Source organism: Condylostylus longicornis, unplaced genomic scaffold (assembly GCF_029603195.1).
Source record: "Condylostylus longicornis isolate FDR11 unplaced genomic scaffold, ASM2960319v2 ptg000038l, whole genome shotgun sequence".
NCBI lineage: Eukaryota > Metazoa > Arthropoda > Insecta > Diptera > Dolichopodidae > Condylostylus > Condylostylus longicornis.
In genome coordinates this window covers 14,833,923-14,906,011 of record NW_026578007.1, presented here as the reverse complement: position 1 = coordinate 14,906,011, position 72,089 = coordinate 14,833,923, and the positions used below count along the sequence as shown (strand labels likewise).

Sequence of the window (72,089 nt, the reverse complement as noted above, 5' to 3'; positions counted from 1 at the left end):
GTTTTTTTTTTGCTGTTTTCACCAATTTTATATCATTTATTACGAACAATTTTATATTTAAAAATTTAATTTAATCTGTTTTTACTTCAGCTGACATAAATCGTACACATATACTTAATTAACATACAAAAAAAAATTTGATGTGGTCAACACATAACCGACCGTAATTTATATTGAATACTTCTTTCTGACCGCAATGACTTCGTTCTTTCCAATTTTTAGGGCATTAGTAAGCTTTTAGTTGATATACCTAGAAAAATTAGAATATGACTCTTAGTAGAGTTTCGCTTTGTGCTACCCGAATTCACTGAAATGCTCGCCACTTAGTTTCAGTAACAACCAGAACTCAAATATCAAATTTCAAGAAATTCCATCAATTCGTTCCGTAGATATGGTTAAAAATGTAAAATCGGCCCGTAGTTCAGTTTTCGAGCCCTGAACTTTCCAAAAACTCAACGTTCATTGTTTTAATACGACAAATTTAAATATTATATTTCATTGAAATCGGTTGATTATTTCTCTTTATATACGTAAAAATGTATAGTTGACCCGTAGTAAACGTCCAGTTGCGGACACCTGATTTCTTCCAAAAGTTAGGTGGTTTCGCGGACGGTCGAAGTGAAGCTTATATATGAAATTCTTCAAAATGATCAAAAATGTAAAACAGGCATGCAAAAAAGTCCTGTTCTTAAGGCTGATATATCCCAAAGTTGATCAATCCGTGAAATAAAATCTCATCAAAGTCGGTTCAGCCGAACTTGAGATACACATGTGCACACACAGGCCGACAGACCGACAGGTTGCTAAAAACAGTTTATTTACACTTCCCTACCACGGAGAAGTGCATTCCCACCGAATACTCGATATGCAAAATTTGTTGTCATCACATAACCTCCCTAATTGTATGCAATGCGGTCGGTAAAAAAAGCAGTTGAATTTTTTTAATTTTTATTTATTTTCTTTTATGAACTCATATATGTAGATATTAAGCACATAATTATGTATACGTTTGCAAAAAAATAAAACAGAAATTAAATAAATAAGTAAATACAAAAATATTTTAAGCCATTTATAAAAAACAAAGCAAAAAATTGTATGTATATCATATGTGAAACACGTATATACATACACACTTATTAATCTGTTATATTTTGGAGACTTAAACATAGATATATACAAAGTGTCCGCGACCCAATGGAGTTCCCGAAGCAGGGTAATAAAATAACTTTGGACAAATAAAAAGCACCTGGTGACATTTTGTTTTTTCGGGACTGTTGCTCGAGTTGTGGGGCCCACAAGTTGAAATTAGGGTGATAGAATGTTTCTGTTTGATTTATTTTGTCTCAAATTTCACCTTCATGATATTTTTTAGTGAGTTTTTCTAAATGATATCCCATTATTAACACTATAATTATTCACACTCGTTACTCAAAAGGAACGTTTATTTATGATAGCAAAAAATCAAAAAACTAAAATATAAATTACTTCAAACACTAAGTATCTGTACAATAAATCAGGGGTCTTTTATAATAGGAGATGTTAATCTTTTCACAACAAGCGCCTCCTAATAAAAACGGTATCAAAGTCACTTCATTTGGTGCATTATGATTAGTTTTTAGCTGTTGAAAAATTATATTAAAGTTTTTCAAAGCAGAAAACTTCTAATGTAGCGCTTTCAGCAGCTCATGTTATAAATTCGATTATTAAAGTTATTTTCACGCTTGCTTAGTGAATCTACATTTGAAGAACATTTTGCGGAAGTTGTGTAAATCACTAATTCGGAAAAGTAATTTATGATCTCGAATAGGAAATTTTTCAATGTTATTTATTATTCGATCACTATTTTCTTCGAGAAAATCATCAAGTATCGAACACTCTTTACAAAATAATAAACTTATTTTACACTTTTATATCAAAATACACTTTATTCACATTTAAAATATATGTGTATTTTTACAGAAATAAGAAAAATATGTACACATATGCATATATATATATATGTAAATATATGAATTTTCTATCGCACCCCAGAAAATAAACTAATTCATCTCAATAACTTAGATAACTCAATATTTGCATTAACCATAGAATCATGTCGATTACTCAGACTAGATAATGGAATTTTTCTTATACGGCTAAATTCAATTAACTTTATAGGCAGTTTTACTTTAGTGTATTTACAATTGATATAGAGAATTGAGTTAATATTGTTTTTGTCCGTATAAGTCACGAGCTGCAAAATGAGATTAAAGTAAGAACTATGCGCAATGAATTGTTAAACGGAGTGAATACTAGCACTTCAATTTGATTAAAAAATTAACAACTTATAATATTAATCTTAAATATAATAATATGGCTGAAGTAATTGAAATGTTATTAAAAATTGAGCAGGTACGAGTATAGTGACACATACACATAATATAACTTTAAGGCACATTACAATTTATTATTTACATTGAGAGGGTGTGATTTAATTGATTTTTATGTTGATTTTATACTCTTACACTACAAATACTATATATACATATATACGTAATTTTGATTATTTTAAAATAATTCGGAACAATTATGTCACATTATTATTGTATTAAGTTATGCTACAGGTATGAATAATTTATTGATATGTAGGCTTGATAAACTCCAAAAATGCAAAAAAAAAAAATGCATCATGTACCATTTTACGTATGTATCTTGACTCTTTTAGGTATGCAATACAAAAAATAAAAGAAAAAAAATTATTATATTAAAAAGAAATCGGGTGAACTTTAAGATTCTCATTTAGCGAGTGAAAAAGTGAGATACTAAATCATATCTCTTAATAATGAAAATTCAAGTTATTAATAATAGCTTTTGTATATAAAAATTGGATTAAGGATAATACTGGTTATTAATTTTTTTTGTAATCATTAAAATTTGGAGACACTAGCCGCTAAATAAGTAGTTAGTATGCTTTATTAATGAATTAATAACATTATAAATGAAAGATTAAATTAATTATGTGTTTTGATTAACCATATTTACTCTGATATTTGCTATGAAAAAGTGTGGATAATTATTACATATGCGTACATACAAGGTTTAACTGTGACAATCATGGAATGCGTGCGAAATATAAATGAGGCTACGTATATACACACACACATATATTATGTATGTATAACAGAATTAATATAATATACTTGACCACCATGAATATGTGCTTAAAATATATTTTTTTTAAATTTTATGTTTATTTTTAATACAAGCACCATATTTTAAGTTGGAAAATTAATTTGTTTTTTACGAGTTCTTTTATAAATATGTATATGTAGAAATGTCTAGGCATACACTATGATCTCAAATCAATTGTATATAAAGCATATGCAATATATTACATAACAGTGGTTGGTGAATTTTGGTTGTTTTAACACAATTTTCAATAATTTATCCAAATCGTGTCTCTTTCTCCTATAATTGAGCTATAAATTGCAAATTTCAATTTTCCCATATTTTGTCTATAATGCAATGCTACTTCGAACTAAACGTACAAGATTCACTTTTTTTGAAATTTACCTAAAATCGCTATTGATTTATGTAGGAAATGCATTTTTGGTTTCACAAATTTTACTTATCCGTTATCCTTTTTCATGTTGAAACTTCAATGATTGTTTTACTGAATTTCTTCTCAAAGGTCTGTAATAAAGAATAAAGTAACTACGTATATAAAATAAATTTCACACTCAAATTTCATTTAAACATTATTACTTCGACAAAAAAAAAACACTCGAATTTCCAAAATAGCAAAAATATAAAAATATAGAAAGGAAAATATTTTTTTTTTTAAATAACGTGCTTTGCAACAACTTACAAAAATACTATTTGAAAATAATAGCAATAAAACAACAAATGCATAATATTAAATAAAACTTTATAATTCGAGAAAATATTTTGAGTGCAAAAAAAAAAAAAAGTAACAAAAAAAATTCAATTTGAAAACCTCAGGCGACAACAACACAATACAAAAATATTTTCAAAAGCATTCATTCATTTCTCTTATTAATATTGCAGAGCACTATACAAAACGAGAAAGGGATGAATTTCTATACTCTTTCTCAATTCATTGAAAAATTTATTCTCACGTTTTTTTTCCCGAAAATTCTTTTTTGCTCAAAGTTTATCGTTAATGCTGAAGTAAGAAAATTGAAATAACTCAATTTATTTGCATTTCTAGGTGAATTAAAAAATTGAATATTTATTGAATATCAGGTTAGTTAAAATGGCCTAACATTATATAGGTGTCAACAACGGCCACAAAGAAAATTATTAAAATGGTTCACGCTACAGTGACGGTTTTTTTTATTTGCCAATATAGTTGCGAATAAAAAAATTATAAGTACCATTTTAACAGGTATCTAAGAATTAGAGAAGTCCTATTCCAGCGTTAAAATTTTTCTCGATTAATCTATAATGACCGTCAGTCTATCAAGAGTGACTGAAAAGGTAATTTTTGAGTAATTTTTTCTCAAGTCAGAATGTCTGCCAAAAACATTTTGTAGTTTATATTTTTCAGGCATTCTTGAAAGACTGTTGAACGTGTTAAGTTTTCTATATTGTTTTCTGCTTCTTATGAATAATATTTCTATATAATTTCGATTATTTAATAACTACAAATAAAAATTTGAATTATTATGGTACAAAACTGTTGGTTTCGAATTACCTATTCTCTACAAAAAAAAATATTACTAATCCATGGTCTTCTAATAATTTTATCCATGGTATTAAAAATGTTCATAATTTGATTATTTACAAAAGATTTCCGCGAAATACAGGAAATAAATTCTTAAATCAATAAAAATTTATACAAATTACTTTATTTATTCTAGCAGCAAAATATGCTTATTTTGATCTCCAATTTAACTTATTTGCACTTTGGTGAAATTTGAAATATTTCAGTTTGTCACTCTAGTAAATTAAATACATTCTATAACCATTTGATTCCAAGTATATTAAAAGATTATTAAAATTACATTCTGAAAATTCGGTCTAGGTACGAAATTTTACAATAATGAATGATATACAGATTTTATTTACAGTATTTAAACTGAGGCGGAATCTTAAAATGGCGGTATATTTATTAAAATATAGCTGGGACGAACTAAAACATAATTTTGGTGAATCGTTTTCCTTAATTTCATTTTAACACTTTAGAATTGTCAAAAACAAAATATTTAGCTCAATCGCAGATTGAAATAAGGAAAAATTTTAACATCACAATATTTCAATTCCGTGCTAAATTAAATCAGGAAATTTCACCTTATTGCTTCAAACAATTTATATAATATGTATAGTAATATGAATTTCCCGCAAACTGATTTTATACATAATATAGTTTCATATTTATAGATATAACGTATGTATGTACAAGCTCATACAAATATTGAATCTTCTCAAATAAAAGAAAAAGGTTACACATTATTACAAGAGGATCCTTAAAATTTATTCTCTATCTAAATATGCTATATATATATTTAATAAATTGTGTTAATGTATTGATAATTTTTGAAGTATATGATATAATTTACATGGGTACTGTAAATGTGTTTCTATATAATCTTTTCGATAAACACTTAAAATGTATTTATAACGCTCATAACTTTATATAAACGTAAATATAGAAAATCTTATGTATTTTAGTGTGAAAATTAACTTCATTACATTGTATTATGTAAATATCAAGCATTCTAAGCAGAGTTGGAGAATAATACAATAGTTACTCCATGTGTTTGTGTTACGGATATGGGAGATTATTAAAAACTCAACATGGCGAAAATTATTTGGTAGTTTTCTACAGAAAACGTTTGAAAGTGCGTAATTTACAACAATATAAGAAATTTTATTAGATATTATGTATTCGAAGAAAAATTATTGTAATATGCGAAAGTTAAATTTTGAATTTGAATACAAATGAAGAATTGAACACTTTTATATACTTGAATTCGATCAACACTTTTACTACCTATGAAATTCCCTTCCAGCATTGATATTTCGTTTACAAACTTAACAATTCCCTCGACATAAATTTTTAATGAAAGTTAGTGCATGAATCAGAAATTTTAACTTTTAAATAGAAATCCTTAATTTCTACATTATGTTCGCATCCCGTTAACAACATATCTTATGTTGAATAAAAATATTGTCGTACTATACATATTATATACTTCAAATACTTGATAATAATAGTTGATATATAAACCAAATTTATATAATATATTTGGTATATACAATATTGCTGATATATTATAGAAATTTACATTCCAAAACTTTTATGTTATCCTTTAACATTTTACAATGTATACAATATTTTACACAGAAATTATATTTTGACTCCAATACACAATATTATGTACATACATGCATGTATAAAACCTTTTACTACTTCATATTATACTTATAACATAATTATACACAAATGTAAAGGAGAATAGAATTTAAACATTTCCTCGTGGTAGAGTATGGAGACAATTCAAAATAGAGTTGTAGGAGACAATTTAACAATAGTTTTTTTTTGTTTTTCCTTATTACAAAAACAAATAAACTTTATATTAGTTCGTATTAATTAAATATATATATACAGTTTATAACATATATATCCCATATATATCGCATATATATCACATTTCATGTATATATATATGTATAGAGATTGAAAGTAAATTAGAATTTCTTTATTTGTATATTATTTATGTGCTATTCGAAATATACAATCATTAATATTATCTATAATACTACAATATACTGCATATTTCGTAGCATACTTTTAGGATATATAATACATATACATTACATTATAAAAATTTCAATGAAGATTTAAAAATATTTCAATATAATTACAAATTTTAGAATTTTTGTGTTGGAAAACTGATGCAACTTCGTCGATCCGATGTAAATATTAAAAAAATAAATTAAATGAAAACCAATATATACAATATTGTGTGCTAAAAGGAGGAGTGTAATATATGCAATATATTAAGTTTATTGATGTCTATTTAGAAATTGTAATCTATTAATTTTATTTCGCTTAGATAGCGTTATAATTTAACTTGTTATATTTTTGGAATATAACTTGTACAACATTTGGTCTAAAATACAATACACTTAATAGACTAGGACTATATATTCAGTTAAAATTGTAACTATAATATTAAAGTAGGAAGCTAATATAGATATTATAAAGATTTAGATGCATTATTCAAGAAATTTCCTGAAAAAAATTTTTATGTTTCCATTTATCATTTTCATTAATAAATCAATGTGTATATAAAATATTTAAAAAAATTGCATAAATTTAGGAGACCTCCCAATAAGAAATTATTATTTATATTAAAAAAAAAATAATATTAAATCTCAAGCTGTTTCAATAGCTATTTAACACGTATTTAAAGTGAAATTTTTTAAAATTATTCAAAATCAAGACTGAAACTTTTAAATTAGTTTTAATTTTTAATTTTTAAAGGCTAACAGTAACAATGTTATTTTTACTTAGTTGTACTTAAGTACCTATTGTTCGTAATAGACAATTATGTGTGTTTCAACGACAATTTAATAGTTTAGCATTTAATCACTACGATTAGTCTAGAAAAGCTATGAAGAATAATTTTCTGATAATTTTCACAGCACAATTAGTAGAGTACCAAATTAGAAAGTCGCTGGTTTGAGTGCAGTTTCAGAGCAAAAATTTTTTGACTTCTCTGTCTTGACTCATACCTTCGGTTACATCATCCATCTATTTTGCAGTTGTATAAAGAAAATTTCTTAATTTATTTCTTTTATATAAAGCTTCTATAGTCGAATAAGTAAATTTTCCAAAAGTGTTGCAGAATTCTTAATTATTTCCAGATTATTTTCAGGTTACAATATTCCAGATTATTTAAAGTTTTATACAAAAATTTTTCCATTTTAATACCAAAAGTGTTACGTAATGAAAATAATTTGTAACCTAATTTGTATTTTACAATTTTTATATTCTACGAAACGAAATCTAAATCGAGTTCAATTCTAATATTACAATAAAATTATAAAGAAAAATAAAAAATATTTTCAATATTTTGATTTGTATAACATTATTATTTAATTGCATAATAAATAAATGAGTGTATGTGCTTAGTATGTGTTCAGAAGAGTTATACATTTTTCACTACGAGAAAAATTCATAATCGGGTTACTTCTTTCAGTGATAATTTTTTAATAAATTGAATTCAAAATTTTTAACTAATATTTTCCATCCTGTGAAGGAAGTAATCTGATATGCCTCATTCATATCAAATATTGTTTTAAGAACTCAACCTACACGTTTGTCTTCTTGTTTATTACACATACCAGTGTGATTTGTGTTTTTATTTTATTTTATTAAAGCTCAAATTTCAAAATATAAGAAAATTGAATTAAAATTTAATTTCATTAATTTTATTAATCATAGATGAAAATTTTAATTCATTAAAATTTTATATAACGCGATTTCTTAAGATCGGAATTTTATTGATCAATTGTTATTTAAAAAAAAAAAAATTAATGTACTTACGCACAAAAATAATGTATTACAAAAAAAAAAAATTATTTGTTTTTTTGTTTATTATTCAAGAAAAAAATAATGAGTTGCTTAAGAAATGTTTAGGGCAAAATTTTATTCCGTATATTTGTACAGCGTACCATGAAGTAAGAAAAATTCTCGTTGATCATGTCAATACTAAACTCGGAATAAAAAGATTAAAATTATAGTTTTCAAAAAATTTAAGAATATTTAAATATTAGAAGGAATTAAAAAAATGCCCAAAATTTACAACCTGACAAAAAATAAATACTGTAAACACAAGAGATACCGTTCCAATGGCCAATCAATGACAGATTTGATCTAAGCACCGGTTTGGAATATTTTGTAAAATATAAATATTAAGCCTGTCATCTTTAAAAATTTAAAAAGTGTTCAATAACTAAAGGTATTTTTATTCTTGTATTTAAAGACCATAATGAGAGTTTGTCATAATAAAGGGGTAAGTAAAAGGTAAGTATATACATAAATCGGCTTCTAGATAATAATCATACATAAAATTTCTAAATCACAAGTTATAAGTAGTTTTTTTGAACTTTTGATGTTACAAAAAAATTCGGAAATATTAAATATCAATTAAAAAAATAATTTAAGCATATTCCGTTAAATTATTGCTATTGAGTTTTAAAAAATGAATTTGAATAATAATTTACTGGGACGAGATTCCGATTATCATAATCCGATCGGGAAATCGACCAGGATATTTAACTAGCTAGCTTTTTTGTATCAGTACAAATTTATTTTATGTTGTACCAGTAAAATTTGTCTTACCGTTTGTAATCACAAGCAATAATGTTCCAAGCTCAAGCATATGTTTTTGATCAAAATCAAATTGTGAGTCGATTTAACTATGTTTACCCGCCTGTTCGTATGTCCCAGCGAATTTATAAAAAGATTTATAATAGTAAATATTGGAAATAAACCATTGGTGCAGTGGTTATGGCACCGGCCCTTTAACCGAAGGGTCTCGGGTTCAAACCCCGGTCAGGTCACTATAAAAAATTATATTCAATATTATATAACTTAATATGCAATACTAATAAATATTATACAAGTAATTTTCAAATATTCATAATATTCGATACTAAAAACTAAGAAAAATAAACAGTAAACATTAATAAAATCTGAAATATTTAATATAAATAAAAACTACGGTAGGCTAGTCACCTAACTAACTCTGTATGACTATAGAAACTAGGGCATGATAGATATTATGCATTAGCCCTATGCTCCTTCTAGGAGTGAAGAAGGAAAAAAAAAAAAAAAAAAATATTGGAATCTTATTTAAATTAGATGAGATTGAGGTAGTGGCTCGGGTAGCTGCTCTAAAATTTTATTATATCTTAGAAATTATTGAAGCTATAATATCGAAATTTCGCAAAAGCAAATATATTTTTGAGTCTGTAATGTGAGATAAAAATCATTGAAATTCCATGTGGTAGCTTCCGTACAACTTTAATAGATATTTTATCACATCTTAAATAAAAAATATAGATAAATAGCCACTGTTTCAATGAGAACATATAAATAACAGTTGTAATACAATCTCAAAAGTTATTTGGCACTATCTCAGAAACTATTAAAGCTATAATATCGAAATTAATTTAGAAAATATCGCAAAATATTTAGAAAATAAATTCGTCAAACCCCTAGAAGGGAAAATAGAATTCAAAAGCTTCAGAGAAGAATGCATTATGCATAGAATTTCTATATAGTAGGTGCTTATAACAATATTAATTTCCTAAAATATCATTATAGAAAGCTTTTATATAAAAGTAACTAAATATGTATTTAAAAATTTTTGCTGAATTTGTAAATTTTAATATTAAAAAGAAAAATTTTTCAACTTAATATTTAAAATAAATAAACAAAAAAAAAAATATATATATATATAAAAATTTTTAATAGGTCTTTCCCAGTATTTATAAATTTTAAGCAAATTTTGCCGTATTTTGACCTGAATTGATTTAAGTAAATTTTTTTTTTTTAAATAAAAAATAATTTTAATTTGATTAATACTGTTGATGATTATATTTTGTTTCTAATTGAATTTATATTAATTAATTATAATTATAATTTAGTTTAATAATGATTCGCGTTTAAAACAGATGTTATTTGTAAGACGCGCTTATATATGATTTTAGTAATACAAGAATATTTTGTGTTAAAATTTGAAACGATTTCGTGTAATTTAATATAAGTGAATGTACACGGAAAAAAAAGACTATATAGAATTAAGATGAAACCTTTAAATCATTATTTACTTGAAGGTAAATTATTTTGGCTTTATATGGTTATAAGTTTATAAGGTTATTCAATGGTATTACAGAAATTTGTTTGATTTTTAATATTTTGGAAAAAAAAATATTATGAATAAAAGTTGTTTTTTAAAAAAAAAATTTTTTTCATCCTTATTATTAAAATCAATTTTTAAAATTATTAATATTATTGTGAAAGTAATGTAAATTTTTTTAAGTGTATCCTTCGACAGACATAATAATTCAGATATGAAATTTGTGTATACCATTGTATGTGAATATCAGAATATGTGTATTTTAATGTGATTTAATAAATAACAAATTACAATATCAAAAAAATTTTTTTTTAATATTTTATCCAAGAACTTTAAATTAAAATTTCTAAAATTATTGAAAATTTCTTGAAAATTCATTTGGGTTTAACATTAAATTAAGAGAACAAAATTGTTATACGCTCATTGTGCAAAAATTTCAGTATTATTTCAATATAATCAAACAACAAAAAAATATCTTGTGATAAATAAGAAAAATTTGCCTAAAGGAAGGCATTAAATTACTAGAAGATTTTCTATTGTAGTGTAATATTAGAGAAACAGTGGTTTACAACGAAATAGTCACAGAATTCATTTGCAATTTAAAAACATTTTTAATTTATACAAAATTAATATCGCAACGACCACAATTATTTGCACCCATAAAAAAGATAGGGTTATATAAACTCAATAAAATTATGTTTTTGAAATCTGCGATGTTTTTTTTAAAATCTACTACTTTTTAAATTTTTGATGATTATTTATAATATATGTATAACATTATTTCACATATACTCATAAAAATATTATAAAATATAATAAAAAATTAAATATTATTGGCAATTTTTGTTTAGTGTTAAAGTTTATTTTATAAAACATATACGTATAATATCATCATTATAACAGAAATTTATCAATGAAATCAGTTTATTTAAATGATGTTAGCTCATATAATTTCAAATATATTCGATAGAAGATTAAATGAATAGTTTGAGTACGTAATGTACCTAAGCCTAGATATGCTAATTTTCATTTACTTTCTCCTTACTCTTGGTTTGAGCTTGGTTTTTGAAATTTCAATTATTATTATTGAAATAATCTCTAACAGACTCTATAGATAATAATGGCTTATTTCCAAAGTGAATGGCTTTTAAAACATTAAATTTCAAAATACGAAACAAGGCAGTGTGCTTAGTTTAGTGTATAGTATAAATAATAAGTCATTAATTACAAAAACTAATTTATTAAAATGACGAATTAAATAAAATTATTCTAATTTTCATAAAATTCATAATTATTTAAAAATTTTTTTATTATTTTTCAGAACCTGATCGAATTACAAAATTTAAATCAAAATTAAAATTGAGTGCATTATGGAAAATTTTACTAGTTTTAATTATTTTAACATTAACTTTAATAATTTTTGCAGTATGCGCAGGATTATTACCAATACAGCAAGGTACATGCAATAATCTTATTTTTTTTATAAATATATTGAAATAATTAATTTTTAAAACTATTTGCTGTGCTTTTTGTAATTCTATAATAATTAATTGATTAAAATTATTTCAAATTGGATTAAAGCAAAATTTTGAATTTAGAATAAAAAACTAAAAAAACTAATCTAGATACCTACATATATAGAAAATTTTAATTTTTAAATGAAATTAAAGAAAAATTTTTGGAAATAATTAGAAATACAACAATATTTTTAAACGTACCCACTGTAATTTCATTTAGCAACTAATTTAATCAAACTACTTTACTAAATTCAACTCCTTTCCTTTTTCAATTAAACACATTTAGATGAAATGACAAAATTTCCACGTAAAACTCCAAAAACAATAGAAAGGAATACATTAGAAGAATTTCATAATTTGAATAGCCATTTAAATTCTGTAATCCAATTATTTGAAAATAATGCAGAAAAATTAATTGATGTTGATATTGATCCAAATATTATAAAACAAATAAAAAAATATGAAAGCCGTTTTAATAAATTGCTACCAATTATTGAAGAAACTTCACATGAAAATAAATTTATAACAAGTTCACTATTAAAAAAACTTCGAATCAAACGTAATTCAGAGAAATCAGAATTTGTAATAAATAATTCAGATATAGATCCATTACAAATTTCATATGATTATTTAAAATCAAAAGTTCGTAATAAAAGAGATGAAAGGAAAATAATTGAATTAGAAGAAGCATTTCGTAGATGTAAAAAAGAAACTAATAATCAACAGGACTGTAATCATTATTTTAAAGAAATGTACGAACATGTTGTTCATAAAGTAATGGCCAAAATGTCAGCTTTATTAAAAGAATTTAATACTGATGAATTTCAAATTCCAATTAATAAATCAAATGATACGAAAATTGATGATATACTGAAGAAATTAAATCAAACAGAAATAAAACCAACTAAAATTGAAATATCGAAATCAAAATCATCATTATCTCCTGATACTAATGCTAGATTTAGTGAATCTGAAGAAACTACTACATCAGATAATAATGATGATGAAGAGACAACATCAACAATGCCGTTATTACCTTTAGATATGCGTGATGATTTGAAAGGTGAAACCTTTATTAAATTCAAATTCAAAGATAAACCAATCAAAATTCCAACAATAAAAAAATTAGAATTAACAACCATTAAAGAATCAATTAATTTATCACATCTTATAAATTATTATAAAGATTTTACAAAATCACCAATTCCAAATATTAAAATTTTTACAACACAACCATTAACTGATACAGTTACTGAACAAGAATTTATTTCTACAACACCAAAATCAAAAATAATTCAAGGTAAAGTTACAAAAATAAAATGTAATCGATCTTCTACTGAACGGACTACTACAGCTGAATTACCCGAAACAATTAAAGGTCGTGCACATTCTAGTTATGTTGATCAAAATAGTAATATTTATGTTAGTACAAATAATGATCAGTTAATTAATAACAATGATGAAAGAAGTTTTGTAGATTTCATTGATATTCCAATTAAAAATTTTAATGATCCACCACATTTTCATGATGATTTAATAGCTGATTATTCATCATTATCACATGCTGTTAATTGGGATCCTGAAAATTCATATGGTCATGAAGAATATAATTTAGGTCAAAAATGGGCGAGTAAACTACATGGATCTGAATCATTGAAATCTCGAAATTCTGTTGATTTAAATGAAGAAGAAACTACTAAGAAAGCAGTATTCCCTAAAGATTTTCAATTTCGTACTGTAGAGCTTGATTTTGATATTTACTTGAGAGGTTTACGTAAGTCTTTTAATTTTAGAAACCTAAAAAAATTTTTTGGATTTTCAAAATTTCAATACGAATTTGTTTAAATTTTTTTAGAAAATAATTCTGTACTTCCAATGGGTGATAAAAATAAACTACATGGAAATTTTTATTCTAAGCCACCACATTTTTCATCAACTAATTTATTAAGTGATAATGATACAATTAAAGTAACATCACCTCCACCACCGCTCCATACGACAGCAACCACAGCAAAAGCACAAACAAGTGGAGTTTTTCCTGTAACTGGTGAAACTATAAAAGCAACTGCCCAATTTATGGTAAATCCAAATTATGGAATTCCATCAACACCATTATGTTTTGCATCAAATCCATCGAATTTTAAAACATTTTTCCAACCAATAATATGGCAACAGTCAATTCCGGCACCTATAGGCCAACCTATAGGTACATTAGCTGGAATGTATCCAGGTATCCTATATAAAGCTTCATGCAAGTTTTTACAATTTGTTTACAAATGAAAATTTTAGGCTTTTATTATGCGATACCAAACATCCAACAGCCAAATATTCCAATAAATCAGCATGGAGTCAGTGTTAGTCCATTTGGAGGAACAACATCGGCAGCAAAGTAAGAATATAACAAAATAATCGAATATCTGAATTTCAAATAATTAATAAAAAAAATATCAAAAATAAAATTATTTATTCAAATTTATACACAACACTTTCAGTTTTGGTCATCAAAACATTCATCACTTTAAGCAGCCACCGTTAATGACACCAATAAGCCCTAATGCACAACCAGTATTTTGTACATATATGCCTAATGCCAGTAATTCTCCAGCTTTATTCTTTAGACATGACGCAGGAAATTTTAGAAACAGTAATGAAAATACAAAAGCAGACGCAGGCGATAAAAATCTTTATCCAAATATTCCACAAGAAACCGATATTGTTTACGCTTCTTTCGTAAATCAAATGTCTTTACCGTATGGCAGATCAAACTTCGCTGAACAAAATAATCATTGCAGTTCCGATTCTATAGCTTGTCATTCAAGCCACCAATGTATACATAAATCAAAATGGTGTGATAATAAAGTTGATTGTACTGATGCAAGTGATGAAAGTGCTTGTTCCTGTAAATCTAGATTATATGAATCACGTATTTGTGATGGTTATCCAGATTGTCCATTTGGTGAAGACGAAATGGGATGCTTTGGTTGTGATAAACTAATGTTCTCATGCTATAATAATGTTCATGAATATATTGCATCAGGAAATTCAAGTATGTCGATGTGTTATAGTTTAATAAACAAATGCGATGGTGACAGAAATTGTTTGAATGGAAATGATGAAAAAGAATGTAGTGCTATACTTAGTGATATTGGAGGCAAAAATATGGTAATACTCTAAATGCTGGTGTAATAATACATTTCAATTTTTATTTCTTTTTCAAAGCTTCAACCTAAAGCTTTCACGGATGGTATTCTTCATCGTAATTTTAAAGGAAAATGGTATCCAGTTTGTGGAGAAAATTCAATGGCATACGCAACTGAAGCATGTGAAAATGAAGTGGGTAAACTTACTGAGGCTCCAAGAGTTTTTAATGAATTTGCTAACATACCGGGACCATTTTTACATAAAAGTCCTAATAGCTATCATCCAGTATTTACACAGAGTTGTGAAAAAGACGGTCAATCAATATATACTCATGTACGATGTCCACCACTTAAATGCGGTACTACTAAATTTGATGATATTTATTTAGGCAGAAATAAAAGAGATGAAAATATGACAACTCCTGTAGAAGAATTACTATCTAGATCTAAACGAAGTAATTTAAGAATAGTTGGAGGTCAATTATGTGAACCATTAAAATGGCCATTTATTGTCGCTATTTATAAGAATGGCAAATTTCATTGTGGCGGTATAATATATAATAATGAATGGGTAAACACTTCTTTTAAAGTTCACCTATAAAATTTTAAGGATTAATAATTTTAGATTATAACAGCCGCGCATTGTCTTGTTGATTATGAACGACATTATTTTGAAGTTGAAGCTGGACTTCTACGTCGTAGTAGTTATTCTTCTAATGTACAGAGATCAAAAGTTTTGCAAGCTATTATTCATGATGATTATCAGCATAAAACTATGGTACATGATTTAGCCCTGTTAAAAATTGAAAAACCACTTAAATATAATAGATGGGTCCGACCAATATGCTTGCCTGATAAAGGTAGAAGTGGCCTAACTGATGCTGATTGGATGATTGGTCCCAAACCAGATACATTATGTACAGCAGTTGGTTGGGGTGCTATAAGGGAAAAAGGACCTGGAAGTATGATTAAACTTATTTATTTTTAAAGATTCCTTAATTTCGTGCTTGAAATTTATTAAAATTAAATTAATAACTTAGGTGATCATTTACGAGAAGTAACAGTACCGATAATGAAAACCTGCAAAACTAAGGCAGATAATGAAGTTTTTAATATTTGTGCTGGGGAGGATGAAGGGGGTCGTGATGCTTGTCAAGGTGATTCTGGTGGTCCATTATTTTGCCGCAGTGAAGGCTACGAAAATGAATGGTATTTAGCTGGCGTAGTAAGTCATGGACAAGGATGTGCACGAGCTGGTGAACCTGGTGTTTACACAAGAATTTCTCTTTACAAAAATTGGATTACTAAGTGGATATATGAATCTCATAGAATGAATTTACCACAACCAACTAAACAAGACTGTTCCGGACATATGTGCATTTGGGGAGGTGAAAAATGTATTCCAAGTCGAAAACGTTGTGATCGATATGTTGATTGTTTGGGTGGAGAGGATGAAGTCGGTTGTGAATATCCAACAGACCTAGTTGGAAATATCCAAGAAATATCAAAACGACCTGATATTGAAGAAGAAATCGTCTTTAGAAACAATGATGAACTGAAAAGTAATAATGACACAACTAAAACAGAAACGTTTGAAAAGAAACAAAATCAAAGTACTACTCCCATTACACACGGTGCAACTACTACTAGCAAGAGCATCACTATAAATAAATCCTCATCAACCACTAATCTAGCTTCAACTGGGAACTCCGCTGATTTTACGACTACCTTACCAATTACCACTACATTTTTTACCAACCAAAATGATAGCTCAACTACGGCAAATTGGGAAACAAGTGATATAACAACAGAGAGCAGTAACATCTTAAAGTCATCAACAGAATTAACAACTGAATCATGGAACGAATTTTCATCAACATTTGCTTTTTCTTCAACTGATCTTAACTGGTTCTCCAGCACAACGGAAGCGCCAATTTCAATAACAACACAAAATTCAAATTCATTTTCAACACAAAATGACCAATCAGAAGAAAATCCTCTAAATAATCAAACAAATTTCAAAAAACTGTCAAGTGGTATTAATACATTAAAACCAGGTTCACAGAAGTTTATATGTAAGAGGTAAATAACTTTTGGATTTTTCAAATTATCGATGCGAAAATTATTAAGCAATTTCCTTTATAATTTATTTTAGAATTCTTCAATCTGTGGACATGACAAATCGTTGTGATAGAATCATTGATTGCGAAGATGGAACTGATGAAGAAGAATGTACCTGCAGAGATTATTTGAGAGTAAATTGAAAACAATTGAACACCGAAAATCTAAATATGATAACAAAATAATTCTTATTTTAGGGCCATCTTAGTTCATTCATATGTGATGGTAAACCAGATTGTGAAGATTTAACCGATGAAAAGGGTTGTGGTAGGTTGATAATAAGCTTTTCTGCAAGAACATTTCATTTACATATTTTGCATTATAAATTGCTATTTACCTATAAATTTTTCTAGATAATTGTACTACAGGAGAATTCCTTTGCCCACTTTCAAGAACTTGCATACCACTTTCGAAACGTTGTGATGAGAAAATTGATTGTCAATTTAAAGAAGACGAATTGAACTGCTGTAAGTATATAAAATAAAAATTATTTAAGTAGTTCCATTATTTCAGAATTTCCATTATTTAAATAAAATTTTTAGTTGCCTTAACGAATGGAAAACATGTGGCACTTGATCCAGACAGACGTCCTCAATTAAATAGTAATGGGTTCTTTACTAGAAATAAAAACGGTGTTTGGCGTATCATATGCTCATATGAAATCGATTTTCATAAAAATATTGCAAACACAACCAGTAACATTTGTAAAGTATTAGGTTTTAAAGGCAGTACATTTTCAAATGTAAGTGATCCTTTAATAATTGATGAAACATCACCAGATTCGCAGTTAAGAACCACAAATGAAAATATACAGAGCGATATGATTGAAAAAATAACAATAATGGAAGTAATTTCAGAATTTAGAGATTCGTCATCACATTTTATTCATCGAACACAATTACCAAGTTATCGTATACCAAGATCATTAAGTGATGATAAAAAAATTTGTAAATCATTGTATATTGAATGTTCACAATATTCAAATTCTCATGAACCTGATAACAATTTCGATAATGAAGTTGATGAAAGTAATAGTTTATCCAAAGATTTTTCTGCACAAATATTAGAACCAGTTATTAATGTGCATCAAAAACCATTTGTTGTATTAAAATCTAATATTTCAACATTATTTAATTTGAACGATACTATTCTAAATGAAAAAGATGATCAAAGAACTTTTGAAAATTCAAATAATTTGAAAGATAATATAAATTCACCACATTATCCATGGTCAGTAGAAATTTTTGCTAATGGTGTATTTCAATGCAATGGTGTTTTATTGAATAAGCATTGGGTTGCCGTACCAGCTAAATGTTATTTAACATGGAGGTATGTATTTAATTTTATTTATGCAACATATATTCGAATCTTCATTCTACATTTACTCGAAACTACACTGGCAATTTTGAATATGAAATGTCTAAAACAGCATCAATTCCAAAAAAAAGCTCGAAATTTTTACTAGTTTCTTATTATTGGTATTCTTAAAAATGTTTCTTACTGTTATTATCGCTTCTGTTATAACATTTCTTCCACTATAGTGAATATATAGTGAAAAGCACGGAATATATTATAAGGTTCAGTTAATAATCGTAATGAACAAAATCTAGTATAAAACGAGAATTTTTTTGTGCAAGTTCCGAAAAATATTTTTAATTTATAAAATTTTCAACATTAAAAGTAACGTTTAGCAACGAATTCGGAATCTTCAAATATTGCAGTTAAAATACAATAATTACCACTCTTACAATAGAAAAATTCACAATGGAAATTTCTCTATTTTTTCAATTTGTAATCTCGTAAACATATTGTGAAGTTAATTGTATTATAAATCATACAATATACAATAGATTAAAATACAATATTCAAAATTGTTATTGTGAATATTACATAGTCCATACTAAATTTTTTTTAAATAAATGTCACTTAACGCATTTTCACTTATTAAAATTTAAACGCCAATTGTGAATACTTTGTTTTATAATAATAAAGCTACTGACACTAACAATTATTGTGAATTTAAATTAAAATATGAAAAAATTTTGTTGAACTTTAATAAATTTAGTACCATTATGGACACAAACCATTAAATTTGTCGTACAAGGCAGAGGGAAATTTTTTCTAATACAAAAATTTTGGAATGTGTATGAAAAATGTTTATAAACATTTTTTTCAAAATTTAGATCAACATAGTCAATATTGTGCGTCAAATTAAAAATATTATTGAACATACATACATACATATATATTACATGATTTAAAAATTTAAATTTTTATTTTTTTTTTTTTAAATTTTTGGAAATTTTTTTTTATTTTTATTTTCAATAGCCTGGAAAAAGATTGGGTAACCGCATTAATGGGTAATAATAAGAAAGACCTTGGATACAAAGGACCATATGAACAAATTCGAAGGATAAATTGTATGAAATCGGTTCAATCGAATGTTTTACTATTACACTTAGAGAATCCAATTGAAGTTTCAAGGCATGTTTTACCAACATATTTACCAATAAAGTAAGTATACGAAAATTTTTCGTAATGCAAATGCTATCTTTATAGTTAACAGTCATTCGTTGTAAAGAAATAAAACTGCTTCAAAGGATTTTTGTATGGACCCTTCTTCTATGGCATCCTTATTCTGGCAGAAGCTTTGAGCATCTTGCAAAATAATTTTTACCTTTTCGGATAGACTTTGCGGACTTAATAAGTTGTTGGAACACTATGTACACCAATATATTTTTGGCATCGCTCATATTGTTCCCGATTCCCTCTAATTCTGAATTTAAAAGTATTTTTGACGTAATTTTTCGATTATTTAAATAAAAAAGCTCGTTACGATCTGAATGTGAAATTATGACTTTTACGGCGTACAGGTTCACAGTTATGTACATGAAAACCAGCTAGAATTAATTTGTTTTCCAATTTTACTTTCTCCAAATAATCAAAGTAGGTATGTGCCTATTTTACGTTAATTTTTTCCTACTTCAATTTAAGTTTATTGACACTTTTGGTTGAAAACTTTAGTGGAGGAAAAAAAAAAGTTTTTTTTTTTATTTAATTCTTTGGTAGACTTTTTTTTCACGTCAAAGCATCACAATTTCTTTCCATTATTTTGCTTTGTCTATTTATTTTTTTGCTTGGGTCCCTTAACTTCATACCACCTGAGAATGTATGTGATGCATATGCACAAAAAAAAATCCTTCAAATCAGTCTTGAAAACATGATTCGATGCCTTTCTTGTATATAGTAATAAAAAATTTTTTACAAAATTTTTAATATTGTCATTGTGTTACCTTAATATTAATTTGCGATATACGACGAAATACTGTTTTCGAAATAATGAGCTTTTAAATATTCAGTTTGTTGTTTTAGGAAATTGGAATAAAATTTTGTAAAAATTAAAGTTTGTCCTAATTCGTATAGAAAATTTTAGTTTTTCCCATTCAAAAATTAAGAGTAATTGTCGGGTTATAGGAGTATAGAATATGTTTTCGGATTGAAATACATTCACCTACAATTTGCGAATTTCTTTTAACTTTAAGTTTACAATACACAATTCTGGATCACACGGGAAACAATGATTGGTAATAGAGTCCAGCTTCGTGTTTATTATATTTTCAAAAATAAGAGAAATATTAATTGATCAGAGAACTGTCAACCTAATTAACACGCGAAATTAATAAAAGTGGCATTTAGAACAAAACAGCATTGAGCAGAGACGAAAGGTAAAAGTAGAATGATATGTAAAAAGAGAAAATGTATAAAAAGAAGAGATGGAGGATAAAAACTTTTTAAGATCCTTTTGTTCATTATTTTATTTTTACAATTACATTGTACTTTTTTAGTGTCATAAATTTTATATACAGTTGCAATGAAAGAACTATTTTAAAGTTCAGAACATTTGAGTAAATTTCTACAGTTAAATGAACTTCCAGTTGTTGGAATCTAAAGACAATTTCATCAATTTTTTGTTTTATTATTTACATTTCTTTAAAAATATTTAGTTTCCGTGTGAAGTAGACGCAAATGCTCGGCACATTAACATGGTAGTCTTCAGTCATATGAATTCAATTACGATTTCAACACAATAATGATACCAAATTAGGCCTGCTATATAAAATTCTTGACTTGGTTTTTGTTACCCATTAGTTTCTTCCTTTAAGCTCTTCCGAAACTCTAATGTTTATCGATTATTTACCGGCTTATTCTTATTGTTATTACTCGTATGCTGTAAACTTATTTCCTTAGGTGCCAACTAATATTTTAGTATTTTTTTTCAACGAACATTTAACATGACTGTATATATAAATTTTTGATTTTTTATTATTTTTATGAATATATAATTCTACCAGGAATAATCACGGCATTGATGATGATGATGATAATGATGATGATGATGACGATGAAGACGACGACGACAATGATTCCGAAGAAAATTATATAGAAAAAAATCATCATGATGAATGCATGAGTGTTACTTATGATAAACTGGATAAAATTAAAACATTTACTGTCAAGGAATCTACTTGCGAGGATAATAATAATTCAAATTTAGATCCTGATTCTGATGAAAATACAACATTATGTTTAAATAGTATTTTAAAAAATTCATATGAAAAAGAATTGTTGAATTTTTGTAAAGGCAATAATAATTATCAAAATGAAGAAATGCAAATTTTAAATGGTGAGTACATAATATGCACATTCATGCAACATAATATAAAAAAAACAGTTGTCTATCGAGTATTGCATAAGTGTTCATACATAGTTATGAATGAAAAAATATAATATATGTAGACGATATGAACGAGATTTGCCCCAAATTGTAAAATATGGGTACCGTTTTATGTATCTAGGGAACTATACATGCAAAATTTAGTAAAAGTCTAATAAAAGTTTTGGTTGAATGTAGACATTCAAATGTCTGCTTGTCGTCTACATGCAATATTCAAGATAACGGTCAAAACTTGAATGGTAATTTTGTTATTACTCAGGGATGTACACACGCACGGACTGATAGAGGGATACTAATTTTAGAAATGTCTTTTCAATTTACACTCTAATTTAATATTCTCTATTCTCATTTCTAATTCTCAATTTTATCTTCTTGATCCTTTAGATTCATTACATTACGGGGATTCATATTATCATCGACATAATAACCATCATGGTATTATAATGTGTGAAAGTAGATCAAAATCTGGTTGGTATCCAATATCATTTTATTCAAGAGAAGTTAAAAGTAAATGCAATGATAGTAAGAAATTAAGCGAAAGTAATGAAGAAATGGAAAATAGTGAAATAAATTTAAGAGTTCAAGCTTTATGTCCTGAAACATATGAGGAAATTTTAAAAGCTATTGGTAATATTCTCCTATAAAATATAGTTTTTTTTCAATATCCTTGATTTTTTATATAATATTTTTAATAGAACGACCAGATTGTGATGCATATTATTCAATGCCAGTATTAGATTGTTCAACTGGATTTAGATGTCCATTAGGAAATTGTTTACCAGAGCACAAAATATGTAACTCTGAATTAGATTGTCATGATGGTAGTGATGAAAATAGTAAATTATGTCTTGCACGACAAGAAAGTAAGTGTTTATTTTTAATTTTACTCTGTGTAGTTTATAAAAAATTTATTTCTAAATTTTCTGTATATTTAATAAAATTTCAATTTTATATAATGAATTTAAATAATCTTGAAATTTTCAGATAAATGTGCTCCATCCGATATAAAATGCCAAAATGGAAAATGTGTACCAAAATCAAAATTCTGTGATCATTATGATGATTGTGGAGATTTAACAGATGAACCAGCTATTTGTTCATGCTATACGTATTTACAGTAAGTAATTATTTAAGATTTTTCATTTCCGTAATTACTGTACTATATTAGTTATTGTGGTTCTGTTTTAGGGCAACAAATTCGAGTAAAATTTGTGATGGTATTAGAAATTGTTGGGATAAATCAGATGAAAGTCCGGCAATATGCAATTGTTCTCCTACCAGCTATAAATGTTCAAGGTAATTTAATTTGTATTTTACGATTTTTTAGAAATCTCTGCATACGCTAACTATGCAGAGATTTTTTTTGCTATTTTGATTTTTTTTTGCTAAACGGGAAATCGGAATTATTTATTTAGTTAATTTAAAATTGAAGTAGATTGTAACTTTCAAGAAATTCATATTATTCAAGATTTTTTCCCCTATTAAAATTCTTAAAGCATAAATTTTCCGCTTAAATTATCGGAAGGAAATGTGCTTCATTAGACGCCTTCTCGCGTGTAATTTTACTTAAGAAATTTAAATAAAAATATTGAAACAAAATTAAGAAAAATATTGTAAAAATTTTTTCATAGCTCCGACGAATGTATACCAAAAGATTTTGTTTGTGATGGTGAAGCAGATTGTCCAGATGGTGAAGATGAAGAATATTGTTATGGTTTAGAATATTCACCAGAATCAAAGTCGTTAAGGTAATTAAATTGTTTACAATTATTTTGCATTTTAATAAATATTTGAGGTTTCTAAACTATGAAATTTTATTAATAATTATTTGTTATTTTAGTGACGGCTATGGTCAATTAATTGAACAATCTTTTGGTGTTTGGCATACAAAATGTTTTCCACGTAATAAACCATTACCAAGTCAAAAAGATATTTGGGAAATTTGTAAAAAACTTGGCTATAATAATTACCAATATTCCGAAAACTCAGTAAAATATCGTATAATTGATAATGATAATATTACTAGTGAAATTATAAATTCAAATTTAAATGCAAAAAAAACTAATTCTAAAAGAATGTTTGAAAATGAAAATGAATTGAATGGAACACATACTTTTATTAAAATTTATAATGGTACAATTATTGAAATTCAAGCTTATGATGATAAGACCATTAATGATTTAATTAATAAATCAGATTTTATTAAATTGAATAATAATGGAACAATATTTTTTGTTAGAAAATATATGGAACCAAGTAAACATATTATTGTTAATAAATTTTCACCAATACATATAAATAGAAATTTAACACTTATGATGAAACCAAGCCGTCCAATTGCTCAATTAATTAAATGGAATGATGATGATGAAAAGAATTGTTATCGTATGGAAATTAAATGTGAATAATTAGCAAAAAATATTTAATCAAATTTTTAGAATTTTATTAAATTTAATAATGAGAATAAGTTTGATATTCAAGCAAAATATCAGAATTATTGAACATAATCTGATATTATTATTATTAAATATTATTATTAAGGTATTATTAAGGTCTCAAATAACACTTGGTTTGAGATTTTAAATTAAATTTAAGAAAAATTTTATGTAAATAATTTTTTCCCAATTAAAATAATTTTATTCAATAAAATTGTGCAATATAATGAGCATAACGCATAAATCATGGTTGATTTAAAAATAGTATGTGTTAGTTTTGTAAGACCTCATTCTGTATCTCACCTTTTTTTTCAATGGCTGGTAAGAAAGTGAGTGATTCTATCATGTACATTTTAAATTTTCCGAAAAATATACAAAATTCATTCAACATAGGAATAATTATTATTCAGTCACTTTGTTTCTGTAAAGTAGCTAATTAGATTTTAACCATAAGAAAATGAAAAAGGCTTTTATATAAATAAAGCAGAATTCCAATTTGTGAAGCAACTAAAAACATTGACTGAAAAATGTGAGTACCAGAATGAGACATTTTAATTTTAAAAGACTTATTTTTAGTAAACTAAGAAAAATACTGTATTTAGCTACCATTTTTATATAGTTTCGTTAAAAATTTTTTTAATAAAATAATGAAAATTTTAAATTATTTCTTATTATTATATCTGGACCATAGTGTTGCAGTAGTCGAAGTTGCTTGCCATTTGGAGAAAATTAGTTTTAATGGATAAAAGCTTAAGGTCTTTGTCGGCAAAATTTCTTTTCAATATGAAATATTTTTTACATTTCTACCAGCTATTGTAATTCCTTACTTTAAAATATATTGCATAAATTTAGGATAACCTAAAAGAAAATTCAAAAGAAGCATTAGAATAGTAATAGAATTCCACGAGTAAGTTATTTAAGATAAATAAGTATTTTGTTTTTTGTTGATTAAGTATATAATGATTGATGAGGTTCCTTTGTTCCTTTAACATTTCGTGAATTGTCAATGTCTGCCATCAGGGACAGATTTGGTGCTCTGCTTGAGGGGGAATCGGTTCTTCGGTGGAAGGCTACTGAAGGATATCATAATGAGAAATTATTTCTTCCATTTTGCTCAAGGAAGTTCTCTTTAGAGCTTCTTGAGATTGACCGGAATCGGGTTCGACCTGTTACTGGTTTTTTTACTGAACATTGTCCGATGAAATATCACTTGCACAAACTGGGCAAATCGGGATTCCTTTTGTTTAAATTCTGCGATGATGACAAGGATATATATATTCTGTGTATCCATTCTGTTCTGGCTGTCAAGAGGTGCAGATGGTTTGGACGGGGCTTTCTCAGTGTTGTGGAGCTCACGTCAAACTCCCTGAGAGATATCTCCGGGTATTTACTTGGAATCGAGATAGTCTAATTGGTATATGGGAGGGCTACAATAAATTATAGTTGACTGCGGTGGATGGAGGGCAGGAATTTCTTTGCCTTTATTCCCCTCCAACAATCCTCAAATCTAGAATAAAAAGATTGATAATGTAAAAACTATATTATTTGTCAAAGTAAAATGCTGACAAAAGGCAGGCCAAATTATTGTACAACTGGTATTTAAATTGATAAAGATGGAGTTTCAACCTTGTATCAATTCAACTTGACCTTACTGCAAAAACTTTAATTACCATATTCCAATTAGAATATTTCAGTTGGTATCACTGCTTTAAAAAACACCAAATAAGGGAATTTACAATTTATGTAAACTATAAATATCACGAACTTGTCATTTTCATTTAAATTGAATTTGATTTTAGAAAGTGAAACACCTAACCGGAACTATTTCGATTAATTGCAATTATTGTTATAAATCGATTAAATTTTTTTTCAACTGTAAGAATAGAAAAAGTGTAAAATTGAAAATTTTTCAACATGAGCTATATTGAAAGAGAAAGAATGGAATATTGCCTACGTTTTTGGTTAAACAGAAGCTTCATCTCTATGTCTGAAAATTTTGAGTCAAGAATTAAATATTTTCAAAAAGAAATTATCTGGTTTAATCAGATCGAAAAGGAAACTAATAAAGATATATACAAAGATGAAGATAAATCTGAAAAACTTCGTCTTAAAGGTAACATTTTTTATTGTAATGGTGAGTTCTATAAAGCATTGGAATTTTATAATCAGAGTATATGCTTTGCTCCAACATCTTCATTAAATATTATTAAAGCATTTATGAATCGATCACAGGTTATGCTAAAGTTGGAATATTATGATAAATGTTTAAGAAATATTGAAATTATAAAAAATATTAAAGTTGAATTACCAAATGAACTTCTTCAAAGAATGAAATACAAAGAAGAAATTTGTGCTAAAAATTACAAAACAAAAAATGATGATTTTCAATTAAATTTAAAATTATCATATCCAGCTCATCCGGATGTACCAAATTTCATTGATGATTTAGAAATACGAAATACATCGAATAAAGGGCGTGGCATTTTTACTAAAAAAACTTTAAAACCAGGTGATATAATTTTATTTGATGACATTATTTTTGTATTAAATCAATTTCGAGTATATTCATATTGTCAATATTGCCGGAATAATGAGATCTCCTGTTTTATACCATGCCCAAATTGTACTAAAACAATGTATTGTAATGAGGAATGCTTAAAGAAAGATGAAAAAATTCATAAAATTGAATGCCCTATAATTGGAATTTTAAGAAAATATTTACAAGTTGGTTTGTCATTCAAAATAATTATGAAAATTATTGGTGCTTACGACAATGATTTGAAAAAATGTTATGAAAGCATAAAAACATTTAATAGACCTAATGCTTTCAAGGATTATAATCTAAAAAAACTATTTTTAGAGAAGCATGGATCTTTTGGAATTAGTAACTTAAAAATTAAAGGTGAAAATTTCAACAATTGTTTTGATGATGAAATGTTTTGTGCTTTCAGTGTACTAATTGATCATTTTGTTGTAAAGAAAACCTCATTTAAATCAGATTATAAATACGATCAAAATGCATTTTTAAATTTAATGGTCAACTTTTCCAAAATAGTATTATGGAATTCATTTCAAAATGATGGAACCTTGTATATTCAAAATTTTGGAAGTTTTATTAATCATTCTTGTATTCCAAATTGTGCAGTTATAATAACCGATAATAAGTTAAGTGTTCACGTTCTTAAAAATATTAAGAAAAATGAAGAGATTTCCATAAATTATTTGTAAGTTTTTGGAATATAATATTAAATAATATTTTAACAGTAATGAATTTTAAATTTTTGCAGCTTAAATAATATTTATAAATCTGCAAGCGAACGAAAGGAAATGTTATTGATTAATTTTAAATTTTATTGTAAATGTTATGCATGCCTTTATAACTATGATACCAGTACCATCGATCTACTACCGATAAAAAATTCAGATGGTTCGAAATTAATGACAGAAATAGATAATTATTATGATAGTAAAAAGAGTACTCGTAAAGATCTTAAAGATATGATTGATAGATGCTGCAGATTCTTAAAGAAAAATTCTAGAAGAAACAACATTTCAACATATCCAATTGAAAATTTTCTCATTAAATGTTTTAAAATACTTTTCAGAAAACCAAAAACAAAATACCATTTTCGTCGATTAAATTCGCAAAATTGAAAGTAACAATTGAAATTGGTGTTATAATATAATTAATGTTACTACAATCCCGAAGTTTTTACATACATTGCTTATAAATATTTTTAAGCAATTTAAGGGCCTCTTAATATTGTAAACCTACAATGTTTTTCATATAAATAAAGCATATAATATTCTTAGATTAAGTGTATTTTTTATTTCCTTTAATATTTTTTAAAGTTCTTTTATAAAAAATAAAAAGAAAGATTACAACGTACTTAAGACGACATAGTACGCATTTATTTGGGAGAGCACAATAGATCCTATAATTATTTTATTTTTAAGTATAAGTCACTATTATAGCAGCATAATCTAAGATGTACAAGACAAGCAACATATACACAAAAATATTTACTTGGGAATATCACAAATATAAATTTTTGAAGCCACCCTATAATCCAACTTCCACAATTAAAATTTGAAATACTATCAATATAGGTAATATTTAAATTTTATACGAAACGAGTCACAATCTTGGTTAAAGGCAAATTTTTAAAAATAGATTTAGATATAAAACTTTTCATTCATAAAAAAATTTCCATGAAATGAAAATTTGGATTGAAAAACTTTTTGATTGCACTTTTTTTTTTCTTTTATTATAAAATTTAATAATATAGGTTAATATTATTGAATACAATTTACTATTATATTTAAAACGTAGAAAATAATAAGATGACTACAGGTATCCAAATACAAGAAACCATATTTTAATAAAAATTTAAGATATAAAAGTGTAATTTAGGCCAGAAACGTTCATAAGGCGCACTGAATATGGAAAATTAATCTGAAAAGAAAAAAGTTTGAAAACGAAAATAAGTAAAGTTGACCGTGTTAACTTTGTGATACCCGTATAAATGAATAATTTTAAATGCTATTTGTTGTTTGTCAAGTAATCCCGGTTTTTTATTCTTTCGAGTATGTATCTTTCGAAATGGTATGGCAGCTACCACTACATGTCCAAGAATTTCAACTATTTTTATCAAACACAATATAGCCTTAATAATATATTTTCCTTGAGCGCAATTTCAATGCCATAGCTTTTATAATTTTAGCTTTAGATATAGCTAAAATAAATTTTGTAGTTATATAACAGCTACCCAAACTAGTATCTCGATTATACTCAATTTAAATAGAATTCTCGCATTTACCTTAAGAAATCATTTCTGAAAATTTGGTGAGCTTTGTTTAATTAGTTTTTGAGTTATCATTGAGAAGGACGAACGGAGGAACGGACGGAAGGACGGACAGTCGGACAAACATAAGTAAATCGATTCAGAATTCAAAGCTGATCCAAAATATACACTTATGTCTCAGACCATTGTTTCTTAGTGTGACAAACAATAAAGCAAATTTAGTATACACTTCGAATATAACATTCGTATGAGTATGAAAATTCTTCAGAATTTCTTATTCTTACAATTTAAATATTTTCTATAAATTGAAAATGTTTTGAATGAAATTTAAAATGGAATCGACAGCGTAAGCATTATAAGCATATTAGACAAAATGCTAATAATTTTTAGCACTTTTCCAAAAAATTTTTGAAAAAAAGTGCTTATTAGTTTCACTCTGTCCGTCCGTCCGTCCGTCTGTCCGTGTGTTTGTTTACAAAACTTCTACACCCTTGAAGATGGAAAGCTGAAATTTTGTATGGAGATAGATCTTTACTAGAAACTAATTTTCTTAGAACAAAATTTTTATCTATCTCCCCCCCTTTAGAAGTTATACCCACCCGAAAACCTAAAAAATGCCATTTTTTAACTATTTAGTGGAGTGAAACCATAAGCATTTTTCAAATTTTGCAAACGCAGAAAGACATCGGATTGCTTTCCCTAGCGCGGTATACTATAGTTAAAGTTTAAAAAAACAAAATGGCCGTTCAAATTTACCATTTTTTATCTAAAGTCCTTTTTTTCCAAATTTTTGATGTCATTTTCTTCTAGATCCCAGCTTGTACAAGCTTGAAATTTTAGAGGCTTTTAGACACTAATAAATGCTTCATTTCGTTAGAAGAAAGTTTTTTTCCATCTCCACCCCCTCTCAAGTTATCGCCTCTTGAAATTTGTAAAATTTGAATTTTTGATGCCTTATATTTCCGAAACCGGAAGCTTTTTCAAATTTCTATAAACGCAAAAAGCTAACGGTAAATTCCATGACATTAAAAAATATAATTATTTTTCTTAACTCATACAATTAACCCTTAAAGTCTAGCATTATGTTAACCCCACTTTTTATTAATTTTTGCTTTATTTCAAAAACTGCATAAATCTTTCATCCTAACTATATGCCATCCTAGAAATAGTTTCGTATATGAATGAAAATAATTTTTATAGTGTGATAGGTATACATAGACTGTATTTAAAAGCAGTAATTTCACTTGTTGAAGAGAAAAATGCTACAATACAAACCATTGGTTTGACTCAACTTTATTTAAAAAGCAGAAGCTCAACATCATATTAGTACTGCCTCGAAAATATTTAAATTTTTCACTATAATTTTCTTAAATTTGGTAATCCTACTCAATTTTTTTCAATTCACGCAATACAATAATTAATTTAGTCATTTCAAATTATAATATTTATTACATGTGCACTTATAAGTACGACATCGTACAGATTAATATTCTGTACCTATACACATACATTCATAGTGATATTAATGCATCACAATATTATTTAATGTTAATTTTAGATTTTTTTTTTTTTTTGGCCAATCTTCAAAAATATTTATTTATTTTAAATTTTCATAAATTGAAAACATTTTTTATTTGATGTTGAATTCATAATAAAATCACACGAGTATCAGAGTTCTTATGTACATCGATAGCTATTATACGTAATGTAAATAAAATAGTTTCATATTATACTCCATATTACTTTATCATTAAAAAAATATCATTTATTTTATATTAATCTAAATTATAGATAAAAATATTGCTAGCATCAACATTTTTACCGAACGCACTGCATACAATAAGGGAGGTTATGTGATGGCACCAAATTTCACATGTCAAGTTTTCGTTGAAAATGCATTTATCCATTGTAGGGAAGTGTAAATAAACAATTTTTTTAGAGAGATGTCGGTCTATCTGTCAGTCTGTGTTGTTACACGTGTGTCTCATGTTCAGCTGAATCGAATTCGATTTATGTGCTGATCACATTAGATTTTTTTGTATTAAAGATATTAAGAACTGAGAGAGAAGTGAAATTTATATTAAAATAAACATGAAATGTAAAACTAACAATATTAATTTCTTAAGTTTAAGTGAAAATTTGTTTACAAGCTATCGTCCGTTTAGTTGTAATGAATTTACCAAGAGAAATGGCTAGCAATTTTACCTTTTCTCAAATTTTATTTAAGAATTAGCTGATATAAAAAATATCTTTTTTACTTTAATAAAATAAAATCACGCTATAATGTTAATTTAATTAATCACGTTAATTTTATTAATGTTGTATCACAAAATATAATATGGTTATTTTATATGGTTACTCTACATATGAATTTAAATAAGAGTATTCAAATTTTTTGTTATAAATTAAAAGAGATGACTGTTATAATGAGAAATATGCACCATTTATACAAATTTGAAATTAAGCCAAGAGATTTGAGAATTTTGCATATTACAACATTAGACAAAAAATTATTTGTAAATTTATTTGTAAATTGTATATTCTCTCAAATGCATAATTGAAATGAGTATTAAAATAAATTAATAGAGAATATATAGGAAGAGAATAAAAGGAAGGTATTAAGCAATATAATATGCTTTAGGTTTAAAAAGTACCAGTAGTTATTTGACTTCTCCTTTGATAATACTTATACCTTAAAATACGGTCAAAAATTATTCTCTTTTATTTTTTTTTGTTGCAATTAATTAAAAATAAAATTATATTTTAATTACAAGATAATTACCATTAAAATTAATAGATAATGAAAAGGAAGTCATTAAATTTTATTTTTAATATAAAATTATTAATTTAAATTAATAAAACTAAAAATCAATAAGAAAATTAAAAATTAAATTTTGTGGAAAAAAAATTTTTTAATTACGTATTTTGTATATAATACAGTGCTTCTTTGTACATTAAAGAAAATAACATTAATGAAATGATTTTGTAGTTAAAAATAAGATCAAATTAATTATTGTTTGAAAAATAAATTATAAAAATTAATAATAATTATACAAAAAAATATTTTCGGATGACAAAATTTTTGAGTTATATAAGTGAAATGTCAAAGTTGGTTTTTCGACCGACACATTCAAAAGAGAAGGCATGGCATGAAGAATGTCTAAAATATGGTATTTATAATGATACGGACAGTAATAGGTTAGTAATTAGATCACTTAAAAATTTTCTGAAATTTTTTTCATAATTTTATTGTTAATTTTGATTTTAAGATACAAACAAAGACGTTTCTCTTGTCGACGTTTAAGGAAACGTGTTATTTTTAAGCAAGGCGATTGTAATATAGTACAAGGAAATGTAGCAAAACGAAGAAGACGATATTTACAGGTAATATTTAAGATTTAATATTCATAGAAGTTTTATGAAGAATTTCAAATTTCAATTAAAAATTTGGTTTTCTTTTACGTATTTTTACCTTTTCGGTGCTGCTGCGTTCAGTTGACATGAACCCTTGAAATTTTTCAAGTGGTTTAAATGACTTATTAGTTATATAACAATTCCTCGTTTAAACTGTCTAAATTGAACTGCTTCATAAATTTTGCAGCGTAAAAATAAATTGCTTAATTGGATGAAGCAGTTCTTGTCTTAATATTTTGTAAATCATTGCAGTCTTTGAACCTTAAATATTTAACAATAAATAACTGAAATATCTTATGTCTTGTTGATAATTTTTAAAAATTTAATCTATTAATAATATTTGAAAACTGTAATGAGCGATACCTCAATTTACGTATACGCATTTATGTATAACAATATACTGAACTTACCCAATTTATAGCATAAACTATGTTTTGAAGTTTAAATTAAGTGATAATAAAAAATTTTACATTTTCTTTGCAGGATATTTTTACAACACTTGTTGATGCACAATGGCGTTGGACATTATTAATATTTGTTTTAAGTTTTCTTATTTCATGGGCAACATTTGGTATTATCTGGTTTATAATTGCATATAAACATGGTGATATTGAATATATAAGAATGACAAGTTCTACAATAATTAATGAAAATAATGATGATCCTATTCAAGAAATATTTAATGAAACTTTTAAAGTTTGTATAACAGAAATTCATAGCTTTACATCAGCATTTTTATTTTCTGTTGAAACACAACATACAATTGGTTTTGGTAATCGTTATATAACTGAAGAATGTCCTTATGCAATTTTCATAATGTGTTTACAATGTTTAACTGGTGTTATTATACAAGCTTTTATGGTTGGAATTGTTTTTGCTAAATTATCTAGGTTCGTATAATATTATCAAACGTATTGAAAAAATTCGAATTATTGAAATAGTAAAAAATTTTATAACATTTAAAATTTTCTTTTATAGACCTAAGAAACGAGCACAAACACTTTTATTTTCAAGGAATGCTGTTATTTGTCATCGTGATGGTATACCATGTTTAATGTTCAGAGTAGGAGATATGCGTAAAAGTCATATATTAGAAGCTCATGTTAGAGCACAAATTATAAGGAAAAAGGTAAATTTATGATCTTGATGTAGTAAAATAAATTTATACATTAAAGCATGTGGATTTAATGATGAGCGGCGAACTTGTCTTCTATCGACCCAATTTAAAAGCAGAATGCAGAAATCAGATGCTTAAAATCGGACAAATATCCAAAAAATATTAAACGGAATTTTTTTTGAAAGGCTCTTTTAATGTTCAAAAACTAGAATTCAATTAATAAGAATTGGAAGATTAATAAGAATCAAAATTAGATTTTAACATGCACATCAAGCAAGTTTAATTCCAAGGAGAATAGACTTCCTAGAGTTCGGCTCTGGGCGAGGCCAGACTCTTAACGTAGGGGTAAGGGAGAAGACTGGCGGGGTTGATCGAGATATTGAAGTTTGACATCGGGGATTTCGATAGAATTCTTAAAACAACAGGGTGGCTTAAATAGGCCTCTTGCTATAGTACGCTTAATGACGGCCACTTCAATACTGTTTTAAATAAAATAAAGAAATTTATCAACATTTCCAAACAATACACAGACCATACATGCTGATAATATCACCAATTCTATAGAAATTTTACATTATATAAATATTTTTTCAATAATTTCTCATTCAATTCAAAAATTTTGTTTTTTAGATAACAAAAGAAGGAGAAGAGCTTCCATTTTATCAGCAAGAACTTAAAGTTGGATCGGATGGTAATGAACATCGTCTATTATTTATATGGCCAACTATAATTGTACATAAAATTGATCGACACAGTCCACTTTATGCCCTTTCGGCTCAGGATATGCTAAAAGAACGTTTCGAAATAATTGTAATGCTTGGTAAGTTATTTACACTATAATAAAATCTTTTGAGTATTGTTAAAAATTTTAATATTTAAAAAACAAAAAAAAATATAAATTGTAGAAGGTGTTGTTGAATCAACTGGTATGACTACACAAGCACGTAGTAGTTATTTACCATCTGAAATATTATGGGGACATCGTTTTGAATCAGTAGTGAATTTTAAAAAAGAAACCGGAGAATATGAAGTAGATCATATAAAGTTTAATAATACTTATGAAGTAGATACTCCATTATGCAGTTCTAAGCAATTAGATGAAGTAAGAGCTGAAATAAATTCACCAAATGGATTAGGTTTGTACCAATATTAAAATTTATTAAAATATTAAAATAATTTAAAATTTTACTTTTTAGAAAGACTATGTTCAGCAGGTTTATTACCATGTGTATCATCAGCAGCTTCATTGGATCCTGCAAGTGATGATTCAATTGAATCAGTTGGACGTTTAAAAATGCATGAAATTTCATCTACAAATAATTTTAAAATAAGAAAAGGAAGTGTTAAATACTGTAATGAATTAAATGGAATGAATTTAAATGAAATTAGAACTGAACAGTTTGTATTTAACAAAGATAATGAGAATTTTGAAAATAATTCTGTTAAGAATTTTGTTGAATCATCAGTTATGAATTCAGATTCATATCAAATTAATAACAATAGTATTAGAAAAATATCAGGAATACAAAGTGTATCAGTTCAAGAAAATTCACCTTTAGTTGATTCATTCTGTTAACATGTAAAGTAGAGTAATTTTATAAAAATATTATTTGTTTTAGTTAATTATAATGTATGTACTTGGAATATATTGCTCCACATAATTTTAATACTTAATTATTGTTTAAATTAAGATGAAATCACATTTAGTATCAGTCAATATAAATATATGTAAATATTAAATACATATATTAATGCATAATATAAAATAATGGCGTAAGAACTCGCCTCTCTTACTTATGTGGATTCAATAAGGAAAATTAACATTGTAATTTTGTGAGCAAATGTTTTCAAAAATAAAATTTACATAAAGAAATAACATGAATAGTTTAATTAAACAGAGGAACTAGATTCTTGTATTTACTTTCAAATGACTGAAATTTTGAAGATGAATTGGTAAGTGAATTGAGGCTGAATAATAGCATTAAATTGACCAGTTTAATTAAATTGTTCCTGTAATACATGTAAATTGAATAGTTTAATTAAACTGTTCCTGTAATATCTATAAATGCCTTGAAAACATCACAAATAACTCTTAAGCACTAACGCATTAATTGATCTAGTCAATAGGCTGGAAAGTTTTACAGAAAACTTCTTATGTAGGCAATATAAATAGAAAATATTTTGATAATTAAGATTTAGTAACATTGCAATGAAATGATTTTTAATTTATTTGATACTCAACAGGCTTTGAGTTAAGAATTTTAATTTTTCTAATCCAAGGTGATTTCAGTTCGTGAAAAATGTATGAATATGGTTTAATTTCATTATTTTGGGCTTAAGATTTTGATAAAATTTTCTAAATATTTAAAAAATTTTATTCATAAAATTCATCTATAATTCTGGTAGGAGAGAACATGAAAATTTTACAATGGAAGAAAAATTATTCCACAAAACTTTATACAAAAATTTTAAATTTTTAATTAAAAATTACAAAATATTAAAAAATACTTTAGTTTTATTTTTTTAATAAACTTTAAAAATCATCATCCTTATTAAATTTTTATTTTACTATGTATATGTAATGCATAAATGCATTTACAAATTATGTTGTTATACAATCGCATATTTTTTCAATTTTACATTAAAAAAAATTTCTTTTACACTTCAAATAATAAAATCAAAATTTAACATCTTCTTTCAGAATTCAATTTTATTATTTCTGCTCTGTTGAATCTCATATGATTTTTAATTTTCTTTGAGATTATGAAAACTCTCTTTATAGTAAAAATTATTATGATTTCTTGATGTAGTAACAAAAAAACAAAAAAAAAATTTTTTTAATCCTTGATTACACCTATTTAAATTATAATGCACTAATTCGCGTGAAATTTTTTTCATTGAAAATATTTTTGACAGTGAATCATTTGCTAAAATCATAATCTTAATGGAATATTTCTTATATTGTTATAAGACATGGAAACATATAGAGCCAGCGGTAACAAATTGAAGAAATTTTATGAGTGATTTTTCATATTATTTAAAGAAAAATTAGAAAATTTTAAATTTTGCATCACAGATATGTGAATTTTAGAGAATTACAATTAAAATTTTCAAAAAGAATTAGTAATTGTTATACAAATTGTTATACAATTGTTTTAATTTATTTAATAAATAAACGGATTTTTCTTTTGGAGCTTATTCAAACCTTATGAACGTTAATGTATTGAGAATAAGAATTAAAAAAAATGTATAACAGTTAATTAAATTTAAAAATAACATTAAATAATATGTGTTTCCAGTTTCCTAAAATTCTCAACAGACGATTTATTCTTGCAAGTAAACTTGCAATTTAGAATAAATTATTTAACAGAATTGAAAAGTAGCAATAGCAATATAAGAATAATTCTGTTCGATCGAGTAGAAACACTTCAATTTTTAATGATTTAACAGTTTTACTCATTTATATTTTTACATATAAATAAAAATGTTTCTAAACATTGAATTATTTAACAGGAAAAAATTATTGTTGAATATTCAATTTTACAGAAAATAATATACCGCTCAGATACAAATTTACAGACGCCACATAACTACATAATAATACTATCATGTCGTGAATCAACTAAAACAAATAGAAAATGTTTACAAAGTAAAAGCAACAGAAAGTTTGTGTATGTATTGTTATATATATATATTTTATGTAGAAACAAAATTTTTTTTGTATATAAATTACCTTGAAATTTTTAATATAGAAAATTAAATTCATAACACTATAACGACAGGAATTTAACAGTAAAAATTCTTCTTGTTTTGTAATATGTTACTAACCTATCATAATATCTGCAATATTGACCTGTTACCTTGATTCTGCAAAAGAAAGAAAAACATATAAATTATTGTAGCATTATTGTAGCTGTACAGCAATAATAGCTATGTATATATAGAGATTGTTTTAGCGTATAACAAAAATTACGATTTCTATAGTTTAACATAATCCATTCAATGCATCATCAATAAAATTTTAAGAAAATAAAATGAGCGGATAATTTTTTATTTCTTTTAAAAATTTTGGAGGTAAGGTAGGCATTTTTAAATGCAAAAACATTTTAATAAAGAAGAATGTGACTTGAGACTAGAAAAAAATATTATGTGTAGTAAAGATAAATATATATAAAATTGCATATTATTAGGCCTTCATATTTTTCATAATATTTTTATAAGGAATTCAAAGATATTAGCTATTATCTAGATTAGCATTTTAAAAATTACTTTTTTAAAGCTAGTTTACTACAATAACATTTCTGAATCCAAAATCTAATTTAAGATTTTTCAAGAATAATTTGCATTGATAAGATTTTAATAATATTCTGTGTAGAACTCTTTCTTAAAATTTTTTTAACAAACAAAATCTGCGATACCAAAATAACAGGTTTCAGGAATTGGGGGTTGCAAAACTTTATCAATATCAAATAAGTGCTCCAGAATTCTCTCAGGAGAAAAGTTTAATTATACAAAAGTGAAAATTTAATCACTTGAATAAAAATTTTCATATTTCAGCTGCAAAATTTACCAGAGCTCTTAAAACTTTTTATAGGTCTGAAATTTTTTTCCCTCTTTTGATTGGAACTATAGATTTACAATCGTTTAATAAAACATTCTTTTTTCATCCCTCTTCGGTCCTGGTAGGTGCATGATATTGTAGATAACCATGAACCAGTTCTTTAAGTCATTGAGTTTACTAAGTAGGTGATAAGCCTGCCGTACTTATAAAACCTTAAACTTCTTATATAATCTAATATGAGCACAAGTACATTAAATTAAAGCTTTATATATATAAATTAAAGGCATAATGAGCATCAAATTTACGTCAACTATAAATGCCAATCAGTCAAAAAGTCTGCAATTCTCCTATCTATAGCTATTAATTATTTCTCTACATTCGTTGCAATGATTTTCTTGTTGACGCATTACAAAGTGCAATAATGATTTGCTTTAAAATAAAAAACACAACACAAAATTCTCTTTCAATTTGTTATTCATTCAATTAATCCTTTTTTCCATAAAATTTTTTTGAAGTATGACGCCCTTAAATTACATACTTATACTTTTAACAAATTTTCAAAAGAAAATGAATTCAATTATAGAGCTACAATTTTTTTTTAGTTTTCGAATTGTTAACTTTTAATATTTTGTTGAAAAAAAAATAATATGAAAATAAAAATTATGGAGTTTATTAACCTTCTTTATTACAGTTTGATGAATTTTTCTTTATTCTATGAATTCAGTTTTTATCACAAAAATTAAATTTTAATCCTTGTCGAATGAGAGAAAAACTGAAAACAATATTGCTTTTATATTATAGTTTTTCGCAAAATTTTCACAATTCTTTTGGAAGTAATTTATGGAAGGAGGATTGATTGCAATTAAATGTTAGGAACAAGCAATAAAATCCTTGTCCTGAAAGTTCATAAACTTTTATATATGGTAAAGATTAAATTTTAATGGGCATATTTCTACTAGTAGATGCTTGGCGGGTAAGGCTCTAAATGTATTTTTCACAATATTCGATATTGTTGTGTTTTTAAAATTGTGCGATTCTTGCTCACAAATCATTCAAATTCAGACTCTAAAATCGCAGCTTATTATGAAATTAAGGCAAGAAATAAGTGCTTTTACGTTTAAATCGTCATCCTAACTCTTTTTTTCTATTAAAACCCTTATTTAAACCGGACACAGTCTAACAACTAATATTTTTATAAATGTCATACTTTCATTAAATTTCTACATCCTGCGTAAGATACGGAATTCCAAATTTATCAGAAATTTATCACAAAACAATGAAATGAATGCAACTCTAATAAATTCTAAGACAATCGCTTCTCTATAAAATCAACACTTAAACTAAATATTTTCGAAAATTCATTAATCTTTATGCTCGACTATAATATTTCCTTCTATATATAACGAATGCAATGTTTAACTGCTAACAATGCGTTAAAAATAAATAATTATATACGAAACTATGAAATTATGTAAAGAACTATATAAACTGCATATTGTGAGGAAAAAGAATCATGGAAGTTGAAAAGCCTTCACATTGATATTTTTGTAAGTTCATAATAATATATACTTGTATTACAAAACAATGAATAGTTGCTTTTGCAATTATTTTGACAAAATCATAATTTTGAATTGAAATAATCCGGTATTTTTTAGAGGAAAGGAATCAGATGTTGAGAATTTTTATGCATAAAATTAAAATTCGAATTGAGATGAAAGGAATTCTTTTTTTTTTCTATTTAAGAAATAAAAAATGTGTAAATGTAAAATTATAAAGGATTAAGGGAATTTGAAATATTTTTGATAATATCATAAATGAAACCTCTTTAGTGGAAAGAAAGCGATTTATTATTTTTAGAGCTGAGGCAGACATGGAATTTTTAGTTTTGTAATTACTGCTGTGTTGCATGTACATCTAAGCAATTAAAATATTGCGTCAATTCAAATCGATTTCGTTAACTAGAAATTGCAATCAGTTAGTAAGTGATTACAAACTATTTGATTGCTTAATTGCATCCAACCATACATTTGCATGTGTGCGCACCGCATTGAATATAAAAATTGCATATCTGCCTGAGCAAGGAAAATATAATGAATAAGGTTTGTTACAAGTTTTACCACAGTTTGTTCATATAAACAGCAGCAATAACTAAAACAACTCTATAGTTTTGTATAAATGTTCCAAGACTTTCAAGTTTCCAACACTAGAGTATAAGTTCCAAGGCTCTAATTTGGTGTAAACATTTCAAAATTTTTTTGATCCAGTTATTTTCGTCAACTATTTAAAAATTTTATTTTTCATTCTTCAATTTGTAATTAGAAGACCGTATGCTGTTTATACATGAAATTTGTTTAATTTTCAAAAAACTTTTACATTTTAATTTCCATGATGAAGTTGACAATAAGTATTTGAGCTAATCGATGAATGATTTCATTTAAAATAATCAATAATGTTAGTAAGTATTACTTAAGACCGTAAGTATTGATCCTTAATTCTGTAACTTAAATCCGTAAGTGTTTAAAGCTTATTTATATTCTTTCAAACGCATTATAACCTCCACGTTTATCTAAATGAACCTCAGAATATATGAGAATATATAAATACCACACGCTTTACGTATTTTCCATTATAAAATCAATGAAATTACAAAATTATTTTTAAGAATATTTAAAATTATTAAAATATATTAACATTGTGTTTGAGTATGTAACAATATCATAATTTCCATTAATTTAATAGCTAATTATTCTTAAAATATTTATATTTATATTTTTGTATAGATATTTTTTTTTTATTATTTTAAAAGCACTTAAATTTTTATGTAGATTTTGATCTTAAACAAAATGTTATTATCGAAATCATAATATTTTACTTTTCGGAATAAACTATTCAAAAATATTTTCATATTGTATAAACTTTTCATGCTTTTTCCATTATTACTTTTTATTGTTGCCATATACACCCGTTTTATGTTTTAAAAAAATTTGGACGAAATATTCTAATCCTCATAAAATTATTATGAATTTAGAACGCACTTACAAATTTTGACCAAATTTTTATAGACCGTATGGCATACAATAAAAAATGTTACGGGATGACATTAAATTTCGCATTAATTACGAGTCTTCAACAAAAATGTGGAATTGACTACAAATAAAGTAGGATATTTTCGGAGTAAATGTCTGTCAGTCTATGTGTGCACTTATTTGTTTTAATTTCGACTCAACCAATTTTGATGACCGGTTTTAATTTTTAATCATCTATATAAGAAATTATAAAACGAATTTTTCGAAAATATAGGAAAATAATTAACCATAATAATATTCTTTACAACCACAATATTCTTACTAACTGACGAAATTTTCGGAGAAATCGTACTATATATAAAATTAACCTCTATTATCAACCAAATTTTTATAGCTGTCTTAGATTTTGTAAAATAAGATTGTGCAACTAGAAAATAAACTTTACTATAATTTGTACTACCGTGAGTATAAGATTAAACTGTACTTAGATTATACTTAGTTAAGAACACAAAGAACGTAAGTTTAATCCAATCCGTATATCAAAAACTTTTTATAATTAATTTAATATCTGACATTTTACTAACAAAAATTTGATCATTTGAATCCATAATATTCGATTAATTTTAGAAAATTTTTACACTCTCGTTATACATACATAGGTTACTCATAATTTATTATACTCTTTTTGCTATTAAGAGGCAGCAAAAAAGCATTCATAAGAAAGAGGGTGAAAAGGAAAATGCAAAAGAGCGAAATATATTGTTCGTGAGCTTAACTGTAAAGTTAATTGAAATTATAAAATATTTTTGAGCAGAAAATCAGTGATCAAATTTTCGAGCTCAAAAATCTTCTCTTTTGTATTAAAACTAAAATTATAGAGAATCGTTAAAGAACAAGACTAATTACATATTTGAAATATTAAATGTAATTTTATTGATAAAACAATTAATTAATTAATTGAGTTTATAAATTTTGGTAAGTTTGGTATTTAAATTAATTTATAAATTTCAAGATTATTAAATTAATCAAAATTTTGTAGTTTTAATGTTATTCAAACAATTCATTAAAAGTTAAGAATCGAAATTTCTATACCATACTCTATTACCGATTACCGAATACAAGAGAATCATAAAATGAGAGATAAAGTGAGAGAGAAAGAGAGAGATTCTATTCTAAAATTATACAAAATATTCTCTCATTTTTATAAAGAAAATTTTTAGTCCTTCATATAAAGCTAGAAAATCATTTTCGGCTTTCAATGTCAAAAAATTTATAAAAATACTTTTGAAAAAAAAACAAAATTGAAAACTTTTTTTGTTGCTTGTTGAGTACTTAGTAAGCTTTTGATCGCAAAATTGATAAGATCGCTTCATTATATTTTTCGTATAATAAAATACTTTTAATTTTTTTTTCGTTTTTAATTTTTCTCATAAAAATTTCAATTTCGGAAAATTAAAATTTACAAAAATAGAAATATAAATACCAAAAAAAAAAATATACAATAATTTTAAGACAACAAAAATTGCAACAGAAAATGTTAAAATTGATTATTTTGACGTAAAATCAAAAAAAAAAAAAAAAATGATCACGTGCGAAAAAATGTTGTTTTACCATAAAGGTAGATTGTGTTTTTTTTTGTTTCTGTTTAATTAAAAAATATTTTAATAATTAAAATTTAGTTTTCTCATAACATAATTGTATACAGAATTTTTTTCTAAGTGAACACGAGTCTAAAAATTTATTTAAAAATAAAAAATTATTATTAATTAAATTTGTCACATTGAGTTCATAAATTGTGTTTTGAATTTTGTGTGTCCCAAGAAAAAAAAAAATTATTCAAATAAATTTTTTATGATTTACGAGGATAAATTAGAATTGATCATTTTTTAGGCTCTGGTCAGTTCACCAAATTCAATTGATTTTAATTTTGAAATTTAATGACAAAATTGATTGAGCTAAGAAATGAAAATTTGGAATTACCACGAGCACTTTGTAGGCTTGCTCTTGTGTTTAAAATAAATTATTATTTTTAAAATTCTTAAATTTGCAATAATTTACCATCTACACTTGAACTAAACATATTTTGAGCCATATGCTTATCTTATTTCAGCCGTCGGAAAAATGCGGCTCATTTAATTTTAAAATGCGGCTCATAATTCTGCTTGCAAGAAAGAAAATATTATTCGATTGCGACACTATTGAAATTTGAAAAATTTTTTTTTTTCCAAAAAAATTTTAGAATTCAATCATAGATAATATTATGATTAAGTTCTAAATTTGTCAAAACAAAACAGTCGAAAATGCCATTCCTTCATGTAAGTTGGCAAATGTACGAAATTCGAGTGGCCCATACTCAAACCCAAATAGTACATATTTGTCCATGACCAACAAAAATTTGCCAACAGTTGCAGTTTATCTGATAGAAGACGCTCTTAAAATAAACCTTATGCCATTCTTTAACGTATAAGGAAATAATAAAAAAAATTCTTTATTTGTAATTGTTGTATTTTATTAGTTCCTCTTATTTCTCTTAATAATTTTAATTTTTTTTTTTATATAATTTTTTTAATATTTAAATTTTAGTGAATTGACCGGAAAACCATGATATTTTTGATAAAAATAGAAAATTTTGAAAATGGATAATAGAAAAATTTAGAAAAACAAGAATAAGAAAAATAAAAACTAAAATAAAAATATAAAATTTCGTGACATAATCATAAAAACAAAAACTAGAAAATAATAATAAAAAATTAAGCATAATTTAGAAAATCAGAAAAAAAAAAAACAAATTTTAACAAAATGATTGCTGATCCAGAAGAAAATAAAATTATAATTGAACCAATACGGAAACTCGTAAATGGAAAAAATACTACTTTTAATGTTCCAGAGATAATAAGTAAAGAAAATATAGATGATAAAATTGATGAAAATATTATAGCACTACCATCTTCAAAGAGAAGATCATCTTTATTCGATACATTCCATAAGCGATTGAGAAAGTCATTTAAAGCTGTTGCAGAATCACCACGTGCTATTTCTAGGTAAAATACTCTTTTTTTTGCCTTAGATTATTCTTTAGGTATTATTTTGTATTGTTAAGGAATTAATCGAAAGTTCATAATATATCCTTTTCAAATTTTTGTGGGGTTCATTGCAAGATATGGTAAAATAAAATTCCTTGGCTCCATCTATGTAGCTATGAGACCACAAACTTGAATATTTTCTATTTCAAAATTGTTCTAGATCTTTAAAATTACAAATTTTTCCGAAAATATATCTTGATGAACTGAAATAATTTTTAAAATTTCATAAACACATATAATATACAAAATTTCCTTAATATTGGAAGATAAGTATGTAGAATAAGTGTGTAGGCTAATGCAGTTTACCATTATATCCGAGAAACTATACCCTTTAATGCCCTTTCTAATAATGCAAATTTATAAATATTAATAAAAAAAACGAAGTCATAACTCCGAAATTAGTATTGCTGTATCTTTCAGTTTCGGAAAATGTTTTTACAAAAAATATTGTAAATTTTTAAAGACACGACGATTTTTTAACACGACAGTGTTATAGAGTTTTTTGTACCACTCCGGTAAAACTAGTTACTGCGAAAAAAGTATTTTTTACCATACAAAAATTTCTATTTTGAAGAATTTTATGTGATCCTTTATTTTAATTATAAAATTTATATTCATTTCAAAGATTGAATTTCCGTGTATTGTGGAACACTGTACTTCGTGTCATAGTCCACCTTTACCTAACGAGTGGCCCAAATTTCCCATTCACTTTCAAAACTTTGGAAATTTGAATTTTTGCGCTGGAAATGAATTTGCAACAAAATTGTTTAATACAGGAAGTTCATATTTTGAATTTTAAATAGTAATAAAATAATCTTTGATCTCAAGTCACATTCTCGTACGAAGTAAGAAAATTTAAGATGGTAGGGAAAATTTAAAAAAAAATCCGCGATCACTGTATTTACTCTAATTATGAACTGGTTTATAAAGTGTATTTAATATTTAATTTGAGAATATTGCATACTTTTAGGGGCTGAGCTTGGTTTTAAAAATTTTAGTTTTGATTTTTTTTTCTTGATTTTATTCTCTTTGATTTACGCAAATTTTCTTTTATGCAAATGATATTCTTAGATCCTTTACATTTAATAAATCTCAAATGGTTCTTTTTTTGTAGTAGTAGAAAATTTAAAATTGTATGCATAATCTTTAGACTATCTGTTTTATTGACGTCATTCGAAAATGATTTGTTTATGTTTATAAACAAAAACATTTGCAACTTCTCTTAGCACATTTTTTTTTTTATATAAACATTTTTTATTCTTTTATTGCGGTTAAAAGAGAATTTATGCGTGTCCAAGTCCGCCAAAAAAAAAAAAATTAATTGAACTTTTTTTTGTTATTTAATAAAATTTTTTTTGATTTGTAAACATTTTACAAATCAAAACATAGAAATTTTATGATTTATATTTTCTTTTTTTAATTAATTTTTAATTAATCGTCAAATTATAATTTAATTTATATTATAAATTATATTAATAATTGAAAATTAATTATTTTTTAAATAAATTTATGACATAAGAATGTTTTAAATATAGTTTACATTGTTAGATAATATAATTGAATTCTTGAATGCATGCATGAAGATGTTTCGAGTAGGATAGATTTTGCATAGCGCTTATAAATAATTTTATTATTGTTAGATATTGCTAATAAATCAATAATTGTATTTAAGCAAGTAGACGATTTTAATTTGGAAGCATTGTCGTGTCAATTGTATATACTTAAAAAAATATTTCTGTGACTATTATTTAAAAATGAAAATAAATTGAACTGAAAGGTTCTGAATATTATGATTTTCAACAATATTTCTGAAATTGCATTAAAACTGCAAAATTCATTTGTATTGTCTTCCATATTTCACTGAATTTTGAATGTTCAATTACTACAGGTGGTAATTCAATAATTTTTCTTTTAACAATAGTTTCACTACAAATAAATCAATTATCTGAAATATTCTAATAGAAAATATAGTATAACAGAATATTACACTAAATATAATCTATTAGATTAGTCACAGATATGTTATCATTTTACAAAAAATAAATTACACAAATTTTAAAACACGAAATCTTTTATTAACGACTAACAGTTGGCGTATGTTTTGTATTAAAAATTTCTATTAGCTATATATAAACATAAAATATTCTATATATCAGAGTTAGTATATAGTTAAAATTAATTTATTATCACTAACGTATAGTATTATTTATTTTTAGTCTAATTTAATTTATAACATATATATATATATATACATACATTAGATAATTTTTTAAGTAAAAATTTTCTTCTACCAAGCAAAAAATTAAAGGATTATATTTTTGTAACGAAAGATTTGCTTGCCAGATTTTTGTTTTTTTCTAATTTACATACATTTTTAAAAAAGTTCAATGTACTAAGTAATAATGACCATCATATTATTTGGTATTCCAATGACGTCCTAAAAATACACGTATTATACACGTATCTATATGTAATATATATATATATTTATTAGACACGTTCAGCATAATATGAAATTTATTAAGATAGCCTAGATATATTTATTGCAATTTTATAATAATATTTATATACGAGTATGTAATTATAGTCTGAATCTGTCTGCCAGATATTGAACTTTACATTGAAAAAGTTTATGGTCAACAAAAAAAAAAACAAAAATTTTTCTTTATAAAAAATATTCCATTTTGTATTATTGACCTCATTTTACTATTTAGAATTCAAAATCTATTCTATTAATAAAAAAAAATTACAATATAAGAGAGATACTTATATATAGATTACTATTTATATATACTTATCTCTTTTATGAGAAGCACAATACTGAAGTGTAAAAGCTATAAATTTAGAAAAAACAAAAGTTTTATTTTATTTTAATTAATTTTATAAAATAATAATGATCATTACTTAATGATATTTAATTCTCTAATTATTATTTGCATTAAGCAATTCATCTTAATGTTATATATGTGTTTTTGGTATATGTGTATGATGGTTACATACGAGTATTAGATACCCCGAACAGAATGCGTTCATGATGCAACAATCGAATTAATTGAGTTTTCATTAAATAATCTCTTGAGTTTTAAAGAATTTTTTTCTCTTAATATTGGCATGATTTATATGAGATAATTGAGTAAATTTTGATCGGATTACAATTAGAATGAACAGTTTTTAGAAACGAAAGTACAAATAGTAATGATTTAGATTTTGTTTTCGACCTATACTGCATGGTGGCTACATTGAAAACCGAAAAAAAAATTAAAAAATTTTAAATAAATTTTAAATTTTGTAAAATTTTTTTTTGATTATCAAAAATATTGCAAAAGTGTTATCAAATATTTTCGCAAAAATCTTGTATAAAAATTTAATTAAATTTAAATTTCTGAAATTTTGAAAATTTTTGAAATTATTTTTAATATAAAATAATTATGTAATTGAAATTCAGTTCATATATACGAGTAGTTGGTGTTAAAAAATATTTTCGAATATAACAAAAATAATCACATTAAAAATGCCTGAAATCAAATATTATTTAAATAAAATGCCAACAAGAGTTTTCAAATCAGCACATTCCAAACAAAAAGCATGGCACGATGAATGTATACAACATGGTTTTTATTATAATAGGTACATAATTAGTTTTTTTTTTGCTGGTTTTTCTTATTTATGAATGAATATAAAATTTTAGTGTTATTAAAATTAAATTAATTTTAAGAAATTTATTTGGACACTAACAAAATAAATATTGCGTGAATGAAGATTGCGTTAAAATTAATAAATTAATTAATATTAAAAATAGAAAAATTCTATTCTAAAGAGTATACAATAGGATATTGGATGGTAAAGTTTTCGAAATTGTCAAACTTTGCTATCGGATATTGCTATTGTTATATGTATAACATGTTAATATTGCTCCAGAATCCGAAGTGTAGATAAGCAATAATATAATCCAAATATTTCAAATATAAAATTTGATATAAAATTTGATTTGGTTTCCGAGTGTCGAAATAAATAATTACCTACCCCATAGGTTTTAGATGGCCGGTTAAATACTTAGGTCTGGTTTTAATTCTCAATACCTATACTTTTTATGAAATTTTATTGTAACTTATTTTAATATGTAATGTCAAAAACATACCAAATAGCACTCCATTTCCAGTTCCAAACTAGGCCTGCCGAGATTTATAAATATTGTAAATTGAGATAACCTTTTGAGGGAAACACATTTTCATACAACTTTAGTCAAGACCCATTTATTCTTGTAAGCTCGTATACTTAAGCATATTCTCGTATACTTAAGAGCTCCACACTCTATCATATGTATAAGATTTGCTGCGTTTTTTTCTGTTTTTGCACATAATGAGCAATTGCCATCGTTCTCTATTTCAAAGAATTAGTATTTTTTTTCACCCCTTCATTTTTTTTGTTTCTCTTATAGTTGTCTTGAACTAATCTGACTAAAGCACCTTCTTTCTATAAGAATATTGACATAATTACAAAAGAAAAATTAATTAATTTAATAATCTGCGCTTAAATACAAAACAAAGCACTTCAAAAATAGTCGATAAATACAAAAAAAAAAAAAGTCAATTAAAAAGTAGAAGAATTTTTATTTACAATATTCAAAAATTTGACCACAATAAAAATATTTAAATGAACTGTACACGAATTGTCATAAAAACACACACATATGTATATTTTATAGAAATTAAATAAATAAAATTAAAATTTAAAAATTATTGAACTCGAAGTGAAATATTGTCAGAGATGAGAAAAATGTCTAACTTACCAAAATATTTTCTCTGAATTTTTATTCTGCGATTTTTGTTTTTTAAAATTATTTGTAAATAAAAGCAAATTGTTGTACCACATTTAATGAAAAAAAAAAAACATTTTCGTTTTAACAATCATAATATTTTATATTTTAGACATGAAACACTCATATCTACACATTAATAAAATAAAATTTTTTTAATTTATGAGTTATTCATACACATGTATATGTATGTACATGTATAAATGAGGTTAGAATGTCAATATTCTAAATAATCTAATTTGAGAGCAAAACTATATACAAAAGAAACATTGTGATTTTCAATAAGACACAAAGTCTGGAAAAAGTACGAAAGTGAAAAATCAAAAATGAAAAATATTTTTTCTTTTTTGTTTTAGAAAATTTTCATTTTGAAGCACTTTTCCAAAAAAATTTTAAAGAACAGCGATAATTATTAGATTTATTCTGTCCGTCCGTCCGTCCGTTCATCCATAGACCCGTTTATAAAACTTCTACACCAATGAAGATAGAGAGCTGAATAGGCATATTTACAAAGATAATTTACTGAAAACTTATTTCCGTAGAAGAAAATTTTTACCAATCTCCACCTCCCCCCCTCCGGAATATCTTCGAAAAGACCTAAAAATTATATGTTTTGACTACTTATTTTGATGAAACTATAAACATTTGTCAAATTTTGTTAACGCAGAAAAAAGTGTCGGGGTTTTCCTACCACAGCACAGCATAATTAAATATGAAAAAAACAAATGAGCTTTTAGGAACTAATTTTGAAAATTTTTTTCCATCTTCAACCCTCCTCAAGCTATCGTCTCTTGAAATTTGGAAAATTTGAATTTTTGGCAGCTTATATTTCCGAAACTGTAAGCTTTTCCAATGTAATAAGCACAATACCTATTTATATATATGTTCTTGTGAATTTGCGTGTTTCAAATAGTAGATTGCACGTAGCATCTTAACGTAAACAATACTTAATAATCATGTGGATTATTAAAAGGCAATGTGAAGAATATTTCATCAGCAATTTCTTCTGTAGCTCAGTTGGTAAAGCGTCCGCCTAAAAAGCGGTAGGTTACTGGTTTAAGTCCAGTTCGAGGAGAATTTTTTTTTTATTTTTCTGCCTCTAACTCGTTCTTTTGATTGCGTCATCCATCTGTTCTGCAATTGTATGAAGAAATTCCCATTAACTTAATATTTTCCAGATTTCTATAGACGCAGAAAGCTAAAAATGGTAAATTCCCTAACAAAACTAATTATTTCTTTTTGCGTGAGATAATCTTAAGGTAATTATAACCATTAAATTGGAGTATTATATTGATGACTCTTTCAGTTTTATTTTCACCTCATCCCAAATATATGGAGTCTTTAAAATATTGCATTATGTAAATGAAATTTACTTGTATAATGCAAAAGCTAGATTATTTTTAACTAGAACGTCAATAGTTAGATTGTATTTTCATCTGTTGAAGGGAAAAGTGCTATTTTACAAACCATTACTTTACAAAACCACAATTTTATTTTTTGTATATTTTTAATTTTAAACGTTTTATGTTTTTTTTTTTTTTTTGAAAAAATAATAAAATCACGTTGAAGAAAGTTAATAAAATTTTATTAATTAAAAATATTTTGATATTTTCGCAATAAACAGAATTCTACACATATACTTAGTTGTATAATGCAATGACTATGATTGTTTGTTTTCTCGTATTTGTGATTAAAAATTTGAAATTCTTATACTTAAATTGAAGTTTTTTCATATATGTAGATGTATAACAGATTTGATCCTATTGAAAATTTATTTATATAATATAATAGATTTCAAAGATTAAGCAAAATTATAATCTTCCTGATATTATAGTATATACTCTAGTTTTAAAGTAGTGGTCATTAATGATGCACCACAGAGCGATGTAAGATGTTATTTCTAAGCAAAGTAACCTAAAGGGGCGTTGAATACTTCCAAGATTTCTCTAAGCAAACTGCATAATAAAAATAAGTTGCGGCTTGCTATGCATACCAAATATGATAATATTTGTCCAAGCAAGATAATAATTCTGTTTATATTATTTTAAAACAAATTATATAACAACAATTTAAACCACGGTTACCACTTTTAAAATATATAATCAAATAAATGTTTTATTCCATTTATTACAATTGTAATGATTCGATGAAGTCGATTCTCTTCCGTACATTGTTAACTGTATATAATCTCGTTCCAAAGTAACGGGTCAATTACAAATTGTGCCGATTGATACACCGATATTATTTTAAACCAAAATTATAAGTTTACCTTAAACAAAGCATTTCAATGTTATTTCAGTAAGCCCTGTTTAAAATGAAATATTGAATAAAGCTGGCGGCAATGCTTGGGATTCTCTTGAAAATTTCGAAAATTATGAAAAATAAATTTCTGGAAAAGACCTACTTATATAGCTATGTGATGTTCTCCAAACATAAAATATTCTTTTCTATCATGGTTAATGTTCGTTAGTTAGGTAAATATTCTACTAAGTAGGATATTTCATATTCTTTAATTTGCTCTTTAAATACTCGTATAATTCTCTTTTTATACAATCTTCTCTTTTAATACAATACAAACTCATATATACTTAATAATATAGACGGACATTATTCGGATGGATGTCAAGGTATATTTTTGCAATAATAAGAAATTTTCGAATGATAAATTTTAAGTAAAATTAGTCAACTAAAAATTTTTTTTTGTCTAGCCGAAATTTTTTTGTTTGTATCGAGTAAAAGCTAAAAACTTTCCATTTTTTTTTTTTTTTTGTTTTCTTGAATAGAAAATTCAACAAAGCTTTTAAAAGCAACGCAAATATAAAAGTTTTTTAAAATGAAAAATAAAAATAATAATAAAATTACTTTTTAAAAATAACTTAAAATCTCAAAAAAAAAAAAAATTCAACTAATTATGCTAAAATGCGGCTAAGAGAATTTTTTTGATCATTATTAAATTTTTTTTTTTTTGGCCAAATAACATGAAGGTTATTTATTAATAATAAAGAAATAAAGAAAATAAAAAGAACAAAAGAAGTAGATCGTTGAATAATAAGCGAGAAAAACATAAAATAAACAATATGACCGACCGCAAAAACCGCACTCATCTATAAATTATTATAGGTGTGTTGTAGTAAGACAGAATAGTGAGTGCTCTGCTCTGATATCTCAGCTGCGGGACGAGATGAGACGTTCTTTTCTGTTTATTTACGTAGAATATTTTTATCAATATATTTTTTAAAATGCTTATAATGATATATTGAAATTTTTTTTTTTTAATTACCCAAAAATCTTATGTATCGAATTAAAAATATTTTAAGAAAAATTTTTTAAAAATTCTTTTTTTTTTTTTTTTTGTTTAATTTAATTTTAATTTTAATTATTACAGTTATTTGAAATTAAATTAATTTGCAAAAATTCAAAAGCTTTCTTTTAAGCACGTACATATTTTATGGAATTTTTATAATATCGAACTTTTTCTTTTAATTTCCTATATATTTTAAATTTGGAAATTTGTAATTAAATATGCACGTGCTTGTAATAGCTTAAAATAGTTATAAATTTGTAAAATGATTATTGATTATGTGGCAACACTTAAGCAAAACCGGCCAATTCAATTTATGGCAAAAATAGTTGAAATTTTAAAATACTTGAATTCTCTGTATTTAAATTTGAAGTTTAGTGTTTATTTAATTCGAATTAGTTGAATTACTAGACAATGGCGTTATGACAGAAAAACTTAAACGAACAAGACCATTCGATTTAGCACGGAATACCAATTGCCTTATGAAAGGTATTTAATTCCTGCACGGAAAAACCAAGTTAGCGCGGAGGTAATAGTTGGTCTGTAGGACCAGTTTTATCCGTTCAGAATTTAGGTGATTTTTTAAGGTAGGAGTCACGCTCCCCCACTGTCGGAGGAAAAAGGCAGATAGAGCCGTCCTTCTTCGTCGTTCGAGATTTTTTCACCTAGTAGAAAAAAAAAAGGAAAAAAAAAATTTAAGTCGAACAATTCAAATAATGTGGTCGAATAAAAGAGAGATAAACCGCCTTTTTCATTAATTTGACAAATTATCATTGATTGCCTGATTAATATTATTTTGGAATATTATTTTTTTTTATTGTTATAATCACTTATTATTAATTACTAAATATACGATATTAGCGTAAACTAGATAAATTTCAAACCAATTTAAATGTAAGCTGACGACAGGATCTCAAAATCAATGGTAACTGAAAAGCGGAATTACGAAATGAAAATATCAGCTTAAACTTTAAAATTTCGACTTAAACTGTTCAGAGAAAAATTTTTTGAATTTCTAAATTCTGACTTATGCGATTCTTGTTTTATTAACAAGTTGTAATTTTCATAAAAGACGGGAATCAATTTTGAATAATTTGTTTTTCTATGCTTAGATTTCCAATAATTATAACTAAATCGTATCTTGAATGACAGTATGTTGTTAATTTTGTCCAAACGATTTGTTAGTTTAAGAGATTTGGTCTTTTTTGCAGAAAATTCATTCTCTATTATTTATTCACTTTTTATTCACTTTTCAATCAGATTTCATAATTTTTCCAATAAAATTATGTGTTTTTTTTCAATTGAATTTTTGCATTTCTTCTCAAAATTGTCGACTGAGAGTCTCACTTTTAAAAACATAGTAAATAAATTTTGTATACATTTTAGAAAACAACGAGATACGCAATACCGAATAATTCTTCTCACTCGGAAATTATATTTTTTCATATTTATTCAATTTCTTCTCACTCGGCGAGTAAAATAGCGTGTTAGACGATCAGACCCATATAAAAATATTTCGCAAATTAATTTCAAAATCATAATAACCAACTTTTTTTTTTGGAAATTCCTTAAGGCTTTTACAATTTTTGAATGCTGTTACTTTGCCTTTTAAGTCTTAGTTTCGAGAACGAATGATTGGTTCCTAAGATAATACCTAAGAAATTAATGAAATAGAAGATTCAACAATTTACTCTGAATTTAAAAATTTTAGCAATTCCATTCAATTACCATTCAAAAATTTTCAATTACTGTCATACTCACAAAATTTAATAATAACAATAAACGAGGCAAAGAAAAAAACATATTAATGTTATTGTTATTGACCAATGCCATACAATATGTATAAAGATTAAAATATTTTCAATATTTTTCGAAGAGTGCCAAAAAAAAAAAAAAATTGTATTTTTGCTTTTTTTTTTTGTTATCCATAAAAAAATTAAAATAAAATCTTATTAAAAATACAAATTAAACAAGTTGTTCTATTATTATCCAAATTAATTGAAGACCCCGCGAAAAAAAAAGCCATGATATTTTTTAAATTATTTTTGGAATATGAAAAGCTGCTACACAAAATAAAAATTGAGTACACTTATAGCTAAATCTGTTATATTATATATTTATACATATATATGTATAAAATATTATATGAAATTTAAATAGTGGTTTCAAAATTCTTCCGGGATGGCTATTTTTTTTATATTTGCTTTATTACTGCGAAAGTTTTAAAATACAAAAATATTAATAAAATTATTAAAGAAATTATTTTGAAAAAACACTATAAAATATTTGGGAACAATACTAAAACACAAAATTTTAAATTTTAACAAGAGAAGATAAGAAATTTGCAGTTATATTTAATTCGGAACCTGCTATACCACAAAATTATTGTAATGGAGTTAATGCGGCACAATTAAGCAAGCGGAGTAGCAAATGTATACAAGATAAATAAAACTGACGTATGAAATCATAAACGATTTTTAAAAATGGCGATAAATTTCACTAAAATCTATTTTCGAATTGGTATATGCCACATTTAAAAGAACGTCCCAGTGCTATACTGAATTACTTTTTATCTGAAAAATTTAATACAAAATTTCATAATTCGGGTAAATCCAATATTGTCTCAAAAATTTCAGAATTCGATTTACGAGATCATATAGTTTACTTCGGGCCTGCCGGACAGATTTATTCAAATTAAAACAAAACTTTTGCTTTTTGTTTGCACAAAGTCACCTCATCCCATCTATGTTTACTATCATAAATTACTTATATTTAAAACTTTAAAGCATAGACAATCGATCGGAATTTACAAGGATCGTCCTGTCAAAATTTGACTCTGAAACTTACTGGGTCTGGAATGGCATTTCCAGCACCTTTCCTTTTTTGTAAATTTGGCATATTTTATACATTTATCGCAAATATTTTTAATAATAATTTTCAAAATGACGAATTCTTGCTCAATTACAGTTTTTGAATTGCATATACCAGAATGTAGTTTCTATAAAAATGAAAATATTTGTGCTCAGGAATTTGACAATATTCACAAAAGCATTAAAATAATTCCTTGTAACAAAATTTATGTAAGTTTTACTCATCGAACTTGGAAAACTATGTGTCAGATTTTATCATACTTTCTAGGGGGTATATAAAAATTTTTCATAAATTTTTTATTTCTCACTTTATGCTTAAAAATCTTTATTTACGCTAATAAAATTTTGTAAATTTTTCAATGAAGCAACATAATTTGTGTAGCATATTAAATTTAATTTTAGGAAAGTATTAAAATATTTGTATGAATTATATTTTACTATTTCGATTCATCGATTTATATGGTCGTTTTGTATTTTACCTCTTAAATTACCAATGCAAGGAAGCACTTGTTAAAAAAAAATATTTAAATGATTACTAGCTATTTATTTTAGTTTTGAAAAATTATCTAATTCTGAATTTCTTTATAGATTTAGGCAAACCCGTTCATCATCTCGGCGAATGAGAAAACGTGTAATATTTAAAAACGGTGATTGTAATATTGTTCAAGGCAATGTAGCAAAACGTAGGAAACGATATATGCAGGTAATGCTTGTTTTCATAATTCTAAAATAAAATTGTAATTGCAACTTAAAAAAAATATGAAATAAAATTTTAGGATATTTTTACAACACTTGTCGATGCACAATGGCGTTGGACCCTATTAATATTTGCTTTAAGTTTTATAATGTCATGGGCAATTTTTGCAATTATTTGGTGGCTTATTGCATATGCTCATGGTGATATTGAATATATGCGTATAGAAGATGCAGCACTTAAAGGCGATACAGATAAATTAATAGAAAATGAAACATTTACAGTATGTGTAAAAGAAGTACGTAGTTTTAAGTCAGCATTTTTATTTTCGGTTGAAACACAACATACAATTGGTTATGGTAATCGTTATATGAACGAGAAATGTCTTGAAGCAATTTTTGTTATGTGTTTACAATGTATTACCGGTGTTATAATACAAGCTTTTATGGTAGGAATAGTTTTTGCTAAACTATCTAGGTTCGTATTAATTTTGAATTTAAAATTATTAATATAATTTTAATAATGAAAATATTTTTATTAAATATTTTGTTTCAAAATATTTTAGAATTTTATGTTTTGCAGACCAAAAAAACGTGCTCAAACCCTTTTATTTTCAAGAAATGCTGTGATATGTCACCGTGATGGTGTTCCATGTTTAATGTTTCGTGTTGCTGATATGCGTAAAAGTCATATATTAGAAGCACATGTTAGAGCACAAATAATAAGAAAAAAGGTATGTACTTGTATTATTACCAAAGAAACTGTTTTGACTTAGAGAGCTTTGTTTTATTACAATTTGCTATTGGAAATTTAAGTATTATGGCCAGATTTTATTTAAGTTGTTTAGATCTTCTTTAAATTTTCACGACTCTAAATTAAAAACAGTTTCGTTGCCTGTCTTTTAACTTAACCTTAACTTGTTTGCAAATTCATAATTTGCAGAACATTCGCCATTATTAACAAAATATGAATATTTAATGGGAAAAAATTTTCAATTCAGGTAACTAAAGAAGGAGAAGAACTCCCTTTTTATCAACAAGAATTAGAAGTTGGCTCTGATGGTAACGAAGATCGGTTATTATTTATATGGCCTACTGTTATTGTACATAAAATAAATAAACATAGTCCTTTATATGCTCTTTCAGCACAGGATATGTTAAAAGAACGTTTTGAAATAGTAGTAATGCTTGGTAATGTTTCTTTTATACTATTTTCAAAAAATTTTAATATAAAATTATAAAATTTAAATAATTGTAGAAGGTGTTGTTGAATCAACTGGTATGACTACACAAGCACGAAGCAGTTATTTACCATCAGAAATATTATGGGGTCATCGTTTTCAACGTGCTGTTAATTTTAAGCATGCAACAGGAGAATATGAGGTAGATTATACAAGATTTAATGATACATATGAAGTAGATACGCCATTATGTAGTTCTAAGCAATTAGATGAAGTTAGAGTTGAAATAAATTCACCAAAAGGTTTAGGTAATATTATTAATATTGCAATATATAAAATTAAAGATGATTTTTTATAAAATTAATGTGTGTATATGTTGTATATTATAGAGCGTCTATATTCAACTGGTTTGTTAACACGTTTTTCTACAATATCAGTTCCAGAACCAGCTAGTGATGATTCAACTGAATCTCTTGGTGGTTTAGAAATACAAACAGATTTAGTTGAAAATCACAATCAAAATTCTGATGATTTGAAAAACGATGATTCTAACAAAGAAAATATTAAATTATTTTTAAATGAAGAGAAGAAAATTGAAAATAATAAAAGGAATGGTTTCTTGCAATCATCAAAACAATTACAAAATTTAAATAAGAATAGTTTGGATAGAATACCTTTAGAAACTAAAAAATTATCAATAAAACCAAATTCTTTTGATTTTGATTCAATTTGCTGATGATTTTTTCAAAATATACTAGGAAAAATATTAAAAAAATAATTAAAATTATAATAAAATTTCTTTTAAATTTTTTGATTTTAATTTATGTATATTTATTTTTATTTGATTATTAATTAAAATTGAGTTTTAATAAAAATTATTACTTATTGATTTTATAAATAATAAAGATTAAAATAGTGCATTCAATACTATTCCGCCGTTCTTCCCTTAGTCTCAAGAATTTTATAAAAAACTCCACTTTGAATCGCTATCTGTCTATTAAATGCGGATATCTTGTCTGCCTTCCGTATACATTATAAATAAGGTAACTTAGATAACTGCCAGCAATTCATCTGAAACGAAAATATCGCCACAGAGATTTTTTTTTGTTCCTGTGAATGAAAATGTTTATGAAACAGCATTCATAACTTTAAGGTATCAACAATGACAAAGGAAAACATGAAAACAAAATAAACATTTCCTTCATTCAATTGTACAGGAAATCTGCATAAAAAGCTCTTTAAATAGCATGTACGTACACTGAAAAGAAAGGATAAAGGATAATGAAGAAATATTATAGAATTCCAATACTAATAATGAATTGTAGAAAATACCACAAAATAAAAATTTAAATATGGAATCTGTTTACATCATATTTGGAATTATGAATTTTGGAAATATAAACTTCAAAGCTATATTAGGTAAGTTTTAATTACAACGATTTAATATTCTATGGAGAGCCTTGCAGATTGATTAATATTGTTGGAGAGTCTTTGAGTGCAATGTAATTAATTACAAAAATTATTGAAAATACTTGTAAATTTACTCGAGTGTATACATATATATAAAATATATGCTCAATGAATGTTGTGGAAATTTTTCTGCAAAAGACGTGTAGCTATTATATAGATAATATGCGGCTAGATTTTATGTAGCCTTATTGCAAAAAAATATTTACAAAATTATTAATAAAAATTTAGAAGCAACAGTTACAGAGGATAAAAAAAATCACTGAAACTGATGTTAATTATTTTATTTCGATATATTTTCTGCAAAGAAAGTTAAAGGATCATAATTAAAAGTGTGTTCGTATGGTTGAGAAATGCTTAGTTCAATGCAAAATGCCCAAATTAAGATTTGTTAAAGGCCTTTTTTACAGATGTTGTAGCGGGGAAAAAGAAACGGGGACTCATATTTTTTTTATGGATTTTCAATGTTTTTTACATTTCCCTAAGAAGCGGCTTGTGCATTTACAGGGTTTCGTTGCTAAGGTATTGGATTTATCGAATTTTTTATTTTTGAAGAATCTACAGATTCATACAAATGGACTTATAGTGTCGCAGTGTATTATAAAACCAACTGCAGTAATATAAAAACTGCAGTGATTTAGTTTTCTCATTGATCCTCATCCCCCTAAAATCTAGTTTAATCAAATGAAATATTAAACTTGCTATAAATTTTAACTACATTAAAGCTACGATATAAAAAATTTTAAATTTTTCGATAACACATTTTCACATATCCTTTATCGTATGTTAATAATGTTTAATATACTTTGAAGTTATTATATATGTTAGAAAAAAAAAAACAGAAAACATTCTAAAACGGAATGAAATTACACTTCATTACAAGCAATGTTATATATAGACTTTAAAGTAGAATCACATTAAAAATTACCCAATTGAATAAAATGAGTACCATACAGAAAATTCTAAGGAAATGTTTTAATTTTCTTAAAGAAAAAAAAAAAAAAATTATCATGAGTCAACGACTTCAACTTCATTTTGTAAATAAAAAAAATCTGATTTTTTTTCTTTTTTTTTTTTGTCTACTATATAGCTACTCATAAAGAATACCGACATTGATGTTTAAAAGAAAAAAAAAAGGGAATGAGAGGAAAATAATACTCGTATAGAAGCACAATATAAGGAAATCGTATAAAATTTTATATGTATGTGCTATTATGGGAAGCATATAATTTATTGTCTATTTAGTTCATGAGACTATTTGAGTAAACATTGCGATAGTGTGCTTATAAATTCGTGAAATTTCAATTTAAAAGTGTGTGGAATAAATTAAAGAATAGTGAAAGAAAAATTACTTGTGTTAGAGTATAAAGTATTTTTAGAGAAAGCCCGGTCTATCTGTCTGTCTGTGCACGCGTTCTTAAGTTCCGATGAACTGATTTTCATTAAATTTTGTAAATGATTTTGTTTGTGTTATGCCACGGATTTATAAGGCCCCAGGAGCTGCAATTTGCTTGAAATTTAATATTTAAATTTGAAGTATTAAAACAATGACTATATAAACATTTGGAACGATCGGGGCTCGGAAACCAAACTGGAGACCGATTTTTCATATTTTATCATATCTATATGGAATGGATTGAACATGTAGCAAGATGGCCTGTGTACCAAATTAAAGATCAGGAGACAAGGTTGCCAGTTGTGCTGAAAATTAACTTTTTTTAAAAATGAAAAATTAAAATTTCAAATTTTTCGAACTTTAAATTTATGTGATTCCGAAATCTGAAGAAATTATAATAAATGTAGATATTTATACGAAAACGCTTATTCTTAATTTTTGAAATCATATTTAATAATGCGCCTCTCATACACAGTTATACTTAAAATTTCAAAAAGTAAAAAAATCAGTCGGAGTTGATTTAATTAAGTCCTTGTAACTCTAAACCTGTTGAACTATGAAAATTGTCTCCATACAAAAGTTTTGTTTACTTACGATGGTCTACACAATGCGGTATTAGCAGTGAACTTTTATACGAGACACCCTGTACATTTTTAACAAATTCTTTTAACTTAGAGTAGATTTGAACAAATAATTTTATATAATATAGTTGCTCTGTCATTAATTTGCATGCATATACTATAATTTTTTCTTCAAGATATTCTTCATTTATGTATCAAATATTTTATATAACACAATAAATACCATTCATTAATAGATATACTTACATATGTATAACACAATATAGGATCCCAACATTAAATGTTAATAAATTATTTATAATGTTATCTATTATACTTTAGTATAGTATATAGTGAAAAAGAGCTTAAATCTTATATAACACTACAAAAGTACCTACATCACTAAATTGAGCGGTTGTTAATATATTCGACCTATTTATATCATTATTATTACCGCTTATTTTATACTTTTAATAAACGATGAGTTGCAATATGAGTACAAACAGGTATAACATATATATATATATTGTATACAATATATGGAAAAGGAAGGAAAAAGATGTTTTTCCTGAAAATTTTCATTATTTTCTTATATTTTGCTTCGAAACTCATTCAGTCATAGAGTCATTGCGAGTCATCTCATTCCAATACCCTTATATTATATAATAAATTTCAGAAAAAAAAAGGGATACACAATATATATATGATAAAAGTTTATTATATATTAGGATGCTCAATAGCTTTTAACTTGTTACATAAAAAAAAAAAAACAGTACATTTTAAGCATCCTTTTTGAGAGGCCATTAACAAAACAAAAAAAAAAAAAACTACTAAACACAAAAGAAAATTTTTATTATATGTTATATAAGGAAAAAAAAAAATAATATGCTGAGAGGAAAAAAATATTTCAAATATATTACAAGTGCTGAGAGTCCCTTTTTCTATGAATAAGTACAAAAAGAAAATAAATTTTCAAAAGTGGCTTTCTCTATAATATTTTTCTTTTTTTTTAATATTAAAAATTCTTCCTGGTTGAGTCTGACCTATCTTTCCTTTTTGAAATTTGATTGAAGTACTATTGTAAAACAAAACACAAAATACTGGATTTTGTGTCAATTTTTACTTTTCATATAAAAAAATTACTATCTACTCTTTTTTTTTTCATATTATTTTTATGATTTTTCTATTGAAAAGAGGCATTAAAGGGGTTTAAAAGAGTCCCATATATATTCACAATGAATATGGTTATATAATATTATAGCTTTAAGCATTCCAGAGCCATTAACTATTGAATTCATTAATAATTTGTGCATAATAAAGCAAAAAACACAATTTTTTTTTCTTCTTGTTTTTAAATGACACATTTAAATTTTATGGTCTACACTCTATAATATAGTATCTAGTTATATTTTTATAGTATATCTCAATTTTATCATCGATTCCTGATAAAATTGTGTAACTGGATAGATGCAGACATTACTTTATATTTTCACTTTTTAAATATGTGGCCATACGATCGTTTATTATAATATGATAGTATTAAAGAAAGATAGTATGTTATAGAAAGAAAATTTGGCCTAGTTTTTATGTACATTATATTATTATAAATAGTAACTTATTATTCGTATGTCTTCCCGGTTTGGAATATATTGACTATATGGGAAAATAAAAAGGGAAATTTAAAATATTAAGTTATACCATCCTATAATAGTAATATTACGGTATTGCTTTAGAAAGCCGTATGTCATTGGTTCGAATCCAGTTCGAGGAGAAAAATTTTTTAATTTTTCTGTCTTGACTCGCTCTTTTAATTACTGCCTTGACGACTCATCAATTTGTTCTGCAATTGTATGAAGAAATTTCCTTTCGTTACTCTCATAAGAATTTATAATAAATTATAAGCATTTCTTATTAATTCTCATACGCTACACGTTGTGCCAGTAATTAATAATAATATTACCGTATTAAATTGGTATAATTGAACGTACAAATCTCATAAATTTTACATTTTTAAAAATTAACACTATCTGGAATCTACATCTGACTGTCAAAATTTAGAAAATATTGCAAGTATGAAATATTAGAACAACAATCTCAAGATCCTGGGAAATTGGGGATATAATTTATATTATTAAAATCATTCATTATGAGTTTAAACGGTAATAATTGAAAATTTCATTAATAATATTCTTATGAATTAATAAAATTCATTAGATTTTTAATCACATTGTTTGGAAAATTTTCCATGCAAATTTTTTATAACAAATGTGTTTGTAAATGAAAAAAAAAAATTTAGAATGTCAGAGTTCCTTTATGTTGTAAATGCAAATGTGGCCGTTTTTACCATAACATACCAAGACATATTGTAACAAGATAGGTTGGAATTTTTTTTTACAACGTACATTTTCCAAAATAATCATCAGAGATTTATGAGAAAAACTATTAAACATAAAAGTATGCGATCTATTGCAATTTGGTCAATTATTTCGGAAGAACAATTGCATATTTTGTCATTTCATTAAATTGATGTTTCAAAAATAAAATTTTTTTGTATTAAATGAACTGTGGACCTAAGAATCATAAAAACTATAAATACTTGATATATAAAACTAAATTATTCTACAGGTGATCATACATTTACATGGTGTCTCGTATCTAAGTGCACTGCTACATACCATTGCATAGACCCTAAACAGAAGATATGTGATTTATAAATCTAGGAACAAGGGATTTCTTATAATTATCTACTATATTTATGGTACTATATTGCGGATTTAAACTATACGATATTTATTACCAAAACGGCTTATTAATAATTGAGAACAAATCACTATAATTTAGTTTGGCGAACATTTTCCTCTATCTTCGACTAATATCACATGATTTTTTTAAGAATTGTGTTATGAGGGTTATAACATCATATCTAAATAATTACAATATTGTACGTCCAAGAAAGCTCTAATTAATTAAATCTATTCAAAAATTTTTTTACATTATTTTGACAAAAACATGGCAATTATAAAAATTTTTCATATTTCTTAAGTAACTCCAAATTTTTTTAATATTAATTTCAATTAAATTAAATTATGTTTTTCATATATGATGAAACTTCTATTTCTCTATCCCACATATTTCTTCATCTTTCTTTTAAATTGTTTGTAATTAGATCTTTGTAAATGACCCAATTTTTTTTTTTTTTTCATACATAATAACCTGGAAATAATTAAATAAATTTAAGGCAATTGGAGTTTTTTTCTTTTCAGATTTGATTACACACTTAATACAATATTATAATTATAATATGAATAGTATACACACATATATTATTACATATTCATTTAAATGAATTTTTTATATAAAAATAATTAAGTCAGAAAGATTACAGAGATGGAAAGATAATAAAACATTTATGCAAAAAATAAAATGTAAATTATTTAATCGCTATATAATAAATTATAAAAGAATATGAGTAATTGCCTATATGTGTATTCAAAATTTAACCCTTGTCGGTATTTTATACTTTTATGTTTTATTCAATCAGGGTGCAAAATTAACATATCTATGTATACGTTGTTCTAGTTTCTTCCCTAAATATGTTATTGTTCGTATGTTATCCCATTTGTACATGATTGAAGAAAATATTATGATAGAAAATGCAAAGATGTCATTCAGTCAATATCGTAAATATCATTCCTACAGCTCCTATAAAATCAATAGAAATAAAGTTGATATTAGCATTAAAGCTACCTAAAAAAACTAGTTTTAAAATTTTATCTTGATTTTTTGCTATTTTCTATGTGAATTCTAATATGAATTGAATGTTACTCATGTGCAATTTTAAATTAAAAAATTTTTAGATTTTTATTTTCAGCTGCCGCAAATATAAATTTCTTAAATAATACTAATCAATTATTTAAAATCGTATGCAGAGATAAGGGCTAATATGAATCCAAAAATAATATTGCGATTTAAAATCGTGTGCCCCGATCAGGGTTAATAAAATAAAACGAAATAATTTAAAATCATAATAGCATGTTAAAAATATCAAATGAATTTTTATTAAATAACAATTATTTTTTTTTTTTTTATTTTTGCAATGAAAGAGGAAATTAAATAAAAACATAAAAAAAATTATGAATATTGTTGAACCAATAATATGACAAATTTCATATAACCAATTTAATATTATTATTTAATAATGAGATTTCTTCATTTCATTTCTCTTGATTAAATTCCGTAACTTTAAATATTTAACAGGTGTTAAAGCTTAATTAATATTCATAATATTTTTATACAATGATTTATATGTAAATATTCGAGATTTTCCATTATTTCGAACATATCTTCGGCCATAAATGACAATGTTTAATGCTAGAAAGTGGAACAATAAGAACTCACTTTTAAATTGCAGCAATTTTTGGTAATAAGTCAACCTTGATAAATGTTTGTTCTTATGTTAATTCTTATTTTAATTCTTACTTTGATTACAATGTGATGGTCTCTTATTCGTATTCTTCATGAGAATTCTTTAATCACTTCATAAATACAAAAAAATCTCTTTTTTTTGGTTTATAGCCTAGAAGAAATTAAATATTAATTTAAGATTAGATATAATGTAAATTGTATAGGAATAAAAATAAATTCTTGTTTTGCATTCGACCGTGAAATTTCTTATATTTTAATTCGTTCATATTAAGGTAAGAAAGCGAGATAAAATGGAAATGTAATGTATTTTTCTGACCATAATTATGTATATTGTGCAATATTGATGTTGTATGGCTGCTGCCACAAGCAATGAAGAAAATCAGCCTCTGTAATATATTATATGCTTTTACAAAGTTTTAACATTATAGACATTATAAATCAAATAATTTCTAGATATAGCCAAATACTTTCGAAGCTGTAGAGCAGCTACCCATACCACTGCCTCAATTGCGTCCAGTTTAAATAATGCTCTAACATTTATTATTATAAATCATTTGTGAAAGCTTACCTCAATTAGTTTTTGAGTTGTCATTGAGCCAGACGGACAGACGGACAGACACGGTTAAATCTATTCGACGTTGATCAAAAACATATACATACTTATGTCTATATCTGAAACCATTATTTCTTACTATTAGAAACAGTAAGTCAAATTTCGATACAACTATTCGATATTAAAATTTTCGACTCCGGGCCAAAACCCCTATTTATTTTAAATTTAAAATTGGAATTTAACCTTGATTTAGATTTTAATATCCGCATATGAATTATTCAAAAAAAAATTTTTTTTTTTTTTCTTAATTTTTGCTGAGCACATTTTTGAGCGGAGTACTATAGGTGTTTGTGATTTGAAAATTATGTACCTAGGGCTAGACTTCGAATTATTTGGTTTTCAGAAATTCATGAAAAGTTAAGAAATAGTTACAAAAAAAATTTATAAAAGCTGGAAAATAGTTGTTTGGTACTCAAATCTCCAAAACTAAACCAACATTTTTCCGCAATATAACCGTGATCGTAACATAATTGTAGTCACTGTTCCTCATTCAATTTGTTTATTTGCCATTTATATACAATTAAAATGTTAAAATGGAGTAAGCAAATTGATTCATTTCCGAAAATAATTGAATTGTGTGCGAAGGACTATAGGTATTCGTGATTTGAAAATTATATAACAAAATTTATTTCATTTATTTGTTCACCTTTGACTTTTATTTAATAATCTTAATCACAATTAATAACCTCAATACACGCATGGTTGTTTGCGTATTTACCTTATAACATAATCTTCGTATAATTGTGGTGAATTCAGAATTCTTACTTTAATAGAAGTGTAAATCACTTAGTATTACAACTTTTTCCTAAAATTCACTTGTTCCGATTTACTCTATGATACACCTTACATTGTAATTGAGTATCCGAATAACAATGTGTACATTGTACGTTATACATTTACATATATCATGTTTAAAGAAGTATATATGAAAAATTTTTTTTTTAGTTTATGGTTAAAAACCTTGTTATTACCTAATCTTTAACGTTTATCTAAAAAAAAACAATTATTTTGTTTGTATGTTTTATTCTCTTTTTAAAGAAGAAATTCGGGTTTGAAAGATCAAATCGTTTATAAATCGCCATAATAATGTACAATGCACATGTATATGTATCTGCTAGTAAATATAAACGGAATGTTGAGTTCGATGTAAACAATTTGTTTGTTATCATATTCTTGTTTTGCAATTTCATTTTCGTTAATAATTGCGTATAACATACAAAAACCCTCCCTCTTCTTGTAGTTTCTTTCTTATGTATACAAAAATATTTTTGTAGCTTATGTAGTTTTGTAGTTTTAAATGCAATCATAATAATAACAGATAAATTCTATGTAGTTTAAATTTACTATAAGAAAATGTTTACACAATGTTTTCTTGATCTTCGTCATGGTATGTTGGTCAATATTGTTTTACAAGACCGGAATTGAACAAAAAAGGAAAAAAAAAAAACAAAAAAATGTAAATCTAAAATTTTTAGTTGTTTTTAGCATATTTGCAAAAAAAAAAAAAATGAAGAAAATGTATATGAGATTATCCGTTCGTACGTCTGTTTCCAGAATATTTCTGTACTGGTTAAGGTAGAAATCTGTTATTTTATACAATACCTTAAACAAACGTTAAAATGGCAAAATAACAACTGAAAATTGCCGCTTCCTGAATTTCCCAGATGTAAATAAATAGTTAATTTTGTTCCAGAAAGAGATTGCTTTTCTCCATGAAGAGTTGTCCCTGCATGCTTGGCAAAATTTCTATAAAGCCAAAAAGCTGAACAAATAAAATCTGTTCCAAAAAAAAAAAAATATAATTGTTCACATTAGGTCGCTTAATCAGCTCCTGAATTCGACAATTATTACATTAACATGTCTTTTAATTTTTGTTTCCTACCCCAAAAAATATGCAATATTTTTATTCATATAATTAATAAAATCATTTTTGTATAACTATTAATGAGAATAGCTTATTAAAGTAGAAGATTAGTTTTTAAAAATCGCATTTTCAATAACTCCAAGTAAATGCGCTACTTTACAAATCATTTAATTTTTCATTCGACTTTAATTTGTTTTCAATTTAATATGCATTATTTCTGTTATGAGCAATAATTAACAATACTATGAAATTTTTACAGATAAATATGAATTTTGCAGTTGAATCAATTAATTTAAATGCATCAGCTCTCATACACAAACATCAAATAATGTTATTAATTCCGACCAACTGTTAACAATTTTAATAAAATTGCATTGGAATTTTAAGAAAAGTATGAAAATGCTGTGATCGAAATCTTAAATGTTTACGAAAGAATTGCAATTTATAACACCAAGTTATATAAAAATGATGATTTCCGATTCGAGTTTGATTTATGCTCGGAATCTATATTTAGCATTAAAAAGTAATAAATTTGAATAACATTTGATTGGTAACGACATTTGCAGCAGAATAAAGCTATTTTACTAACAGTAATGTCTTTCACATATTGCAATCTTTGAGTTTTTTTTTAACAATCCTATCCCAAACCACATTTTCTCCATAAATATAAAACCTAATCCCAAGCAGAAGTACGATTCAAAATGATTTCTTACACTCTCTTTACAATTTCTGTAGAAAGTTAGTTTAAAATTAGATTTTTAGTGATATTGTTTATGAGATGGAACTATGTCTGAGAGAAACCTCTTTGAGAATAAATATGTAAATTTTATTGAAAATTCAAGTGAGAAAGTAAATTCTTATTTTTTAATAATTACGATATTAGAATATACCAGTTAATTCCAATTAATTAATAATAAATTTAAAAAATTGTATAAACTTTCCTCTGATCAACATTTCCTCTTAATACACTCCTCTAAAACGCTTTCCTCTGATCAACATCTTCTCTTAATACACGCAGTACAATAATAAACAACTTAGTGGTTAAATTTTTTTTCTTGCATTGTAATTATAATCAAAAATTCAATAACAATTGATTGTTAATCAAAAATTTTCACTTTCTCAATAAGGCCTAAGCAAAATTAATAGTTACTTGTATTTTCAACTAAAAATTATTTATCTTCTTAATCTTTACCATAGTATTGATACATGACCAGCTAAGAATATACAAGCTAAAGTTCAAACACTTTATTATCTTAGATTTTTTAAATTTTAATAAAATTTTTAACCAAATTCCATTTAACTACATTTACTTCTGAACATCAACTTAAAGTATACATACCAGCTGTAAAATATCGCTTTCAGGCTAACATTTTATGATATTGTTTGGAAAATTGTTTGGAAAATATTTGAAAATTAAATTTCTCATTTCTTTATATAAAAAGAAAAGCGCTTCTTATATCTTGTTCATATTTCATTAATTTAAAATTTAATTGAAAAGGAAAAGTAAAGAATTCAATGCTGGTATGTATTGTATGTAGATAGAGTGAAAAAATACTTATTTTTTTAACAAATTGACATCCTGAAAATTGTACAAATTATTCAATAATTTGCAGATGCAATATAGAAGGTAAAAAAATGATAGTGATAACCTAGTGAATGATAGAAATTTCAATATGAAATTGTATTCAACATATTATGCACATGAAATTATCCAATAGTAGAAATTTAAATTTCATGTGTTGAAAATTAAATGCTTAATTTTCAATGCCCATACGTCCTATTAACTGTGTTAATTGGTTTGATTATTTGATTTCTTGATATCTATGTCCTTTCAATTTATATTTTTTGTGGAATTTTGTTTGAATATTAATAAATAATTGAGAATTTGATGGCATTATAAAATGGTTTAAATGGAAATGAAATATTGTGATTGAAATGGCCTTAGATTACAATAATATAGGTTCACGAAATTTCGAACTCTATGCGATTTATTTATGAGACTGCGTTCAATAAGAAAACTAAATTACTTGATTAATGCATTTTTCTGTTATTGCTGAAGCTCTGACTGATGTGTGCTGCGATATACATAGTACGCGTATATTGAAATTCTCACTGGAAGTCAAATTCTGATACCTTAGGAACCATAGCTGCTATCGGCTGCATTCAAAAAATGTATTCCCCGATCCTATAATAAAAGTTAAAAAAAAAACAAATAATTAAAATAGTTTCAAAAAGTGGTGTAATTTTTTTTTTTTGAACCCCATTTATTGGGGAATTTGCTCCAGTTCTCTTTACTCTTCAACTTTTTTTGCGAAAACTGATGTTCTTCATCAAAATCCAGGAATATGCTTTTTAAATTATATCTGGCCGACTTCTGGTTCCCAAGATACAATGCTCTATTACAGAACTCTAATAAACAAATTCTTTTAGGAGTACCTTGTAACGAGCAAAAAGTAGCGAATATTAATTAGTGAAGTAACGAATATTAGTGAATACCTGAAAATAACTGGATTGTACATTCTTAGTGTACAGATTTTCTAATGTTACTTTAATATAATTGAGCTTAGGCTTTTGATGACAAACGTACCAAATAAGCTAGGAAGCCTCTTAATTTATAGTGAAATACGAATTATTATTATCAATAGACTAATAAAATGTATTTGTAATTCAAAAATAAGAAATTACGTTTATGAATATAATGTAACCAAAATTTCTAAGAATCTTAATTATTTTTCAATTAAATTAATTCAATTAGTTCTTTATTATTTGAATATACTTGCGGCTACTATATATATTAAAATATTATAATGTAATGTTTAACTAATTTATTTTCATATAGATATTGCATAGTCATCCGAAAACTACCATAATAATATTTAAATTCCAAAAAAAATAAAAACAACAAAATATAATATATGAGTTCACCGGCTTTTTAAAAGCACCAGCTATCACAGTTTCTACTAAATCAATTATTGATGCTTCATTATACATTATAAACATAAATATAACATTATTATATTACAAAAAAATTACATACAACACCAACATTATAATATTATAGCTATATACGATCAAAAAACAAGTCAAGCAATAAAATTCAACTGCGATATAAAATACGTTGGTATACTTGTAATGTATATACTCTTTAACAGAAAGCGAAAAGAGCAACTTGACCACATTATTAACATTAGAGTGAATAAATTACAAAAAACAAAAATCGTTATTGTTAACATAAAAAGTAAAAGTGAATATTAATCGTCCTCAACAGCATTTTATCATTTTATTTTCTTCTCCTCTCACCATACTCTCTTTTTTTTTCACCATTTTATAAATGAAGAAGAAAGAAATTATTGTAGATAGATAAAAATTTTTTGTCTTTCTCTTTCTACTACATTGAAAAGAATAGATACGATATAATCAAAGGAAAATTTTATTTTCTATTTTTTTTTTTAATAATCAACGTGAAGGAACGTCGTCTATCATTATTGTTGTTGTAAAGATTTTCTTTTTCAATTGGCACGTTGTTGTTTACTTTATGCTGTCATCTCTCTATATTACTTGCATATAGTAGCTATACAGAGTTATTGTAATTTTTTACATGGAATTCTCAACATAAAATAATTATGTATATACATATAGATGGTATACATATTATACATACCTATATATTTAACTTATTTCTTTATTCATATTGTAATATTTTCATGGTTCTGAAGTGTTTATCGAACAATGAATATTTTACCATATATGATTGCACAGTAATTTTTCTTATGAGGTACGTACGTACATTTTACTATTGATATTATGTTAATATCATTTTATAGTATTTTTACTTGATTAAAATATATAAGGTTACTTGTATGTAAGCATAGCCAAATTTTTTGTATTTTTTAGTACCTAAATTTTTAAGATGTAACGTGTTATCTTTTTGCACATGCAACTGTTAAAAATCATTATATACCCACATTAAGTATTTGAAAAATTTTGCAATATAGCAAAATTTCATGATTATGAGTTTTTTAAAGTCTTAACTTGCTAATATCGTAAGTTACTAATTTAGAGTATTAGGTAT

General features: G+C 25.4%; 3 protein-coding genes across 3 annotated transcripts; all 3 read left to right on the top strand.

The window, feature by feature from the left end:
• The first annotated feature begins 10,823 nt into the window (after positions 1-10,823).
• Positions 10,824-24,798, top strand: LOC129608950 (serine protease nudel). Its single transcript, XM_055520756.1, has 25 exons — positions 10,824-10,854; positions 12,801-13,168; positions 13,271-13,457; positions 13,644-13,694; positions 13,749-14,168; positions 14,250-14,624; positions 14,684-14,783; positions 14,887-15,556; positions 15,614-15,754; positions 15,833-16,105; positions 16,160-16,496; positions 16,575-17,616; positions 17,690-17,789; positions 17,853-17,922; positions 18,009-18,122; positions 18,198-18,984; positions 19,984-20,169; positions 22,008-22,339; positions 22,775-23,017; positions 23,086-23,253; positions 23,375-23,507; positions 23,579-23,686; positions 24,022-24,138; positions 24,231-24,467; positions 24,630-24,798. Exons 1-25 carry the CDS (start codon positions 10,824-10,826, stop codon positions 24,796-24,798), a joined length of 6,759 nt encoding a protein of 2,252 aa, XP_055376731.1.
• Positions 24,799-32,563: 7,765 nt separating this feature from the next.
• LOC129609286 (G protein-activated inward rectifier potassium channel 3-like) lies at positions 32,564-35,953 on the top strand. Its single transcript, XM_055521219.1, has 7 exons — positions 32,564-32,828; positions 32,900-33,014; positions 33,528-33,934; positions 34,023-34,173; positions 34,792-34,981; positions 35,067-35,297; positions 35,358-35,953. The coding sequence occupies exons 1-7, from the start codon at positions 32,701-32,703 to the stop codon at positions 35,735-35,737; spliced, it is 1,602 nt and encodes a 533-aa protein (XP_055377194.1). The 5' UTR covers positions 32,564-32,700; the 3' UTR covers positions 35,738-35,953.
• A 7,299-nt stretch (positions 35,954-43,252) lies between these two features.
• LOC129608949 (G protein-activated inward rectifier potassium channel 3-like) lies at positions 43,253-58,392 on the top strand (the record flags this gene model as incomplete). The annotated part of the gene is made up of 8 exons (XM_055520755.1): positions 43,253-43,366; positions 44,332-44,789; positions 56,407-56,521; positions 56,595-56,989; positions 57,095-57,245; positions 57,513-57,702; positions 57,770-58,000; positions 58,082-58,392. Coding segments are annotated over exons 2-8 (1,635 nt in total), but the record flags the coding sequence as incomplete, so codon positions are not given.
• Positions 58,393-72,089: the final 13,697 nt, after the last annotated feature.

Excerpts from the sequence above, each read along its gene's own strand:
- LOC129609286 (XM_055521219.1), top strand. The coding sequence starts at position 32,701 with ATGACAAAATTTTTGAGTTATATAAGTGAAATGTCAAAGTTGGTTTTT. Across the intron at positions 33,015-33,527 it reads GAAGAAGACGATATTTACAG|GATATTTTTACAACACTTGT; the intron begins GTAATATTTAAG and ends TTTTCTTTGCAG. Across the intron at positions 34,174-34,791 it reads CACAAATTATAAGGAAAAAG|ATAACAAAAGAAGGAGAAGA; the intron begins GTAAATTTATGA and ends TTTGTTTTTTAG.
- LOC129608950 (XM_055520756.1), top strand. The coding sequence starts at position 10,824 with ATGAAACCTTTAAATCATTATTTACTTGAAG. Across the intron at positions 16,106-16,159 it reads TAATATATAATAATGAATGG|ATTATAACAGCCGCGCATTG; the intron begins GTAAACACTTCT and ends TAATAATTTTAG. Across the intron at positions 17,617-17,689 it reads CAGAAGTTTATATGTAAGAG|AATTCTTCAATCTGTGGACA; the intron begins GTAAATAACTTT and ends AATTTATTTTAG.